The 71,353-nt window shown below is 41.5% G+C and overlaps 1 protein-coding gene across 6 annotated transcripts; it reads left to right on the top strand.

Moving 5' to 3' along the window:
- The first annotated feature begins 10,776 nt into the window (after positions 1–10,776).
- SMAD2 (SMAD family member 2) lies at positions 10,777–60,559 on the top strand. Of its 6 annotated transcripts, XM_066339146.1 has the most exons (12): positions 10,777–10,898; positions 21,686–21,975; positions 43,888–43,977; positions 45,115–45,308; positions 45,786–45,920; positions 49,002–49,076; positions 50,002–50,061; positions 50,655–50,708; positions 51,763–51,975; positions 53,724–53,861; positions 54,007–54,151; positions 58,577–60,559. In XM_066339146.1, exons 2-12 carry the CDS (start codon positions 21,743–21,745, stop codon positions 58,698–58,700), a joined length of 1,461 nt encoding a protein of 486 aa, XP_066195243.1. In that variant the 5' UTR covers positions 10,777–10,898; positions 21,686–21,742; the 3' UTR covers positions 58,701–60,559. The 6 variants fall into 6 exon arrangements, with proteins under 6 accessions (XP_066195243.1, XP_066195245.1, XP_066195244.1 ...); XM_066339148.1 differs by lacking the exon at positions 43,888–43,977; XM_066339147.1 differs by lacking the exon at positions 50,002–50,061.
- Positions 60,560–71,353: the final 10,794 nt, after the last annotated feature.

Genomic DNA, 71,353 nt, shown 5'->3' with positions numbered 1-71,353 from the left:
TAACTTTGTGCATTTGACAGCACATCACTGTGTCTAGACAGTTCCACGGGTAGGCTGACAATCAGCTGTCTGGCACTGACACGTGGTAGGTGAGACACTGCAGGTGCTTCTCCTCCCGGATCAACCACAGGAGAAATAGCAGGAACATCAGCTGAAGGATGGGAAGATAGCATCCGGGGATGGATGATCAAAAAGAAGGCTGGCTGTCACTTCTCTGAGCACTTTCAGGAGAGGGCAGTTCTCACACGGAGCGTTGTGGCTGCCAGTGCCTATCCCCTGAGTCATTAGGGCTTGTGCTGGGCACTTTCCTTGGGCAGAATGACTGCTGGACTCAAACCCGATCCAGGCATGTCTCCATGGTGTTTCTTAAGAATGGACAGAGTTCAGACTGACATTCCCTGACTCTCTTCCTCCCCAAACACTGTAATCACCTGCCAAGTTTGGTGCATTGCAAAATCCACCAGGGCCTGGGTAGCCGGCCAGCCCTGAACTCCACAGAGTGCTGGTTACAGCACTCACAAGCCCTGAGACACTGAGCTCCACAGAGAGGCTTTCAGCTCTCATTAAACTATAGATGAATCCTGGAAACAGCTTTCCAGATGATTCTTCTGTTTTCTTTAACTTCCAAGGGGCTTTTTTCTCGCTGGTGGGCCAGAGTTCAGCTGAGCTTCATACACGGAATAGAACAATTGCACCCAACTCAAGGTCCTCCAAAGCATTGCAGTGTGATAAAATCACCCACCAGGAGTGCTTGGGCCAAAATTCTTAGCCTCTGCCCTGCAAACCACAAACATCTATCCCCTTTGTTATCTAAGGAGAAGTCTGTGGTTACAACTAACACAGTTAATGTCAAAACTACACACAGAGGACAAGGTGGGTCCTTGAGTCCAAAGTAAAAAATCTTGCTTTAAATCTTTACTTATATCTTTAATTTAGCTTTTAAGTTTGTGAAAGACACTTGCATTCATTCTGCAAAGAAGACATAATCTCCTTGGAACATTTCCCATATAATGTCTTAACAGTGCTTGAGGTGCAAACTATTTTTTTGTTCTGGTTGGTTGGTTGAATTTTTTTGCTTTTATCTTCAAGCCAGTGGATGAAAGCAAGATGCTCCTTCTGAAGGCTGTTACTGTTTTTCTTCTGTTGCTGTAGACTCTGAACTGCTGCAGACTGCTCTTTGTGCAGGCTTGGAAAGCAATGTATCTTGGAATGAACACATACAGCAGGATTATGGAACATTAGCCTCTTCCATTTGTTTCTTGCCCTTTGCAGACTACTTCTTCTATTTCACATGCTGCTCCTTTTAATTGTCCATGGGATCATGCCCCATTTTTCCAAGGTTTTCATCTTTTGCAGCTCATTCTTGCCCTGCTCCCTGCCGTGACATATATCAACAGGCTGATTAATTCTGAATCTGACTTTTGCAGCCTGTATGCAGTGATTTCCTTATCTCTGCTCCGTAAAACTGTATGGTCTGTAATCTGTTTGCCTGCAGCCGTGTCGAACTTTCATGAAGGAGCTAACTCAGCCAGACTGCAGTTTCAGGTTTGGTTTGGTCAGGTCTACCAGAAGACATACCTCTCCATTTCCATTTCCACCAGCAATACCACTTTAAAGCATTTAAGTTCTCATTTTTGTCTGACCTTTCCTCACCTGTAAGCGTGGAGGTCTGAAAAAATCAAAAGCTGTCCTTGTCCACGGCTGGAAGCTGGGAGTCTTGTCTTACTGCCGTGTTTCATAAATATTGACAAATTACTTTCACAGAACAATCTGCACAGTGCAGTAAATGTAGTCACTCAGATTGGTGTTTTTAAGACAGCTGTCTGAAGGAATCAGGGGTGCACATCTCAACGTGAGGAGCAGGGACTGCATTTGGGAAAGCAGTGGCTTTAAAAAGGATTTACAGGTCACTGTATCTATTCCTAGTTTTACACAGTAGCCCAGAGTGGAAAGGGGGCCTTTGAATGCATAAACAAAAAACAACTGAATAAAGGCAGAGAACTGTGGTACCACTGTAAATGAATTAAAGGGCTGTTCATGGTTTCAATGTCTATACTTTAAAAAGAAAACTGAAGAGGTAAAGAGAGTTTGGTATAAACAGGGAAGTTTGGAAATCCTCCTAGCAGGGAAAGACCAAATAAACTTAGAGTATTTACTTAAGAAAAAAACCCCACTGAGGTGTCTCACTCCCAGCAGCCAAATACTTACATGGGATAAGGATTTGTGTGTGAAGACATCAACGTGACAAAACAAAACCAACAGAAAGGTATAACGAGATCTGATGGCATGAAGATAAAAGAGAGAGGCCCCCATTTTCATCACACCAGCCTACCAGGCAGATAGGGGATCCTTCTCAACGCAAGTTTGTCATCGGAGCTGAGCTGCCTTTCCTGCAACAGCTCACAGCTGCAAAGGCTGTGGACCCAAAAAGAGGTCCTTTGGGAGAAATTATTCTGTCCTTGGCCATAAATTTGAAGACTCTGGTAAAATGTTAATTTTTAATTTCTTGGTGTCTTGCAGCCAGAACACAAGAGGACAGTGACTGCCCACATACTGGTGAGATCTGGTCTGTGTTGCCAGGAAGGTGCTTCCTACGTGTAAAACAGGGCAAAACTTGCTTCTGCAGAGTGGGACTTGCTGTGCAGAGAGAGGACAGTGCCCAGCACCAGCTTCTTGCCCCAGCTGGATCCTAAACTGGGGGAGGACATAGCCAGCTGACTGTGACACCCATCACAGTGCTGGGGATAACTCCTTGTGTTCTCCACAGTGTCCTGATAAACACAGCAGCTGTCACAGCATCACCCCAGGGCTGTCCACAGCAAAGAGCTCCTTCCCTTGTCACCCCAGACCAGGAATCCAGCCCCTGGAAATGTGGAATGCCAGGGATGGAGGCTCTGACACAGCCTTTCCTGGGGATTACACAGAAAAAGCTATCAGTTGGCTGCAAGCACTGTGAGAAGGATGGACCATTTTTTTTTTCCATCAGTTATTCATCATGATAAATGCCAAGAGCTAAAATAAACAACATGACAGCTTTGTAGTGATAGTGTCCCGCTATATTTTGAAGGCCTAATTTTTTTTTTTATGGCAGCATTTTTATTTAGTGTTATCTTCACCTGCTTAACAGTAATATATGTTTTGTATCTCTAAATGAATCTAAGCAAGAAAGGATTTGTCAGATTCCTTTAAAGTCTTGCTTGATTTATTTGGTCCATCAGAATAAATCTTTTAAGATTATAACTTTTAATCAAAGCTTTTAAATTGATAATGCCATAAATCACTAGTTTTTGAAAACACAAAGAGAATGGCCAAAATCCCTAAATAAAGGTTTGCTAGACCAATAATAACAGAAAGAAAACTTCTACCTCAAAGTGTTCTAAACACTTCTTCAGCTAGTATAGACAGTATATACAGAGATCACTCCCAAACTCGGCCACCAATCTTGCACAGATGGCATAGAAAACTGGGGTAAATCTCATTGAGACTAATCTATACAAACATATGCTTAATTAGCATAGTGCATCTTACACAGTGTAAAACAGAAACAGACTGTATTGCAATAACTGATCATGGCATAAATTGGTTTATTTTGATCCTTCCTACAGAGGCACAAACTATTTTTTCTTCATTATTTTGCAGATTTCAGAATTAATGTCAGCTTCCTGGAAAAAGCAAACTGGAAAAAAGAAATAGAGATAATAAAAAAAAATCAATCATACCAGGTTTGCATTTAGGCTGAATTTTGTTTCTATGATTGGTTCTACTGGCTTACTCGCTGTAGAAATTTAAACACATACTGAAATCCTTCCTGGACCAAGGCCTACCATTAATGCAGAAACAAAACTATTGTCCCCCAGGCCTACTCACAAATTACACTTGTTTATTTAAGTCAATAGATACAAACTTGTGTAAATCTCTTTGTAAACAAGGCTATTTCACTTTAATGATGGCTTATTTGGGGTTAGCATAAATGTGTTTCTAATCAACTAATCCAAAATAAAGGATGTAGGCAGATGAATGGTGCAGTATTTGGAAGAATAAAAAAGGACAAAGGAATAATCTGAGGAAAAACAGAAATGCTGGCAAAATGAGAAGTCTCCAAGCAATAAAAAACAGAATTGGGGAAGGAAAAGCCAGTTTTGGTGCATAAAAGTTTCCTGTCAATTTCAGCACAAAATCAAGCAAGATAATGCAGCAAAGGAATTAAAAATTCAAGCGTCTGATTGTGCCCAAGCTGTCTGTCAATTCATTATGCTTTTGGTTACTCAGGGCAACTGGGTTTATGTGCACAAAGGCACTAGGAATTAAGGTAAGACAGTTAAATCATTTACTCATCAAAATCATACAGTGTAAATTAAGAACAGGTATATAGGTCTTCTCATTGTGCTGTGAATGTCTCAAGGGGGTGTCACTTCCAAGGATTGTGTCTCACTCCATTCCATCTGGTGAAAGCACTTCATACCCCAAACACCAACCAGTTCATGCGATGATGGGTAGAAAGGCAGAACTTTGCTTTTAGCCTATTATTTTGAACAGTGGTTATTTCTTAAGTCTGCTTTGCCAAGGGGATAGGACAGACACAGCAGGCTTACATCAAGAGCTGTCAAGTTTTATTTTTTGTCAATATTTTTTTCGTTGTGGAACTGATTCCTCTTTTTTTTGGCTTTGTTTTGAAATCTCCCAACAGCCCAGTCTGAAGTGACAGTGATTTGTGTAATATTGGAAACATACTTCTGCATTTCAGAAGAGGTAGTGAACAGATTTGTGTTTCAAGGTTTCAGAGGTTATTCACTTCATTACTGAAATAATGAATAATTTCATTATTGGAAAGATAAGAGTAACACAAATATGCAATGCCTTTTTTATGTATTTTGCTGTTATTCCCAGCCCTAGGTTGCAGCACTTCTTTTTTTAAGTTTGAGAAGTTTTGTGAGTATTTAATTTATGCTGGTATGACTGAATAAAGTCGCTGTTTATTTTGGAGATTTTTATGCCTCGTGCAATGGCTTTATTTAAATTTATGATGCTAAAGCTCTTCTCTAGTCACTTCAATGCAATGCCTGTTTTGACGGTATGCCAGACATTACTTGTCTTGAAGATCAACTGACATGTTCCTCATGATGTGATGGGGAAGGCAGAGTGTGGTTTTCTCTTTAACCCTCTTTGTGCTGCCAGAAGGATTGCTACATGTTGAAGCCCTGCACAAGCTTGAAGAGGTACAAGGAAAAGGGACTTAATCCATATTTAACCCTCTGAGGGAGGCACAATCTCAGTCCTGCAGGAGTTTTTTCATGCTGGTACCAACAATAGGGGTGGTTTTGACCAGTGTTGTACTGCTTCCCCCACGGCAGGCAGTCCTGCAATGGCATGGACAGGCTGTTTCCATGTTTGGCCATGAAGTAATGCAGAGTGAAAGGGAATCTGTCCCTTTCACAGCTTCCAGACTCAATGCCATTCCCTCTTTCATAATCTTTTGCAGATTTGTGCAAGGGGCAAGTTACTTCTATGTAAGTTTGGAAAGAAAATAATGTGCTCAGATGGCATTTAGAGAAAGCAGGGAAGCAACACTGCAGCCAGTGATGCAAGAGACAAAGTACAGAACAGTTCTTCAACAGAACGAGCTAAGAAATCTAGGAACATTTTACAGTGGTTTTCCATGGATTCGTGGTTGTTTTTACACACAGAAGTAAACAGTATACCCTGACTTGGATGGGAACCACAAAGACCATGAGTCCAACCTCTGGCCCTGCACAGACCCCCCAACAATCCCACCCTGGGCATCCCTGGCAGTGCTGTCCCAGCTCTCCTGGAGCTCTGGGGCTGTGCCCATTCCCTGGGCAGTGCCAGCACCCTCTGAGGGAAGAGCCTTTCCCTGATATCCAGCCTAAACCTTCCTGGCACAGCTCCAGCCGTCCCCTGGGTCTTGTCAGTGGCCACCACAGAGAAGAGATCTGTGCCTGACCCTTCAGCTCCCCTCATGAGGAAGCTGCAGACCATGGTGAGGATTCCCTCAGGCATACATTGTTACCTATATTGAACATGCTGGCTGATCTTTTTGTATCACAACTAGGCTCAAAGCTCCTCCATTTTTTTTTCAGTTTAACGCATCATTTTGACATGTTGGTAATAATGACTTCAACACAAAAAACTGTCTGCTCTGCCTCCAAGACCTGTCTTCCTGGCATTGCACTTTGCACTTGTCTCTACCTCCACGCAGGCATATCTGCTAGTGCTGGGTCATTCAGAAATCCTAGGTGTCTTTGAAGTTAGCTAATTATTGATGTTGTATTTCCTTTGGTCACGGGCTTTGGGAACTCAACATGTAACCTCTGTAGCACAGCACAGCCAGCTCCTGTTTCATCGTGTTTTTTTAGGTCCTAGGTTATTTCATACAGTCACAGAATGGTTTGGTTCAAAGGGACCTTGCAGATCATCTTGTTCCACAGGCAGGGACACCTTCCACTAGACCAAGTTGCTCAACCTCCTTTGTTCTTTTTAGCAGACAGATGACAGATACCACTGAGCTGTTGCTGTCTCTGCACATGGACATCCTTTGGGAGGGTGTTGAACCCCACACACACATTCAGAGACCTTAAGGGAGGTGCTCATGTCCTCACACTGCAGCCTCAAATCCAAATGGGACTGACAGCCCTTTGTATCTAACTGCTAACGCCCAAAATGTGCTCAGCTATGTGGTTTGAGAAACATGGACCTTGAGTGAGTCCAGAGGAGGCCATGGAGATGCTTCCAGGGCTGGAGTGCCTCTGCTCTGGAGCAGCCTGGGAGACCAGGAGGTGTTCACCTGGAGAAGAGAAGGCTCCAAGGACACCTCACTGAGGGCTTTGAGTACCTATGGGGATCTTACAAAAGAGATGGAGAGCAACTTTTTACACAGCAGATAGTGAAAGGACAAGGATAAATGGTTTTAAATCAAAAAAGGAAAAAATGAGATTAGACTTCAGGAAGCAATCCTTCCCTTTGAGGGTGGTGAGGCCGTGGCACAGGTTTCCCAGAGCAGCTGTGGCTGTCCCTGGATCCCTAGAAGTGTCCAAGGCCAGGCTGGAGCAACCTGTGATAGTGGAAGCTGTCCCTGCTCATGTTAGGAGAGTGAAATGAGATAAACTTCCAACCTTCCAACCCAAACCACTCTAGGATTCTCTGACTGATTAACAGGACATAGCAATATCCTATGATGTCAGGGATTGAGCTTTGCAATTTGTTTTACTAAATCAAGTATTGTTTCACATAAGCATAAAATAGTTTGGATTTGGATTTGGAGGAGACCTTTAAAGGTCATCCTAACTCCCCTGCCAAAGGCAGAGTAATCTTCAATGAGATTGGGTGTCTGAAAAGCCCTGACCTTGAATGTTTCCAGGGATGTGGCATCTACCAGCTCTCTGTGGTGACCTGTGCCTGTGCTTCATCATCCTCATTAAAAAAAAAATTCTTTCTAGTAACCAATCTAAATCAAAGCTCTTCCTGGAGGTGCAGGCATACGGCTGGGATCTCTTTCTAGAGCAGATGCACGTCCTGCCTGCCTGCCTTCTCCACAGCCACCCTGCTTCTCAGGTAACCTCTGGGCTCTGGGGATTTGCAGCCCTGATGCTGCCTTCTTCTGTTTGCTTTCTTCCTCCTGCTGCTTGCAATTTCCTTTCCTAGCAAAAGGTTTATGCAAATGTGGGATTCTTGTGTGTATGTGTTTTAGGGTCCCCCAGTACAAGCTTTTGATTGATTTCAACCTTTTGACTGATTTCAACCACACCTGAAGGAGAAGCTGAGCTTCTGGAAACACAAAGTCTGTGGAGCCTCATGGCAAACAGAGGCTGCATTAGAGAAGAGACGTGTTGTTGAGTGCTCTCCTGGGGGAGAAAGGCAGGGAGAACTCAGTCCTTATCAGCACTGCTTGGCCTTCTTGCCAGTAGATAAGGGGCAGGCAGCTGGCCAGCCAGAGCACACACATCCCTGAACCAGGCACAGCACGTGCTGCTCCAGACAGAAGGCCAACACAAGTCAGTTGGGGACATTTGGGTTTTTTGGGAGATTTGGATATATCAGGAATCAGCCTTGGAGATAGGAAGAGAGGGAGACATGAATCTCTTGCAGAGGAGAGGTAAAGGGAACGTACGATGCAAATCCACATAAAAACCTAGCTTAATTAACTTACTCTTCATAGAAAAAAAAAATTCTCTCTGAATGCAGTGAAACCTCCACAAAACAAGAGCTGTGATGGCTGAATAGTCTGTATTCCAGGCACAACATGACTGGAAGACCTTATCTTTCAACAACATGATGGCAATCTCTCAGATGGTCTGCTTTGTCTGCAGAGGGGATCTTCTCCATTTCGCTTCACTCTTAATTTCACGACCAGCTTGAATCTCAAACGTTTGGAACTGGGTGAAAACGCTACCAAAAAATTAAGCTACATGTCCTCTTCAAGCTGGGAAAATCTAGGCACAAAAGAGGCAAGATGGGGATTTCTGTGAGTCCATGCTCTGTAGAAGGACTAAATATTGTGAGGTGTCTCACCTGGCTCCCGAGAATAACAATAACAACTGTGTTGAGATGGGACCTGTGCCCAAGACACTGAATCACAACACCTACATCACTGAGTGCAGAAACCCTTTCAGCCTAGAAGATGAGGGCGACTCTGGAGAGATAACTGCTGTGCTAGGGAGGTGTGACCTCAGGTGTAAAGGAAGTAGCTTGGAGATATATATGATACACACCAAAGTGCCAAAAAGGCAAATGCAAAATAAAAAAAAAAAACAACCAGAGGATCTCCAACAGCCTTACAGCAAATCCGGAACTGACCTTCTCACCTCAAAAAACTCCATTAAACTCCTAACTTGTGGCTTCACCACTCATAGAATCATAGAATGTTAAGGGGTTGGAAGTGACCTTAAAGTTCATCTAATCCTGACCTCCACTGCCATGTGCATTCCACTAGACCAGGTTTCCCCCCAAGCCTGGTCCACCCTGGCTTTGAGCACTTCCAGGGTTGGAGCATCCATGACCTCCTTGGGCAGCATGTCCCAGTGTCTCACCACCCTCACGGCAAAGAATTTCATTCTAATATCTAACCTAAAGATCCCTTCTTTCTATTTCTACCCATTCCCTTTGTCCTATCACTGCAGTTCCTGACAGAAGAGTCCCTCTCTGATTTCCTTGTGGGCCCTTTTGGATACTGGAAGGTGCTGTGAAGCCTCCACACAAACTTCTCTCTTCCAGGTTGAACAGCCTCACCGAACCTGCTGGGCATCACTGCAAGGCTCTTGGCAGACAGAACAGCCACGGATTTCACAGACTGACAGGTCCCCAAACATGCACTGCCAGGCAACAGGCTCTGATTCCCTTGTGGTGTCCCTGGGCCCCTGCTGAGGCACAGGAATCTGGTTACCTTTCACCATTATCTCAACACAAGTGGTTAAAGCAGAGACTACTGAAGGCAGCAGCAAAAACAAAACAAAACAAAACAAACCCACGAGAAAAACCCCCAAAACCACCACCACCACCAAAACAAACCCCCAAAAAACTCAAAAAAATCCACCCCCCCCCCTCCAAAACTCCTCACAAAAAAACAACCCAAACATATGGGGGGAAACTGCTGGGTTAAGAGTTACTGAGTTTGGGGTGCAGGCAGCAGAGGGAGGCCGGGAACGCTCTGGGGCTGCCTTATGTCTGTGTCAAACCTCAGGACCCCTTGGCCTAGAATTGCTGTGCCATTGTGGGACATGGAGCTTTGGGCAGTTTAAATCTACCCAGAAACACAAAATCGTTTAGGCTGGAGAAGCCCTCTGAGACCAGTGAGTCCAACTATGACACCAGCACTGCCCAGGCCACCATTGCCTGTGCCACATCCATTGAAACCCCTCCAGGGATGGGGACTCCACCACTGCCCTGGGCAGCTGTGCCAGGGCTGGACAGCCCTTTCCATGAAGGAATTTTGTCCAATATCCACCCTGCCCCTGCCCTGGCCCATCCTGAGCCGTTCCCTCTCCTCCTGTCCCTGTTCCCTGGGAGCACAGCCCGACCCCCCCGGCTGTCCCCTCCTGTCAGGGACTTGTGCAGAGCCACAAGGTCCCCCCTGAGCCTCCTTTTCTCCAGGCTCAGCCCCTTTCCCAGCTCCCTCAGCCTCTCCTGGGGCTCCAGCCCCTTCCCCAGCTCCGTTCCCTGCCCTGGACACGCTCCAGCCCCTCGGGGTCTCTTGTCCTGAGGGGCCCAGAGCTGTCCCCAGCACTGGAGGGGACTCAGCAGTGCTGGCACACGGGGGCGGTCGCTGCCCTGGTCTTGGTGTCACATTGTAGCCAGTCGAAGCCAGGTGGCATTTGCCCACCCGTGCAGACCTCAGCTGCAGTCCAGCGACAATTCCCGCCGGGAATCGATGCACTTTTTCGGCTCGCACGGTGCCCGCCGCGGAAGGATACGGATCCCTGCGGTGCTGCACTGCGACTGCGCTGCTGCAGCTCACCCAAACCTCTGATAAACCCCGACCAACCACCGGCGGCAGGCGCGCGGGCTGTGACTGACAGCCGACTCAACCAATGAACGCTGCGACCCCGACCCGCCTCCCTGCGCCTCGCGCCTGTTACTTCCACTCCCCTTCCCTTGTCTTTTTTTTAATACTACCGGCAGTCCATTGGTGAATCTGATTGCCAATCGGACTCTTAGACCAATCGTAGTGCGGCTCTTTAAAGAGACGATAAATGCGGCCAATGGGCGGCTTCCCCGCCCAGCGGCGGGGGCGTGGCGGCTCGGGGGCGGGCCCTCAGAGGAGGTAACGCTGAGGGAAGAGGCGGCGGCCGCACAGCACTCGGGGAGACGGAGGAGGATAAGGAAGGGGAGAGGAGGAAGAAGGAGAGGAAGGAGCGGTGGCTCTCGACGGATCCTGGTGGCTCCCGGTAAGTGCTGGTCGGTGCGGGGTCTGGGATCTCTCCCCCACGGCCAGGGTCGCCCCGCTGGCGCTGCGCGGGCCGTGAGGAACCGTCCGGGCCTGGTCCCGGCGGGGCCGGGGGCGCCTCCCTACGCCCTCGCCCTTTTTGTTGTGGTGGGACCCGGGCTGGGTTATCCTGCTCCCGCCGGCATTGCCCTCGGGCTGTGGTGGGAGGGCCGCGCTGTGCCGCCCGTGTGTGTGTGTGTGGGTGAGGGGAGGGGGGAATAAAGAACTTGTGCTGTTCCTTCTCTCCCCCGCTCCCTCCCTCCGTGCCCGGTGTGTTTTCCTTGCAGGCGTCCTCAGAATATCCCGAGCTGGAAGGGACCCGCGAGGATCGTCGCGTCCAGCTCTTAGGGCTGCACAGGAGACCCCCATGTGCCTCCTGGACGTGCAGTCAGGGTTGGGTGTGCGAAACTCCATGGAGTTTTGGAGGGGAAGGTTAGGAGCGGTGTGGGGTGAGGAGTTGTGTGTGGAGCTAGGGGTTTGTGTTTGGGATTCCGAGGCTTCACCTCATCCTTTTGTCTGTCCCCTCTCCTCATCTGCAGACATGCGCGGGTGTCAGGACTTGAGATTACTGGTTTTATTCATGCCTTTAATGCTGTACCAACCCGTGTGTTGTCAGAGGGCAGGGGGAGGTGGGATGCTGAGGAGAAGTTCTTGTCTGCGAGGGTAGTGAGGCACTGACATAGGTTGCCCAGAAGAGCTGTGGCAGCTCCATCCCTGAGTGTTGTTTGTAAACAAACACAACCTGGTAAGTGTCTCATCTGTCTCGATAAGTGCACGCAGGAAGCTGTGTCGTGATAAGGGCAAGTGGTTGGTGTTGCTGCAGAGTTTTGGAGTTCCTGCTTGTAGGGGTTGTGTTTTTGTTTTTTTTCTTTTTGTGGAGAGTGGAGGGGAAGAGAAGTGCAATACAGCATGATCTTTTAGTCTTCTCTCTGGGGAAATAAAAGAATGGAAAAAAGTGTGTGAATGAGTGAAGAGCTCTTGTGATGATTGTGGAGAGCTGTTGAGCAGCTGGGATTCAGGCTGCAGGCTGGTCTTGTGCCTCTTTGGTTGCCCGTCACAGTTTCTGACTGAGAAAAACCCAACACGTGTCTCGTGCTCTTTTTCGAATGGTTGCGAGGGGGATGGCGTTAGGGAAGAGTTTGTTTACTGGGTTTGCCTAAACAAGTGTCTCCAAAAAACCTGCAGCCTGTGTGTGTTGTGTGTGGAGCTGGTGCTGTCGCAGTCCACAGGTATAAACGAGTTAGAGGTTTGTAATAACAGCTCATCAGGAGACCGCAGGTAGCAGCAGGTCTGTCTTTTCCCAAGTGTTCTGTCTTAGCCTGTACTTTCAATGACATTATTTCCGTGGGGGCTGGACTCTGTGTTCTCCAGGCTGGAAAAGAAATACCCCTCTGGTTGTGAGCTGAGAGGCCAGCAGAGCAGGGTGGCTTGTTTAGATTTTCTCATGCTTTGTCAAGGTGTGGGGTGTTTGTGTGCCCGTTCTGAGGCACAGCTTTCAGACTTCTAACGTTTACAAGCCTCGGTGAATTCGAGGGAGATGAGAGTGTGAGTAAAGGAGGCGTTTGTGAAGTCCCTTCCCCCCTTGGCTTAGCACTATCATGATGAAAGATAACATTAGTTACAAATGCCTTTAAGAAGTGGAAGGGGAGGGTCTTGTTTGAGGTGGTTTCCACTTAAAGATGAGTCTGAGGATATGCTGAAGGGCTCATTGGGGTGTTGAAAGGAGTAACCTGGCAGCTGGTGGTAGTTCTGCAGTTGTGTGGTAGTTTTGTGGGTCAGAGACACCAACAGCCACCAAAAGGACTTGTAAGTGTTTGAAGGTCCAGTTTTCTTTATTGAAGAGGCCCAACGTGCATGATAGAACCTTGGAGAAGAATTCGTCAGCTCTCCAGAGGTTCTGTTTAACTGTAAAAGAAACAGGACAATTGAAAAAATGAGGTTAAAGAATTGACCTCTGAACTCTTGTTTCCTTCCACCCAGCAGCTAGATTCACCAACAAAATCAAATACACTGGGTTTGCACAGTGAATCTCCAAACGAAAGGCTCTCCTTGGGTCCTCCTCCATCTTCCTCTTCCATTTGATCTTTGAGAAGTCTTGAGCACTGGTTGATATAATTGAGTTTATCTGAGCTCAAAAATCCCTCCATACTACTGAGGCCAGCTTTAAAAAGCAAGCCTTGTTTCCATCTTTCTAATCTCTTTCCCACAAAAGTACTGGGAGAACAGGCTTTGTAGTATGTTCTGGGTAACAATGAATCTGAGCTCTGCTTGAGACTGAAGCAAATTCCTAAGTTTTGTTTGTATAAAGAACAGTACGCAAAGTTTTAATTATTATAAAAAGTATTCCAGAGTTTTCAAGTGTATTCAATGCTGCCTTAATGGTTGTGCATGTAAATGCCCTGTAATTGAAAGCATCCATTTATGGGCCTGACTTGCTAAGTGAGCTGTAAATTCTGCTTTTCAGATTGGATTTAATGACTTTTATCATAAAGCCATAAACTGGTTGTGAACTGTGCCGAGAGGCAAACAATACCTAAGCTTACTTTGCCAAAATATTTGTAATTGTTGATTTGTTAAACTGAATTGCTGCAGGTCATGCGATGGGATTAGGTTTTTGTAATAGAATGGAGAGTACAGGCAGCCCTGTGCTCAATATTCTCTGGGCTAGAAGAAATGGGCTACTGCAGAAAACCTTCCTAAATATTCCTCTCCACTTCCAGTAACAGAAATTCCATTGCAAACAGTGGCCTTCATTCCAGATGGCTTTTTACTCTGATTATGTGTTTGACAGCCACAATGTGAAGTAAGACCAAGCAGACACAGCAAGAGAGGAGCTCCTGAGTCTCCCATCAGTTTAGTCTGGGGCTCAAGCTTGGTTTAAAACCCTGGAGCAATAATAATAATAATAATAATAATAATAATAATAGGTTAACATCGGCTTCATAACATAATGGAACCCTGCTTGTCTGAGGAGCGCTAGGCATGCATTGAAAGTGAACTCTCATTAACTAATTGTTAAATGCAATTGTTTGGGCTTTAACAAAGTGGAGGAGCTGCTAAGCTATAAACTGAAACAGGTACCTAGGTAACTGATAGCAGCTCTGCGAATATTCCTGTCAAATTTAGCCCAGGAGTATTTATTTTCTAAAATAATGAAGCTGACACTTGCCTGTTGCACATGGAAAATTTTAGTCAAAATTAATGAGGTGAGAAGGGCTTAAACTGCTGTCGTTTGGAGTGCTTAGTCACTGCTTTTCTGGGGCTGTTAATGTCTTTTGAGTTTTAAGAAGCAGTACTCTGATGTTGTTCATTATACTAAATAAGTGGAAGATTTTTGCATCTTTGTGGAGACAGGTGGATTGGCCAACTACTGTTGTGGTAGTTTTCCCCTTCTGCAAATTTAGGAGAGTTGCTAAAACACATTGGGCCCTCTGGTAGTTTAATCAAAGGTCAGTAAAATTAACAACTCTTCCTTCCCGGGTCTCCTGTTGCAGGCAATTTTAGTATGCCATGAGTAAATGTGCTAGATGGAGTGCTAATTTTCTAATAGCAATGCACCTTTTAATTACTGCATTGGCTACAATTTGAGGTAGCCCTTAGTAATTGAAGAAAAATCCAGCTTCTCAAGCTTTTTTAAGATCATGATCATGCCTATTTAGCTCTGTATATGAGAAATTTGAGTCTTCTCATTTGATTCATTAGCAATCTTCATGGAGTTAGCAAGATACAGAGTTGTAATAGGTTACTTTGTTTTCAGTGAGTGCAGTTATGTAGAATTTCAAGATTCATTGCAATCCTAGATTCCATTGCAGTGGTAAACTTAAAAATTAATGTGTAAATTGAGTCTCTGTATAGGCATGTTTCAATTCTCACTGTAAAGCTGGCCCAGAGGAGGAAATCCCTTTGCTCCTGCTCCCCTCCAAGGTCACAGGCATCATGCCTTGAGCTCCATCAGCCCGTGTCAGAATAGAACCAGGACCCTGGTCTTGCTGCTCGGAGCTCTTTGGGGTGGGAGCTCTCCAGAGCCCCTCCTCTGATGGGCTGAAACCCTAAACTGGAGTGGTGTTACTTTCTGGGGCTGAGCTCCCCTTCCTAAGGAAAAACCAAAACAAACCCTGGCACCCAAACCCCAGTGAGGGAATACTGCCCTACTCTGACCTGAGTCTGAGGAGGTAAGAATGAACACCATATCACTTTTGGTTTTTTGGTGATGTTCTTGAGAAAGGTGTCTGTTTGTAGGAAATGAAAGAGCCCTTCTGGAATCTTGATACGGAGTTTTTGGGGGAGTGTTGGGTGCAGTAGACTTCCCTTATTCTTTCCGCTGAGTGATTTAATTCCGCTGAGTGATTTAAAGCTGGGGTGTATTCTGTCTGAAGTGGAAAAGACTGGCTTTAGTTTGAAGTCCATACTGAATTCAGGTGCACATTATGCACTTGGTGAAATTGATAAAGAATCTTGTCCAGATTCCAGGATTAATGAAAAAAACATTGCCTTTAAAAAATCTCAAAAATGGGACTAAAATAGGGAGGAAATGAGTTTGTAGACTTTCTCTCAAATACCACAAATTATTTTCCTCGATTTTCTTTCCTCAGGAGCTTAACTTCTGTCCTCTTTATTCCAGAAGAGCTCTTGCAAATGAAATTCTTCTAAGCCAGAATACTTCTAGTAAAACCAGGAGAGATCAGATTTCTTTATTTCGAGTTTAAGATGAATAAGCAGACTGATATGAAATATGTTGCATAAGGCTTTAGAATAAATTAGCCAGAAATCACTTGATATTTTTGGTAGCACCAGTGTGTTTATAGTGTGTTCCAGACACTCAGGAAAGGAAAATTTCCCTTGAAGATTTTAGTCTGCTAGCATGCTGCCCTTAAGGTTTTCTTCATCTTTTATGCTTAGTTATTGCTGGGATCATGGGCTTAATATTTAATACTTGTTCCAGAGAACCACAGTAGAATGGAATAATAGCAGACATGACTCAAACTTTGACTTTAGAAGTTGCCAACTATGACACTGTTTGACCAACTATAGAAACATGTGTGCATCAGGGAGCAGAGATATGCTGTGGGGGCAGAGATGAAACAAATACCACCAAGGCTAGGCAATTTTTAGCTTTTCCAGTCTTAAACTGTTGGGAGTAACAGCACATGCTCTCTGTGTTCCAGCAATCCAAAGGAACTTTTGTACCTTTCTGGTTGACAGTGAGTACTCCCTGAGAGTCCATAGCTGCAGTTCCAAGGCACATTCCAGGGATGGATTTGGGATGGAAAGGGATGAAATGGAAGTTTTCTGCTGTGGAACACACTGCTGACTTGGTACTGCTAGTTTGACTGCTGTTGAGCTTGGAAAGGGGTTTTGAAAATCTCCCTACAGTTACTCACAGAGTCCCTGAATCTTGATGTGTTGTAGTAGATATTGGAAAGTAAAATTGTATTTGAAGTAAAATATTGACGTGAAACACTGGAAGGGGAAAAAAAAAAGATCAGATTTGGGCCATGCCATTGGGCCTCAGCAGAAGGGAGCTAAGGGGTCACGGTGCAAAGAGTAAGTGATGGTGAGGCACATCTGAGCTCCTTTTAAAAGCAAAGGCTGTGAGTACTCAGTTTTTTGAGGAGGTTGGCTGTAAACTACAAGGGAATCACAAAAAAACACTTCAAGTAAGTGGGGGTGTTACATACTCAGCACGTATTTAATCTAAGGCTGTTTTAGCAGTGTGGGAAGGTTTCTTGCAGCATTGATAAAGACTGTGTTCTGTTGCATTTGGGAGAAGAACATGTTTTAATTTTTTTAGTGGATGAAGAATGTGTACCAGGCAAAAACCTAGAGGAATGTTTTCAGCAAGAGGCAAGTGTCAGCCACAGCAGTGTATGCAGTTACTGTTCTTTAGGAGATCAAAGCTTCTATTACTATATCCATTTGAAGGTAAAGGTTATAATTAATGAATAGAAATGAGATTTACTGGTCAGAAATGAGCTTTAACAGTAACTCCGAAATCCATTGGCATAAAAAAGGTGTTTCTGATACCATCTGGGCTGGTACCGTTAGAACCCAATGCAGGTCTAGGGCTCCTTATTTTTAATTGAGCTCCTGACAGATGTTCTGTAGCCAACATGTGCACCCTGTCTTCTATCCCCAGTTCCTCATGAGGTGTAAATTTCTGTCTTTGTACTTGTTATTTAAATTATAGTGTTGGAAGCTTTAGGATAATATGACCAAAGGGGTAAGTGCAAAGATTACCTTAGGCTGATACAATTGTTTTCTGTGGTCCTTAGATTAGCCCTTATGTAGTGTCTTCAAGTCCTTGTAATTTAACTGGAGAAATAAAGCTTTCAGGCTTGGTGTCTGTCCAGGGGAACATCCCAAACCATGAGCTGTGTTCAGGTGGTTTCTTTGTGACTAGAGGCTGAGACCCCTTCTCATTTGGGGGAGGAATGTGATTAAGTCGTGAAGCTTGCAGACCAGGTGAATACAAATAGTTCTTCAGCAAAGTTTGAAGAGGTGGTAGAACATAACAGAGGTGGCAGAACAAGAGCGACTTTGTGAAACTAGGAAGGGAGTAAATTAAATTACTGAAAGTAGTTCTTTTAACAGTAGATGGTTAAATACTAGTGCAGTCTGCCACAAGAGGCAGTGAAGGCATGTTTGAAAAGTGGTTAGATGGATTTGTGGACAAGTCCATAAATTGCTTCTGACAAGAGTAAGTAGCAATGTAGCCTTTAATTTTGTTTTGTTACAGTTTAATTTGCCGAAGGATTATGAGGAGAGTGGACTGCAGAGAACGGACAGGTTCAGGAGCTTTCCTTGATTAGCATGTGGTTTTGCCACCTTAGGAGCCAATGGAGCACTAGGCTGGAATGCACCATTGCTGCTTTTTCATTGCAAAATCTCCATTTATCCAAATTGCTCATAATTCAGCCCACTTGTGCTTTGCAGTCTGCACTATCTTCTTCAGACTTGGGGCAGAGTCCTTTTTTTTTTCATAAATTAAGCTGGCTGAAATGCTCTCCTGTGAGTACTCATCACAATCAGCTGAAGTATTAAACTGAATGAAGTCCTGTCCTACTTGTGTCACATTCTCTCTGCTCACCCTTTGAAAGATGCAGGGCCACTACTGGAATAACTTACTGAAATTCTTATTGATAACTCCTGGCAAGTCCCTGACATGGCAAAACAATAGCTAGAAGGAAAAAGTCAGATTGAGCCTCCCAGATTCCTAGCCTGCAGCTGTGCTGTGTGTTGTGTTTTTGTTAAATAGCTGCTAAGCTGCAAAAATCATTGATAGAAAGGGCCCTTTAAATGTGTCTCTTGGTGTTCTGGGTTTTTTTTACAGCTGATTTTCATGGAGGTAACAGATAAATTTGTGCTTTTTGACGTCTTCTGCAGAAGTTGGATGAACATGTATCTGTAAGGCAACTGTATAAAATTAAGTGTAGTATCTGGAAATTTCTGGTTAGTTAGGTCTGAGCCTACAGTCTTTTGAAATGTGAAAAGAGATTTTTTTAAAAATTTATTTTCCTCTGAGTATATCAAAATAATACAAGAGTTCAAATACAGAGAAAAACTGAAATGTATGGAATTTCTAAATTCTTTCGTGCTGCAAGACTTAAGTTACTCAATGTGCATTTGAAGTAGAAAGGCAAATCTTTGTTTTAAAAGTTCCAAACCACCAGAGAATACAGAAAATTATATATCATTCTTAGGGGAAAGAATACTGCAAAATTGCCACCTCATCACAGGGAGTATTAAAAAGCTGAAGAATTGGATAAAAGCACTGAGAATGTTTGGAGGGCCTGCAAGAATAGGCTCCAAAAGAGGCTATTTACCACCTTGGTGGTAAATGAGACCTTTCTGAAGTCTGTGTTTTATAAGGCTGACAGTCAAAGGAGTATTCTGTGGCACTGAAAGGTGTCAAATTTAAGCAAAAGAACAGAAAATACTCAAGGATGAGAATTGGTGTGTGGATCAGCAATGATAGTGGTACTTGATTGCCTGCATCTGTCAGCACTGAAATTAATGTTCAGATACTATACCATCAATTGCTGCTCTTTTGAACGGAGTCTTAAAGCCAAAGAGGTTGTCTCCTTTAGTTCAGTCTTTCTGAATTTCTTGTGTGTGTGCCTCTGAAGCACCCAGTGCTGGCCTTGCTCAAAGGCTGAAGTATTTTTATGAAGCTCCCAGTGACTGCTGCTCCCTGTTTGAGAATCCAAGTGTGTTTCTTCAACTAGTGAAGGCCGTGCAAGCCGGCCTGTTTAATCTCTGGAGCTGCTTGGTGTACTCATTAGGGGTCTAATGTGTCTCAGTGCAAGGCCCTCAAATGGTTCAGAACATGTCAGGCTGCTTAATTTGGCTTTGTCACCAAAATAAATGATACAAAGCGAAGCACATTTCCAGCTATGCAGTCAACACTCTCGCTGCAGGTGAAGTCTGGGGCTACAGTTCGCTTTCAACACTCCTGTAATTCATCTGACATCACTTGTAGTACATCAGTACCATGTGTGAGCAGCTTGTTACCTTGAACTAACTGGGCAAACAACCCAGGAAATTGATGGGTTTTTACTCTTACCTGGCTGAATTTTTTGTGGAAGTGCATTAGCACTGGTGCTGAGGTGGCCCAGGAAGGAAAGGAAGGAGAACTAGGCTTCCTGTAGCAAGAAGCAGTTCTGTTGGCTGTGGACTCCTTTTGACACTGCACCCTGAGTGTCCAAGTCAGTGTTTCATTAAAAAACGTTGTCTATTCAGTTTATTTTTCTTGTTTGCTGTTGCCAGGCCTCTAATGCAATGCTCAGCAAAACCTGCAGTTGGAGCTGTTGGGGACTGTTCAGCAATTTAATGTTATTGGAAGAAGGAAATTTCTTTAAAGTTTTGTGTGAAAATGAATGCTTTAACTTTTTACCAGGGCCTCTACGGACAAAAAATGCGCTACAGTTTAAAACTGAGAGAGGGTTGATATGGATTGGGTATAAGGAAGAAATTCCCTGCCTCTGAAGGTGGTTGGATCCTGGCACAGGTTACCCAGAGAAGTTGTGGCTTCCCCACCTCTGGAAGCATTTCAGCCCAGGTTGGATGGAGCTCTGAGCAGCCTGAGATAGAAGGTGTCGCTGTCCATGGCAGAGGGTGCAACAAGATGGTTTTGAACAGTCCCTTCCCAGACCACTCAGTGATTTTTGTGATTTAGGATGGTGTATTTTCAATGACTTGCATAAAATTATCAGTGTTGATCTTGGTCCCTGTTAATTAGAACCTCTGTCTCCTTGACCCCAGAAAACCACAGTGCTTGATTCAGTCATATTTTTGGGTGCTCTGAAAAGCTGGTTTATGGAGGCGTAATTTATTTGAAACCGAAATGTCATACCTACTGAATGTTGTTCTGTTTTGTGGAAGTTGCAAAGTTATGACTTAAATTACCTGCAGAATATAATCTAGCGTTTGTTGACTTGGCCCTCACTGAAACTGCAGAAATGTGACAAGGCATAAATTAGCCATGAATGCTGTAGCCTGAAGTACCTCGAGTCATGCTGTTGTTCCGGCGAGAGACTTCAGTAAGACGAAGTTGGTATATTTTGGATAGATGTGGGGAGTGTGCCTGTACGGTTTGGAGAGGCACGTAAGCTGCCTTCAGTGCTCAGATCAAGTAGCTTGAAGGTAGTGTTAGCTTTTAGCTAAAACAAGGTATTTTCAGCTGAGTGAACTAACACAGCTTGGGAATATAGGAACTTTCTGGAGTTCAAATACCCATTTGTTGCCTTGAAATAGGATAATTTTTGACTTCAAAGCTATGCTTCCATCCATAGGACCACTAATGTCCTTGAGCAATTTCTAACAGCTGTCTGCTTGTTGATTTCAGGTATTTTATTTTAATGCCTAAAACCAGCCTAATGGAAGCTGCAAAAGCAAGATGCTTTTTTTCAAAGTGGCTATCATTTCTCTTTTAAATGATTTGAAGTGCATAGTGCAGTGAATGCTAAACATAGCTCCTTTTAATACTTCATTTTATATTAATATCCTGATCAGGTAGTTATACTGAATGAAAGGCTATCAAAGTTGAAAACAGACAGTTCTACTACCCTGATGCCTGAAAACTAAGATTTCCCTGTAGTGAATTCTGGAAGACTTGATTTTTAAGGCTGCCAGTTGAGAAGATTCATTATCTGTAGGCCATTGAATTTCAAAGGGGAATAGGCTTATTACTAGACTTAGAGGGAATTTGAAGTTGGTGCCCCCCATGGAAAAAAAGTCATAGTTATTTAAAACATGTCAAAATGAGAAAAGGTTTGTGAAATGGCTGGCTGTTGGAAGGTTTCTGTCAAGCCATAATGACTAAATCACCTTCCAGACACAATTTCAACTGCTAAATTAATTTAGAGGTGGGCAGAACATGCATATATGTGCATAAAATTTGTCAATCGCTTGTGGGAAATATTAATAAATTACTAAAACTGGCTAGCAAAGTTCAAAGCTAGTCTCAAGCTACCTTCTGTATTTGCTAAAGTTTACTTTAGTCAGGAAAGACTTGAGAAAGATTGAATTTTTTATTCCACCAGTAATCTTCGTCTGCGTTAGCTGTTCAAGTGTCTAGAGCAAACTTGATCTTTATTGGTAAAGTACAGACTACTTCTGAGTTATTTATCTTTTTTGGGGGGGATGCAGTGTCCTGTGGCATTTGGCAGTGAGAAGTCCTAAGGCAGACAGGTATTTGTTTCTTGTGAAACCTCAGTGCTAACTGTCTCTTGTTTTGGTTTATGTTTTTAGGGATCAGACGGGAATCTCCCATTCACTGCCTGCTGAGTTTCCTGTCTGGTGAAAGTCATGTCCATATTGCCATTCACTCCACCTGTTGTGAAGAGACTTCTGGGGTGGAAAAAATCTGCTGGTGGCACTGCTGGGGCTGGTGGTGGTGAGCAGAATGGCCAGGAGGAAAAGTGGTGTGAGAAAGCAGTGAAAAGCTTGGTCAAGAAGCTAAAGAAAACAGGACAGCTGGATGAGCTTGAGAAGGCAATTACCACTCAGAATTGCAATACAAAATGTGTGACAATACCAAGGTAAGTGCTGTTGTATTAGAAATTGTTACAGCCACTTAAGAAATCACTTAATGGATGCTCAGACCTTCTGTGGACAAATGACTAAAAAAACAGTTGCATGCTTTTGGTTCTTAAAAATTACTTAAAACCTGTATTGGATTAATACAGTGCTTGCTTATAACTGAATCACTTTCTTTGTGAAGTCACAATTTTGTTACATTTCAATCTTCATTGATATGTAGGGTCCTGTGTGTGTGTATTCTGATGATGTTTACCACTGCTCTTAGTTTGTAGCACTGCCTTATGCTTTTTTTTGATAACCCTGTCTACGCCTGGGGAGGGGGGCATGCTTGAGCCAACACTTTCACTTTAAAAAATACCAAAACACTAGTTTTTCCTTGGTCAACACTTCAGTAATCTAATTATTTTCAGTTATATCTGCTAGTTTAAATTGTACAAGCTGCCTCCATTTTCTCCTTTGTAGGGAAGTTTTCTCTTTGGAGGCAGATTGTCTGAAGACCAGTTTATTTACTGTAATTATGTTTATTGTTTGATGAAAACAATTTTTGTTGAATAATACGGGGTATTTCTAGAATTGCTCTTCTGCTCCTGATACGTATAAACTTTTAGATGAACAATTTGCATTCTACCCCTTTGACTTTCCCAGCGTAATTCATAGCAACTGCTGTGCGAGAGCAAGGGTTGTGTTTGTAAGTATATTGCAGTCTGCTCTTGATTTATGTTGCACTGAAATCCCACTGGGATGCCCGGCAAGCTCACTGTGTGACAGAAGTATCAAATCACTTCACAGGTGTGTTTTTCCCTGAAAAAGTTAGAGGATCTCACTTTCTGGGCACTTAAGTCACTTGACAGTAAAATTATTTTTAAGGGAGAGGAACTACATCTGGTTTATGAACTTCATCTCTGTATTAGCACATTTGTCCCAGCTACTTTTAAACTTTGTATTAATCATAGTGCAAACCAGATTTGACTGGTGTCACTAATGATTCCATATATCAAATGTGTTGTAGCTGTTATCTGATAATGGTTTCAGCATTCTGTTTTCGATTTGACACAGCTGTCTGGGAAAGTCATGAGTATGCCCTAAATGAATGACTGTTTTAGTTCTTTTTTTTTTTTTTTCTCTTTTCTGTTCACCTTTTACTTCTAATGCTGCCCTCTGCTTGTATTTTCTTCCCTAGAATATACCCCAAGATTTCTGGCTTTTTTTTCCTACTTTCTTCCTTTTGCCAGATGGAAGCAATTGATTAAAAAACATTAGTGCTTTTTTGGCTTAGTGTATTATCAGCAGACTAAGATCAGAACCTGTGAAGTTATATATTTCTTGAGATGACTCCATGTATTTAGTAAGTCTTTACTAAGACTAAGATGAAGTGCTTAATTGGAAGTGTTTCATATGACAGAAATTAAACACATTTGATAAAAAATGTGTGTCCAGGTTCTCTTGGATTTTATAGAGCTCTCTTGCAGGGATACTGGAGCAGTAGGTATTGCCACTTTTGAAAAATAGATGTCTGCAGTGAATTTTGTTAGAAGATACAAACAGTATTCCAATACATCATTTTTGAGTAGACTGTAGTCTACTCCAAGTAGACTAGAGCGTGCTTGCATGACCTTTTGTGCTAAAGTAGGCATAATAAATAATTCTTTAAAATGGAGTACAAATATTCTGTGACCAGCAGTTCCTGCTGTTCTCTGTCCTCCACTCAGCTGTAAAAAGAACTGGGCCTGGATTTTATTCCTCTTGAGTACCTTAGGAGTAAGCCAGGAAGAGTTCTTCAGGTGGTCTTGGCTGTTATACAGGGTTTAATTTTAAACTAAAAAGTGCTTTTGGCATTAAGGACCAGGGTGATATCAGGGTTGCCAGCAGTGCCATACAGAATTTTTGAATTTCATAGCTGGGTTTTGTATTGTTGATATTACTTCACTTTGACAGCAGTAGTCTGGGTTCCCAAGAAATAACAAATGTCAACTCAGTACTGTAATGAGTTCTTGGAGATTCTGTTATTGGATTTAGTAAGTTAATGAAACCACTGCTTGAGACCCACTTTAATGAATGTCTTAAAGATCTGCAGATCAGCAGGGATAAATAATAAAATGCTGAATTTGAAACTTTTTTCCTTACTAGTCAGCAGGAAGTTTGTGGTGCCAAGCTGCTGAGATGCAGTTCTGATGTGACAGCTGGGCTAGCTTTCCAAATGTTGTTCTGCCTGGGGAGGGTTTTTGTGTGTGTTGGTTTTTTTAGCTAGCTTTAGTTTTACTTACTACTGCTTTTTAATTCGGTGTAGATATTGACAACTGTGGCGGGGTGCTTCTGTTTGTCATTGTTACATTATTCCCTCAAAGAAAGTTTCAGTTGCAGTTTCATAAGTTTCTGGTCCCCTGGGAAATTTCCAGAGCGTTTAATACAGTGTTTAACTTCAGTATACTTTTTCATCTTTGAAACCTGAAGCATCTAAACTCCCACAGACTTTTCACAAAACTGAGATGCAGCTTGAGCAAAAGTTGTAATAAATCACCTACTCAGAAATCTGCATTTCTTACTGTATGTCATTGATAATTGTGCTGAATCAGATTTATTCTGTTCTATGCTGTTTGTCAAGGTGACTGCACACTAAGGGAGGCTGATCCTGTGTGTACTACACAAAAGCTGCTCATGTGGTAATTAACACAACTTATTATGAGACTAATGGAGGTTCTGAGAAAGCAGAAGCAAACAGATGGAGTGGGTGTTGGCATTGCACAGCAGGACTGCTTAGCTCTTCATAAGTGGGTCAGTAATCTAGAGCAGAGGCTAAATAAGTACAGAAGTCCTTTTGACACTAGCCCTTTAAGTAATTTGTAGTTATCTTGCTGAATCCTCCCAGCAAGCCAGTGGGATTCTAATCACATAATCCATGTGTATTCTGAAACTAAATTTTGGCATGTGAGTTCACTTTTCTAAAAGACATAATGAATTTGGTGGCATTTAAGAACTTGTCTTTGTGCTTTCTCATGCAGTTTTGACACAGGCAGAAGATGCAGTTAGTGTAGAAACAATGTGAGCATCCTTCCAATGGAGCAGTTTCTTCCTTCTTAGCCCGGATTATTCTTTTGACTCTCAGAATCCTGGAATAGTTTGGGTTGAAAGGAGCCTTAAAGATCATCTAGCTCCAGCTCCCCTGCCATGGCCATGTGCAGAGGCATCTTCCACCAGAGCTGCTTCCTCAAAACCCAGTCCACAAATGCTTTGTAACTAGTAATGGCTGAAATCCAAGCATTTAACAAACCAAACTATGCCATGTAGTGAATCAGATGGCATATTGATAGTCTTTGTTATTTAAGAAAGTTTTTTTTCAGTGGTAGCAGCATAGAGAATTGGAATCCAAAGTAGGGAAACACAGCTAGTTTCAGCATCCCAGTATTTTGGTGTGATCAGCTGAGTCATTTTTTTGTCTTAAAATATGCTTCATATTTTGCTTCTTTTAAATAATGCTTTATTTTATTTTTCCTTCTTTTAAATGAGACCAAAAGAACAGTTGCTTTTATAAAGTGCCTTATAATGTGAACTCACTTTACAGCTAATACAAAGAGTTTGGTTGGGTCAGGTTTGGAATAATACTGACCTGGACTGTTGTGGTTCCTATATTTTCAAAATTGGAAATTAATTAAAAAAGAAAAGCTAAGGGAAGAGAAGCTTGAATTTGGACAATTTTTTTGTTGATATTAATAGAAGTAGTTATATTACAGTTATTATATAAGGTTGTTTTTGATATTGTATGTGGAACTGTAGTTAACACTTGAATCTCAGCTTTAGTTGGAGGCCTTAGTTCCTGCAGAGGAGGCAGATTTTACTGCTGCTTTATATTAAATTGCATCACAAAAGCAGAGCAATGTTGACTGTTGATGGAAAGGACTCTGACAGATTTTTGGCTGAACTATGGTTTAAAAACCAGCTTTCTGAAATAGCAGCTCAGAGACTTTCTGCTGATGTGCTGGTACTGTGGAGGTGCCTCAGTCTCAGGTAAAATGCAGCTCTCCTGCTTCCAGAGCAGAGCAAGGGCTAATAGTCCTGTCAAGCTGCTGGTTTTCAGCCTTCTTTGCCATTAGAGTTTTTAGTACAATCTAATCTTCTATGTGCTGTCTGTCTCTCTTGTTTAACAGGAGGAGAGCTTCTCTGTGCCATGGTTTTTAGAAGCTTATTTTTGCTTGTTTTTCTGCAGCTTCCCAATTGTGACTTAGAGAGTGAGAGTAGGAATGTAGAGGATCTATGAAATTTACAGTTCATAGTTAGATTTCTAGAGCACCTGGCTTCTGCTTCCAATATGAGTTGAATTCTGAATTTTTGTACCCTTAAGAATCAAAGAAAAAACCCTACAATGGGTTCTGAGGTTTTGGGAATGTGGAAGATTGTGAGGGAATGTTGGGAATGTGAAGTAGACAGCTTCAGGCAAATGAAGTGATTGGTTGGAATTACTGATCAACTTCATTAATATTGGTGCTTCTTTTGAGGTTTTTTAGGATGAACTAGTAATATTTAAATATTTTAAAGCCACACTTGTATGGCTTTCACCTCATCCAGTAGTGAAGGCTGGCAATTTTTTTAACTGCTCTCATGGAATTGGTTGCACTCTGATTCTTCTGGGGAAATAATGTGTTGTTATTTAAGTGTTGCAGTCAGAATACCTTTCTGGTATTTTTTCCTAAAGAATGTAAAAACACAGCAGCATACAGTAATTGCATCTGAAGGCTGTAATGTTTTTGAGTTTGGTTGTTGTGTGGTTAGGGTTTTTTTGTGAAATAAATATCCATTTGACTCCTGAGCCTGAAAGACTGCTCTTGATGGTGAAGTGAATAATGCTATTGATACAGCTTCTTCTCTTAGGGTTGCTTAAAGTATCCAGGAAATAAGTCCAGTATATCTTAATTTTGCTGTACTTGCGATGTATTCTGCAATGCCTTAGTACGTAAAACTGCAGAATCTGATGAAAATTTATCAAACACATGAAAACAAGGCCATTTGGCATGATCAAAACCCTTTAAAGAAAATGTGTTCCTCTGTTATATTAATGTTGTTCCTTTGGTGCTTGCCTTGCAGCCTTTCCTCATTCCCTGCAGTGAGTTAGCACTGTGGATGAGACAAGGAGCCTGGGCATGGCTTATGGCACGTGTTAAAACCGTTTTTTGAAGGTTGGCTCTCTTTATTAGTTACTCTGAGTCTCTGAACATGGAACTGAGAGGTGCTGGTCACAAGAGTTAACAGCAGGAGCACTGGCAAAAAAATGCCCTGCTCAAAGATGGAGAAACTGGCTTGGAACTGCTGTTTGAAAACAAACAAATCTTTTTTGATTGATGCTTTTTTCATGCCTTTTTCTTCACATAACTGAGCAAAAAGTAAATTTAGGTGTAAAGAACATAGTTTTAATTGAAAAAAACCACTAAACCCTCTTCTACCAATTAGCATGTTTTCTTGAATTTCTTGGGGATATTTGTCAGGAAAGTGATCACATGGCTGCATGCAGTAACCTAGTTTTGGGAATACTTTTGATCACTAATAGAGCAGAGTTGTCAGGCTGATATGGCTTCTAGAACAGATTGTTTTCAGGCTTTAATATCTTTCCCCAAAATAGGTTACATCAGAGAACAGTACAGGTACTCCTTTGTTCCTTCTCAGGTTAAAGCCATAGGATATGAGCAATTTCAGCAATTAAACTGGGGAGCAGGGAAAGTTTCTCTGGGAACTCCTCTAGGAGAATTCCCAACATCTGCTAAGCTATGAGCAAGTTTGTAAAGGGGACAGCAGTAGGTGCTTGAGTTGGCAGAGTAAATCCTGAAATAACCCAGACAGAGGTGAAGCTTGTTTTCCCAGAAACAAACCTTGGCACTGTGTGATAGCTTGTAACAGAGATGGGACAATTCACTATTCAAACTGGGGGTGGACACTTGGTCCTCATAGTTTAATATATAAAAAATGTCCTCAAACTATGTAGTGTTTCTTAGCCTGGATGTGTTCAGTTAGATGTAAATTAGTTCTCTAAATGCATGAAAACTAAAGTTGAACTTCTTAAGCTTTCAAAAATATGTATAGATACTTAAGACAATGCTTCGAAGTTCCCTAAAGTACCATTTTTATTGCTGAGATTATAGGAATAATATGCTCATAAATTGTTTGTTGATAAACTGACTCCCTTTTCTCATGACAGGATTATTGAGGATGAAGCAGACCCCCCTCTGCTTTTCTCTTGTTGGAATTTCAATTTAAAAAATTCTGTGTAACAAAGCCAAAGAAATCTTTTCTGGAAGTATGGCAAGAAGCAGCTGAGATTTTGGGGGGTATTGGCCAAGATAGCTTCAGAATCTTTTGCTCCTCCTTGTGATATCTGTTGCTGTGAATACATTGGATGTGTTCATTGGAGAGGGGCAGCAGGAGGATCAAACTGCCCTTGCTCTGCAATCTCATTATTATGGTGGAACTTAAATAGTGTTCTCTGTAGAAGATGAAGGATGTGGTTATAGACAAAATGATGCTGCCCTAATTATCTAAAATGACAAACTTTACGCTGCAAAACACCTTTAGATGCTGCATGGACATTCAGTGGGAAATAAAAATTCACATAAGGTTTGACTTCAAGTCTCCCAGAAACTGAATGTGTAAACTTGAGTTTACCAATTAATATGGCAATGTTGGTAATGTTATCATGTAAAATACTGCTATTCCTTCTTTTATTAACCTTTTCAATATAATTGCCACATTATAGTCTAAAAGCAAATTTTATTAGTTTTCTCCTATTTGATTTATGATGATGTTATATTTCGTGTGTGGAGTAGGACTCAGGATTAATATTAGCACAAGGTAATGCTTTTTTTTTTTCTCCTCTGATAGCTTAGTTTTCTTCTACTGCTACCACTTCCTACTGGAACAGTCTCTCTCTCCAAGGAGAGAGCCTTAGAGCCCCTTAGGTACCTTAAATGGACTAGAAGAGAGGGACTTTGGACAAGGGCCTGCAGGGACAGGACACAGGGAATGGCTTCCCAGGGCCAGAGGGCAGCGCCAGCTGGGATCTGGGGAAGGAATTGGTGGCTGTGAGGGTGGGGAGGCCCTGGCACAGGGTGCCCAGAGCAGCTGTGGCTGCCCCTGGATCCCTGGCAGTGTCCCAGGCCAGGTTGGATGAGGCTTGGAACACCCTTGGGATAGTGGAAGGTGTCCCATGGCAGGGGGTGGAATGGGATGAACTTTTTACTGAAATTAAGAATAGCAATTGTGTTCAAGAGTAATTGAATGAGGTTTAATTACAAATACTAAAACATAACTGTTGACTTGTTCTGTGGCACAGCTGTGGCTGGTGGTAAGGACTGAATTGCTGTAGCTGAGGTTAAGCTTTGGTGTAGACATAGCTCAGGTTACAGGCTCTTATAATGATGTCATCCTGAAAAAGGAAGTCTTAGAGTATTAAACAAAGATACTTAGAGCTGCCAGTTTTAAGCTCGTGCAATTCAGGAAGCCATGTGACTTACCCACATAATTTGTTAGAGCTGGTGTGCCAAGCAGAGAGTATTGGCATGTCATTTGAGCTAGGTCAATGTGTAAAAATACAAATGTGCAAGGTACTTAGCAAAATGCTGTACAGTTCAAAGGAACTGGTCTCTCGAGTCAGGAGGAAGAAATGTTGAATTTTGAGGATTACATTGTATACTGACTGGAAATCTGGATAAAGGCTGGGGGAATGTGGATTCTGGCCTTGGTTTTGCTGCCTTTTCCCAGGTAACCTAAGTTTTATTTGCTGTCATTTTTTTTCTGTCTATAAATGTAGTTTGGGGTTTTTTAAGGATTGTAATAATGCCACCTTCACTGTTACAAGGTGTATTAATTGTTTAGGGAGTAAACTTAAAGTATTTTTTGCTGTTGGAGTATCAGTGATGTGAAAGCAAATTTGAGGATGAAAATGTGAGTGAGTGGAATTTGTGGAAAGTTGTTTGTTCAAGTAAATGCTGCTCTTCATTAGGATTGCTTTAATGGTAGAGAAGCAGGAAAAGTCTGAATCAAAAACAAATGTTAAAGTAAGTGTTAAAGCTTGCTGGATTTTTTTTTTTTTTTTAATATACAATTAATTGTCAGGTTAACAACTGATGCTGAGGCTACTTGTCTTTACTTTAGCAACTTAGCTGCACAGTAGGTTCTGGTAGAAAGCTCTGACTAGGAAGAGTAATACCTGCATCTTGACAGTTCATGCTGCCATTAAGAAGAGATATTAGTCACTCTAAAAAAATATATTTACTGTGCTTTATTGTCAATACTGAGCCCCAAATTATCTCATAAATAGTTGTTATTTTTTCTCCAATAAAGGAATCAGTCTTTTTCCAGCCTCAGTCTATGCTAAACTGTTCCCTAGCTTCCTGTGGTAACTCATGCCTTTATAACTGGCCAGCTATTCAGTGTGGTGAGGATTCTTCTCATTATATTCTTCTTGTGTGGAAGTCAGCCATTTCAGTTTTCTTGGTACTGTAACAAAACACCTGAGTGCTGTTTGTACTAGAGTGAATGTTTTATGACAACTCCCACCCAATTTTACAGGAAAAACTTCCCAAATATGCAGCTCAGGCTGTTAGCCTAGGGAGAATTTATATGCTAAACAAGATACTGCAGTTCCTTTACTGCTGCAGCTTTGAACACAAATAGCTGGTTAATAGGCTCCCTACTGATTTAATCCCACTTGTAATGTACACCTGCTAATTTAATAAAAGTAATTTCCCATGTCTTGTTTACTACTTGAGGTTTGTTTTTTTTTTTTTTTTTCACTTACTCTGACTCAGTCGCACTGCTGATTGGTGGGAAGCTTCTAAAATTTACTGTGTGCAATGCCATAGTCTCATCATGAACAGCTTTCTTTGGCTTCTGTCATGTTGCATTGTTTGAAGCCGACTGGCAGGATACAAGAGAACAATCGGGAGCTGGAGTAAGTTCACATCTCGCTGCATATGCTTTAAAATTGGCAGAAGAACAATGAGGTTGGGGAAATCCCCTTGAACAAGTGCTGCACAGTAATCTGACTTCAGCGTTTGTGCAGAAAAGATCCTCCAAACCTGTGGCTTTTCGTGGCAAAATGTAGGGGCAAGTCTTAGAACTAGAGCTGAAATTTTTCATTTAGAATCTTTGCACAGAATTGCAAGTAAACAGGCGACTTTTTCAGTGCTTGATTTGTTCTTGAGTGTTGCATAGAGAAAAGTCTGGTGCAAACGAAGTGTACTCAGTTTTGCTTAAATGCAGAATTTCAAAGTTACTGTTTAGTTCAATTAGTGAGTTACCTCCCAGAACTGGTCTTTACTTCCCATTAGTTTTGTGGAAGGCTTCAAGTTGAGTTCCTCTGGTATTTAAGTAATTTCAATCCATGCTGTAGTTTTGAAGGTTTGAACATGAAGAAAGGCTTATACCAACTGATGTGGAATCTTGCAGCTTTGTGACACAGAAAGTTGTGTTTGAAATGTTTTCTGGCTCAGGTATTTGGCTGAAAAAGCCTTGTCTCTAATAGACTACTCTAATGTTCATCTCATGGACTCCAACTGCATTTTTCAGGAGTGGCTTCTGAACCTTGCAGTGTTTGCATAAACCTGTAACAGCACAGCCTCCAGTCACCCAAGCTCATTGATCATTCTTTACTCTCTTTATGTCATAAATATCCCCTTCCACTATAGTGGGGGGAACTTGCATATAAACTTAACAGCTATACCAGGGAAAGGAATTCAGATGTTTCCATACCCATGCATTCCACAAAACCCGCAACAAAAATTATTTTTCAGTTCTTTTGCATTTTAATTTTGAGTGTTCTGTTTGTCCCATGTACCTGTCTTGTAGACTGATGCCTTGTCTAAACACAGTTAGTACCCAAAAATTTGCTGTCCACTGTATGTCTCAACGAGATGAATATAGGGGGAAAATGGAAGGCCTCTACCTAGTGCAAGCTGCTTTAATGGCAGTCATTTAAAAAATTCTATAATTCTGTTCACTGACAGGAAGACTGGAGTTGAGTGCCGATGTGTTTGTTGATCCTCTGGGAACCCCTCAATGTTTTGGCTAACAACCACAGACATTCCAAGAAGGATTTAAGCAGCTTTCCTTCCAGCAAAATCCATGTACTTGTTAACTTAAATGTTAATGTTCCTTAAGCCTTTGAAACTCCCATCTTTTTGGCTGCTGCAGGACAGAGGGAGAGAGAGCAGGGCAGCTGCCACCTCAGCAGAGGGCAGGTGGTGGTAAATTGGGCCTGACTTCTGGTATGTGGAGTGAGGAAAATAAACTGTTGGATGTCCTGGGAAAGTGTTTTACCTATTAAGCAATTGGATGTGAGGCAAGAGCACTTGTGGGCACGGTCTTCAGATGCATTTTTGGGCGTGGATCATGAGCAAGATGTCAAAGACTTCAGGACTTAACCGAGGTCTTAACACATCCTTCCTGCCTAAGCTCTAGTCAGCAAAGCTCAGGAAGTGAATTTGGTTCATTCTAGAGGTATCTCCTGCATATTCCTTATTCCAATGACAGTATCTGCTGTAGGGTCCCATGTTCTCTTCTGAGGGCCTGAGGAGTGTAGAGGCTTCTAGTGAGGCACTTTGGCTATTACCTTCCTGATTTTGCCTTACCAAAAACATAAAAAGTAATATTATACCTAAGCGAACATGAAAAGTGTATTTTAAAAATAAAATACTGATTTATTCTATCTGAACAATGCAACTCTTCAAGGCTTTTTTCTTGCTAGTTGTGAATTTTCTTTATTTTTGTCATGAAATATGGGCATTGTTAGTTTTGATAATGTTGTTGTCAGACATAATTCTGTATTTTTTTGGCAAACAATGGTGTCACAAGTACCATTCAGTTCTCTGCCTCAGTCTGTTGCTCGGGGAAGCTTTCTCTAAGTCTCAAAATTTAACTTGATTTGAAATTCCTTATAGGAAACACGATTTAGCTATATAATAGTGAGTGTTTCTTTAAATTTTCATGAAGACAAGTCTGTTGTTTGGGATGTGGATCAAGGTCAGTGCTTCAGCAGTTTTCTGCCAGGTGTGCATGGCTTGGGCTGCAGCAGGAATTGTGGTGGCCTCCCTGCACTGAGCACCTTATAGCATATAACCTCTGTTTTTCTTCTTGGGTTTCTCAAGATGGGTGTGTAATTTGTAGCGGCTGTCCAAAGGAAGGTTCAGTTTGAAATTAGGTATTTGAAGATCCTGTAACTGTTGTTCTAAGTGTGATCTTTTTGCCAAGGTAACATACATTTTGAAGACTGTGGACAAATACCTTGAAGGGCTGGTCTCTGCCCTTCACTACATCAAATACACCGTAGTTTGAGAAGGTGAATCAAAATATCTCATGTTTTCTCAGCTTTTTCTCAGCTGTCCATCAGTTGCAAAACAGCCCATGCAAGTGGTAGCATCAGTCACTCACCCACTTGGAGAATGATGGACTACTTGATAAAAAAAAACTTTGACTTGGCCCTTGCTTGGTACCTGTTAGCTTGTGGGGAAAGCTTTCACCACACCTATGATGACTAATAGTGGTTAGAGAACTCGAGATAAAGGTCATTTTTTAATATCTGTTGAAAGTATGATCTTCTGAGAGATTTGTCTGCTGTTAACAAACCAATTTGTTGTGGATATATCAGCCAATTTTGTGATGGATAGGTCTTCATATACAGGTAATTTGTCCTTGGATATTTCAGATTTTCAGGTCTGTAAAGAATGATACAGTATTAACCTGTGAAAATGCGCTGGGTGTCATCTCAACCCACTGCCTGCTATTAGCATAGAGTAGTTTAGGTTTCTAAAGATGTGATACTGCAGCAGTTAGAAAACCATTATTGGATGTAACAGTGCAACATATAAAAGCAGTGTGGAATTCAGAGTTGCCATTTCAAGAATGCCGTCTCAAAGCATAAACATCCATGTTCTCAGTACATGTGGATTCACATGTTAATATTGTTGGTTTTGTTAAACTTGCAACCTTCAGTAGATACAGGGCATCTAGGAGTGATTGGTGTTGATGGCTGTTTTGGAACATGTGACTGGGGGCAGCTTTTCTGTGTTTAGGTTCCTCTTATCTCCAGTTTAGACTGCTTTAGTGTTTGTGAGATGCAGAGCTGCTGAAAGCCGTGGTGTTTGGTGGAGAGTAGGGAACTGCAGGGCAAGTTTCCCAGCAAAGCTGTTAGCTCATGAATTTCCGTGGGCTGCTTTTGGATGCTCCTCTTCTTTGGTCTTTGAGCATAAGACTTGTGGCCAGCTCCCTGCTGAGTCGTGCAGGAGGCTGAGCTGCATTGCATGCCTTTTATTTCTCAGTCCTGACACCACCTCTGTGTTGCTTGACCTTGTTGTTTAGAGGTTTTCAGGCTCTACTCCTCACTTGCCTTTGAGCAGAGAGTAGGAGCTCCTTGATAGGATCTGTGTCTGCACAGACCGTATGGACAGTGAGAAAAGAAAGTCGTATTTTTCTTCAGCTTGGTTTCCATGGCATCCTGGAAAAATTGCTCTTGAACTTCGAGGGGCTGTCCTTCCAGGATCTCCTGGTATTGAGGGAAAAATAAAGGTAGCAACAGATTTGTTGTTGGCTGCTTTATTCTATCTGACAGCACTGGGCTAGCACGTCAGGATTTAGGAGAAGGGATGATAATAAAGTGCTTTGAAGAAACTTATATCTGTATTTTTGCCTATGTAGGCAGTTTGTTGCACATGTGACCAGGAAGATGTGTGCCTTTAGGAAAGGTAACAGAAGTATATATACTGTTCATCAAGATCATTTGTTGGCCTGGCAGTCAGCTGAACCTGAGAAAACTAGCTGCTGGCCCTGGAACAAGCACTGGGCAGCTCAAATGTTGGGCTCTTAACAGTGTCTTTTGTACATCACGTTCCACTTTCGTGTCCCCTGTGGACACATCCTTGAAGTTTTAATCTGAAGTAAACGGGAGTTATTCAATGACTTTTTTTTTTTCTTTTCCCACAGTGTTAGAGAGGTTAATTGCATCCTGTGCCTCCTGCTTTTCTGGCTATTTTGATGTGTTAATTTTTTTAGCATACATCCATTTATAAGGAAGGTTATTAAGTCATTTTCCTTGGTTCAGGTGCTGCATTTTGTATTTGATGTAATGGTTTTGAATATACTTTATAAAATTCTATGTAAACTTTATTCGTAAAAGCATTCTGAAAGATGAGAGGTTGTGTAGTGGTTCCTGATTTATATTCCACTAAATATGCACATACATAAATGTATCTTTCTTGGCTGTAGTGTGTCCTGAATGTGCATGTGGGGTGGAGGGAGGCAGGGAGATAAGGCAGTGTTAGAGTTTTCAGCAAGTAACCTGTGTCTTCAGCCTGAAGCATAAAGGCCTGTTTTTGCATTCTGGGCAAGGAAGAAAAACTGTTTTTAAATTACTTTTAGTAACTATATAAGGCCAGTTGCTTAAATCAGTACATTTAAGGGGTTAGAGATACCTGAGGAGGCACTCCTAGTTGCAGATGCTTCAGTGCCTAGACCACATTTTTACTCTTGTTGAGTTTGTGCTGAGAGGGAAATCTGTGCTTTCAGTTATGCAAGAATATTCAGTCCAGGGCTTTGTAAGACATTACTTAATATCCTTTTCCTAGACCTGCCAGGCTCTGTTTCTGCTTTGAAGAATGGAAGATTCTGGTGGCAAACTACCTATAACTATCTGAACTATCCACCTATAGTTATGTGTAAATGCATATAAATATTAATTTACTCTGGTTGCTAGTACTGCCCCTTAACAGAACTTTTATAGGGGTCTGCTTTTCTACCCCAGGGTCTATCACAGAATTCTCTCCGTGGAAGAACCTTTCTCCAACTCCTCTGAAAGGGGAGTGCCATCACAGAGCAGTGTAGATAATTTTCAAAAAGAATTCATACCTGTGGTTTTTATTTAGCATTTGTTAACTTATGAGCTCATCCCTCTAGCAGGTGATTGCAAGAGAAATCATTATTTCGTAATGAATTGCAGAGTCTTTACATATTCACTGGGATGATAATGAGATCTCTGTAACTCGATGTCATTGACAAGCAGGAATGAACTGCTGTAGCTTTGAGTCATTCTGTTTGATGAATGTGTGTGCTGGGTTCTGTACACTAAAGTGAGCAGGTGACATTATATCACTGTAATATGGGATGCTGGACGTGCAAGTGAAAGCATTGATCGGTTCTGCAGGGGTGCAGAATGATTTGAAGGAGGAGTATGGTCGATATGTTGTGAAAGGAACTTAGCCTTCATGTCGGTGTTGCAGGTTGTTTTAGTCTTTCCTAAGTGAGCATAGTGCAAGTAACCTTTCCCTCTGACCCCCACCATGGGGAATAGAAACAGAAGTAACATTCATTTCAGTAGTTGGGCCACTTAAGTCAACCAGACTGCATTTTAGAGTGTTTGTTCAGGCTGTGGCTGTACAGCTTGCTGAGGTGCTGCTTGGGAAGACAGGTGATATAGTTAGCATTGCTCCTCTCTGGTTTGTAGGGATTTTAGGCTGCAGTAGGGTAAAGTGCTTATTGTCAGTATACAGAAAGGATTATAAAATCAGAATATAAAAGCAGCTACACATATTTTCATTTCAAACCCAGAATTAAGGAAACCATGATCAGGCAGATTTGGTAGGAACTGTGCTGAGTGCAGTATTCATGTATGTATTTAAGCCAGTGAACTTTAATTGCAGACATAGTTTAATCTCTGTTAGACCTAAGCCTTTCAATTCAGTCTTCCCTGTTACTGGAGACTTTGAGACCATTTCTGATCTAACTCCTGAGTCTTGGTGTATCTCCTTAGCTGTTCTTGAATCTCAGTTGCATTAGGAAGAATGTAACTGGTATGAGAGGAAGGATTCTCTTCTTCCATACATCAATTCACTGGTCCTTTCCTCAGAGGTAGAATCAGTGGAGTGTAATGGGCAGCGAATTCACAGGAATGCAGCTTCAGTGTAGCCACCCCAGTGATAAACTGGAGGCTGAGTCAGTGTTGTGGTGTTCCTGCCTTGGTTTCCTGCTCACTACATTTCTCTTGGACCTAAGGCATTACATAGCAAGATCTGTTGTTTTAAGAACAAGGGTACAGATCTTGTATATGAGGTACAGATCTCAAGTTCAACCTGTTTTCTCAGGTAAATTTTACAGAGGCTTTGTAAGCCATGAGCAGTGCTAAAGCTCTGGCATTGCCCATTTGCTATGAGAAAATGGGGTTCCATAAGTCTAGTGGTCATTTCTTACTGCTATAACTCCAGTTTGGATAGCTTGATGTAGCTCTTGAAGCAAATTTTCTGCTTCTTTTCTGCCTGCTTGACAAAATAACAGTCAAAGTTGTAAGCCTAGTAAGTGTTAGGCTGGTATAAAGATATCTGTGTGCTTTTATAAGTAACTTCTCTAATGCAAGTGCAGATCTGATAATTTTTGTATCTGTTGTATTTTTTCTTGTTCATTATTTGAGTAAAAACAAGGTGAAAACCAGTGTCAGGGTCACTTCTGTAGGGAAGACTTTGCATGAGAATTCTAGAATTGGAAAACTTTTTTTGATTCTCATCTCCCATTTTAAAACAGATAAAATGAGTACTGTCATTGATTACTGAATTTATTTTTTATTTCAACCATATCTCCAGCACTACAAATGCCTCAGAAGATGTAGGGACAGACAAATTAGATTCAGTGGGAGAAATGCTCATGATTATAAGATGCAGGAGAAAGGCAAATGGAGAAGATTGTCTTGAACATGAACTTGGCAGACTTGTTAGTGGCTGCAGATTCTGAAGGATGTGAAAGATTCAGGAAGGATATTAGGGGCTCAGTGTAATACTTCACAAATAAGCAAATTAAATGTCCAAGACCATTCCTGTAATGTTTTCTGTATAATGTGGGCTTTGACTAGCACTGTGCTATTTGCATTTCAGGTTTTATTTGTCGTATTTCTAGTGCTACCAGTTTGGGTAAAGAGGAGGCTACTGACTGAATTCAGTGCCTTTTAGCTCTTTTAGAGCTGTTCCACTTTGCAAGACTTTGGAGAAAAAGTGTTTCACTTCAGTTGTATATGAATTGTGACAGTATTTAACAACTTCTTTATAGAGTTTCTGGTTCTTCATATGTAAATATCTTTGAAGTGGTTCTGCCTGCATTCATCTGATGTTTTACTTGTTGCAAGCACTTCATTTAGTACGAAAAGTACCTTAAGCACACAGCATTGCCAACACTGTAAATAGTGTTAGGATAGTTATTTGTTCATTCTGTTTCTCAGTAAAAAATGGTAATGAATTCATAGTAGCAACAACCTGTAATATACCTAGATCAGCCCAAGCACTGTGAGTGATAGTTTTGGTGCACACAGGATACTGATTAAAACTCTGCTTGCTTCAGGTTTTTCACCTACAGCCTCAAATGAACATTTCTATAAATGTGAGTATTGTTGACAAGATTTATTACCTTTATCCCTGGTATCTCCTACTTTGCAAATGCTCTTGAGGAAAGTGCAGGGATATCTTGGAGTATGTGCAGTGCTATCTGTAGACAACAGCTTGTTGATGCTGTGGCCATGAATATCTGGACAATACTTGCACATACTTGCTTGGATCTGCAGATCAATACATCTGGCTTTTACCTGCGTTGAGAAACTGATCCTAATTAAGCAGCCTATGCTGAGTACCAGTAGGCTTTAATAGTTGGCATCTGGACGTGAGTGAGGGGATTGTGGATCGATCTGTGTATATACATCTCCAACTGCTGATGTTTCTACTTTGGAATTACTGCTGCTGCAAGCCAAGATGCCAATGTGTTTCTGTATTCACTGAGATGAGGGTGTGCAGTAACAGGTCATCTTGCCCCGTGCAGTGTTCTCCTGCAGTGTCCTTTACCACCTGATCACATCAAATACAAGAACTTGGTTTTGGGCAGGGAGTTCCAGTTGATATGAGGTCCACTTGTATTTTGGACTCATGAAGATCACAGTGTATTTCTTTAAACTGTATCATTCATGTAGGTTTTTTTCTTGTTGTTATGGATTTTGATAGGGATGTTATTCCTCTGATGGAGATACACTACATTAAAACAATTTTATTGTTTACTCATGAGCGTAGCACAAACTGTTTGTCCATGTTCATTTGTCATGGGCAGATGAATAATTTATCTGTATTTGCATCAGGAGTTGGTAGTCTGGTTTTTGTAGTAGACGTACAGTTAACTGTTATTCCACTAAGTGGAGCAATGACTGGGAACATCATCTGTGCCATGTAGATGAGGCAATACAATATTTAGAGATTATCTTCAATAGTTGGGGTTTTCCTGTGTCCACATTTTTCTTCTGCATGTCAGTGTTTTCTGTCTTACTGAATAAAGACAGTCAATTTTGGCATTTTGTCTGAAAATCGTGAAGTCTTTGCTGCAGCTCATTGCTGTGTGGGTAATTTCTTGCCCAGAGTACAGGTTTTTTGGAACTCAGATTTTCCTGTTGAAGGAAATGATGAAATGGAAGAAGTGAAGGCATACTGTGTACTGTTGCATGCTGATAGCCACATTAAAGATTCTTCTTGCCAGAATTGCACATCATATGAGATGATGCTCCGTCTAAGCAGATAAAAAGTCAAGTTGAAACGCCAGCTCTTAAAACCCTTTCCATTCCGGGAAAGGTTCTGGCAGAAGTAACTTTGATTCCGATGTATAAACTTGTCTGATCCTTTCTTTACCACATCAGTCCTCTAGTCAGTCCTAAAGAGTCCCAAACCCCAGTTGTCCCAGGTTTACTGTGTAGTAGCTTAACCACATGCCTGCTAGATTTGAGCTTTTCTCTAGTAGTGCCTGGGTCTCCAAGAGAAATTCTTATTCCTTGAAAATATTTTTTTCAGCATTTCTTATTTCTCTAGGAAGTAGTTGTCTCTTGTTAGACCTCCACATCACCTGGGAAACAGAGCCAAATTGGTGCTTTATATCCCTGAAGTATCTCAGAATAAATTCACTTACTTGTGGATTCTGCAAAAGTAACAATTTATTGTTCAAGCACTGAGTGGCAAAGGCCACAGAAAATGGTGATTTGCTATTGGAAGCTGCTGTTGAAAAGATTAAAAGCTTTTGTATTGTTGATCAAATGTTGACTTGTTCCTGTCAACAAATTGTTTTGAGAACAGCACTGAAAATACTCTTTAGATTGAAAGTGTCCAGGAGAGAAGGAAGTACATTAGTTTTAAACTTGTGTTTTGGAGTGTATTTAAACACTGTACAGGAAAGATTTAGGTACAGTGACACAGAAGCCAAATTATATTTTGAAAACGATGATGGCTTACCAATGATACAGTGTACAGCAAGTTCAATACCAAACCCCCTTGTTTGGTAAGATACAAAGCCTGAAGTGTGCTTCCAGGCTTCAGCTTGAGTGCTTACTGAAGGTGAAATGGTGATATGTCTTGGCTGCCTCTCTCCTAATAAATTAAACGTGCCTGGGAACAATCCAGGCACCATCCAACTGGCTCAGGACTGCCTTGTCCATTCTCTTCAGCCCTTAGCTAGCAGAGCAGGGGAGCTGCATCTGAATTGTCCACTGTGAGTGCGACTCACAAACCTGGGAATTGTGTGGGAGAGCAGTAATTGGCACAGCCTGGTGCTGGGGAATGTCCTAGCTGCTTTCTAGCATACGTGGTCATGTTCCAGGGCTGGGGAATATTTCCAGACAAGGCTTGACTTATGAGTACAGATGTTAGTACTTGATTCTCCTGAAACTTTTATGGACTAAGGCACGGAAATGGCTCTTTGCATCACACAGGATTTTGGATGCCTCAGAAAGCTGTATTTAGGAGTGAGTGATTCTCGTTTATTGTGAGGCAATAATTCTGCACTACTGTAAATCTCTACCTCCTGCCTTACTTTCAGATGGTTTTAGGGGTGGTTAAAACATCTTTCAGGATTCAGTCACCTTTCCAGCACCATCTTTTAGGGATGAGTAGACATGCTTGCCCTCTGTCAGTTGATGGCTTGTGTATGAATGAACATACTGTGGCCTTTCATGGAAGTACTGTGTATGAAGTATGGTTTTTAGAGTTGTGAGGAATTTAGTTTTCATCTGGTGTGCGTGTTTCTGAATTTTAAGAGTCTTGATTTATTGCCTGGGTAACGTGGTGAGGGGATGGTTTTGCACCTTGTAAGCAATGGATCTTTTATGTCAGCAGGAAGTAGAGAAACCTCTTTATTTCTTTAGACCTTTCTTCCAGCAAACAGTAAAAGCTTTGTTGAGCTGACTTCATTGATCGTATGGAATGATTTCCTGCAGGCTTTCTTCTGTGTTTGATTGTGCATTATTGGAGTTTAAGTATAGTCCTGGTGTAGATGAAACAGTAAAACACTAATACTGATCCCAGCTCTAAGCAGATACGTGTCCCAGAAGATAGCATGTCATGTAAACTGATGACTTTGGAGCAGTTTTGCTGCTCTGACTGACCACTTTTCTGTGCCTCCTGGCCTGTCCTCCCTTCATGATGTTTTGAGCTTCATTCCAAGCTGTGGCTCTGTCGCACAGTCCACTTCAGGATACTGTTTGTCTTTCTGTAGGTTATGGAATATGCTGTCAGCTTTGAATATTTATAGAGAGAAGAGGTTAGCAATATCAAGTACTGTTCCTGTTCATCTTGTTTTGTCAAGCGCTATGAAATTTTCCTTTTGCGTGTGCTGCATTAAAAGCCTTGTGAACCAAGTGTGTGGCACGTCATGCTTACACCAGTGATGCAGCCCACAATTTATGGGAACATGTAATCTGTGTGACAGCATAATCTTTGGAGCACTGCTTTGTACGAAGGATCCATTGCTCAAAGGTGGTGAGCTGTCAGAGCTCACTGTGTCAATTAATATGCAGCAGGCTTTGTGTCTGCTGATTGTTCTCCTAATTGCCTGTACAGGATGAGCTGTGTTACCGGCAGTGGTGGTGCATATTTAAGGACTCAGGGCAGTGCAGAGATGCTCCCTGATGTCCCACAGGCCTCCCGTGTGTCTTCAGGGCAACTACTTCAATCCTTGAAAAGCTTCTGGCAGCCCGTGGTTCTGACCACATCTTAGGAATGTGGCAAAGAGAGGCTGCAGGCCCTGCTGATGCAGCCGTGGGCAGGATCCCTCTTTGCCCACTCCTTCTGGAGAGCTGTGATGCTGCTTGAGTCCAGCATGGATGCAGCTTGTTCAGGATGGTTGGCTTTTCCGAAGACCTGGATCTGTGCCAGAGAATGGGCCTTCATCTCTGGCTCTTTGCTGCTCTCTACTAGGCAGAGTCATCTAGTACAAGATTTTACTTGTAGCTATAATCAGTAATATATCAAAAGGCCTAATGTTATTTAACATACTTATTTGTGATAAGAGCAGGCTGTTGCCTGTAAACCTACAGTTACATCCTCCTTCTTTGTGGTGCTCATATAACTACAGTGAATAGAAGTGATCTGACTGAAAAGTAACTCAAAACATGTATTTTCAGCTATGTTTGTTCTCTGGTCAGATAGCCAGTTTATTGATTTGGGTTGCTTCTCACTGGGATGGCATTAGAAATGAGGTGGGTGGTAGAAGCAAGAAGGAAGCAAGACCCATTCACTGCTTTCACCAGCTGCCAACACTTAGCCTTTATTAAATGTCACTGTGGAGTTGAGGTGGTTGTCAACTCTGAAAGTGATTTCAAGTCCAGTATGTGCTGTCTGCTCTTTTGTTTTGTAAGAGTAATGAACTTTCCCTGTGTAATGAGAAGGAATAAAAACACCAACCTCACTTTTCTTAAGCTCTCAATGCAAACTTGAGGGTATCGGCTAATTTAAACAATTAAATTTCAGTCGCAGTACTTACGTTTCAAATCAGAAGTTGGGTAACCTTGGATTCTTTATGTTGCAACTTTTCAGAGGCTGTTAATTTTAAAGGTAATGTAGCAGCTGGCCAAGCTTCAGGCTGCATAATTAGGAAGCAGAGATTCAAGTTGCTTGTGAACCCAAGTCTCCTCATTTCTGAGGTGCAGGGTTTAGTTCTGTGTTACACAAAATAAACTGTCTGTTTTCAGTGGTCACTGAGCAAGTATTTTATAGAGCTGAGCTTCATTTATGCTTCTGAAAGTCTGTTGCCTGTTTACAATCCTGTGCTGTTTTCTTGTTTTGTTTCAATCTCTCTCTGCTTTAGTTTGTGTCTGTGACTGAATGTTCTTTTATCTTTTTCCCATTGTGATCTGCTCCTCGAACCAGCTTGGTAAAGTTTAGTTGTTTTTCCTTTGTCCTGCTTGATTTAACAATTAAAGTTGTTATGCGATAGTTGAATCTTAAGGTACTACACTGTAAAACTGTGTTAAACATCCTGTTTAGTATACTGTGTGAAAGAATATTTAGCTGTTTAATCAAGGAGAGTACAGAAAACAGTTATATATGAGCTTTAATGTGTTTTTCTTCAGAGTTTGAATTTCTATTTTAAGAAATAGCAAATTAGTGTGTGCATGGAAAATGAGATTAATGCTGAAGTGATAGTACTTGAATTTAAGATTGTGATGTTCAGTTTTCTTTACACCTGGTGTTTGTTTCAAGTCTTAGGGCAGTTTACATTTAGAAACAAACAAAAACAAAAAAAATCCCCAACCCAATCCAGAAATTATGCTTTAAAATTGAATTTTGCAAAGAACTAGGCTGAGGAAGTTTTGCCTGTTTTAAGGAACATTGCAACTGTATCAATTACTTAAAACCTGAGAACTTGTTCACCTTTAAAAACATTTATCATTTACCTTGAATCACTTGTTCCATTTTGATAGCCTCCTTCATATAGAAAATATAGCATGAGATGTCAGTTTAATTGCCAGTCTAACAGTGCTCTATCTTCTATGTGAAAGGAAGTATTCTGTACATTTTTCCATGTTTGACATCATGGTGTTTTGAATAACCATGTTCCATATTCATATCAATTTTTTGTTTTTGTTTTCAATTTATGCACAGCACTTGCTCTGAAATTTGGGGACTGAGTACACCAAACACGATAGATCAGTGGGATACAACAGGCCTTTACAGCTTCTCTGAACAAACCAGGTGAATATTCTGCCCTCTCTCGCATAATAAAAATCTTGTGGGAGGGATTGGCTTTGGAGGGTCTATAATGGGATGCTTTAGCTATAAAATAGACTAAAATGCTTCCTAGGCCTCTCATGGTACAGCATTTTGAAGTATTTCCTTGCCAGTGTAGAAATCAGTGTGTTCACAGCTGATGTTTTGACCAACGAAACTCTTAATTGTGCAGTTATTCCTTTTTCATGCCAGTGCTATTGAAAGAATGGGAAGACTTGTTACATGCAAGCTCTAATGTGATTTGGTATTTATATTAACAAAGTTAGAAAACTTAATTCTTTAGACCTAATCTTACAAAGTGTTTAAACTGCTTTGTATGCCACAAGCTTTCAGTTAAATCTTGCTAATTGGCTCAGATACGAGCTACTAAAGAATTGTTTGCAAATTCTTCAGTAGTTAATGGTGGGCAAATTCTAAACAGGGTCTTTATTTTTTCATGTCACATTACTTGATTTGTGTATTGAGGTTTGTCTCCCATCCCATAACAATCATAAACATCTGCATTTGTGTAAGCATATGCAGTCTGTCTTAAAACTAGCAAAACATTTTCAGCTGGTAGCAAGGCAGATGAAGTGAAGAAGATAAACTATGCAGCCTTTACAAGATGTGCATTCATGTTTTTTTGCGTTGCAGTTATACTGCCATGTGGATCACTTGGGCAGCTGACTGCTTATAGGCTTATTTGCAGTCCTGTGGGAGTTCTTATGCTTAAAACCATAAAGCATCCATACCACAGCAAAGCCTTGAGGTGCCTTTAGCAGTGGAAGAGACCATTAAGTGTGTGATTCTATTTTTAACAACTGTCTTCTGTATTAAAAAAAAAAAAGGATATGAAGCAATCATTCTAAATACTTGGATGTAAGTGGCTTTTAATGAACGCTAAATTCACTGGCAATAATTGAGCAGCTCAAAAATGAGTCGACATTGCTTGATACAATCATTTCCACTGCATTTGAAGCCTTTTAGCTAGAGTATAAATGTCACTAGCAGAGCCAACGCACTGAGTTCTGAGAGTGAGCTTACCCCTGCGTGTCCTCTGTTGCTGGAGTGGTGGAGGCAGCACACAGTGTGTAAATACTTGTCAACATCTTTCCCCTGCAGATCTCTCGATGGCCGTCTGCAGGTGTCTCACCGCAAGGGATTGCCACACGTCATTTACTGCCGCCTCTGGCGCTGGCCAGACCTCCACAGCCACCATGAACTTAAGGCAATTGAAAACTGTGAATATGCTTTTAATCTTAAAAAGGATGAAGTATGTGTAAACCCTTACCACTACCAGAGAGTGGAGACACCAGGTAGGAGGGTTGTTTCTGACTTGCTGTGGCAGCCTCTGTTTGTGTTTGTTCAGTATAATGTTTTTAATGAGAAGTAGGAGAAAGGCGATGTCCTCTCTTTGTAGGAGTACAAGATTCTTTTTGAGATCATATCCCAGAAAGATTTTAAGAGTAAAGTTACTGGAAAATCTTTACAAATGTGTTTATTAACACTTCTAGGACTGCTAGCAGTTTCTAGCTGGCCAGGTGCAATTTAGACTGAGTAAGACAAAAAAGTTGATTTACCTTTGCTAATGTGGAATAGTCTTATTTAAGACACCTCTGGAGTCCCATCTCTTCCAGTAACTAGCTGTGCAAATACAGTATTAGAAGTGGTGAGTTTCAGAAGATTTCAAAACTTCTGAAGAAACTCTTAGATATTTTAGGTTTATTTTTTCCTTTTAGCTCACAAAATGGTGTATTTTGATTACCAGTGATTTTTGAATTTTGCCTTTCCAGTCTTGCCTCCTGTGCTTGTGCCACGGCACACTGAGATCCTAACAGAGCTGCCACCTCTGGATGACTATACCCATTCCATTCCTGAGAACACTAACTTTCCAGCTGGGATTGAACCACAGAGCAATTACATACCAGGTATTTATTAACTCCCACTGTAGACAGTATGTTCTGAAGCTGTGCCACTGGAACAAAGATGGTAATTTCGTCCTTGTAAGTGATCAAATTAATTGAAATATGCACCACTAAATTAGATTTAGTTGATTTCATGTATTAATTCCAGTGGAAATACCTAAACAATTTTGTTTGCAGAACATGATCCTGCATGGAACCATATTGCTGTCATTTCACAATAGCTTACTTGGCTTCAGGAGCTTATTTGAGATTCAGAATGCTAATAAAGTGCAAAGTAGATCTTCACCTTATGCTTTAAACCTCTTTCACAAACATGCAGGGCTTGCCAAATGCTGTGCGTTGGAGATTGAGTAATAAACTGATGCTCAATCTCATCCTACCTAATATGTGGAGAAAACTTTTAAGTTGCAAAGCAGTGACTTAAAAATTGTCGTGATCTGTAGTTCACATCAACAGTGGTCAGCTTTAGCTTTTTGTTAATATTGTGTGCATGGTGTTTTGTCTTTCTAGTATGAAAGAACAACCTGACAACATTGAACTGTTAAAGAATTTCTCCTCCCTCTCTTTGCCCCTTTTTCCACCCCAAAATAAACAACATCGCTATTCTGCTGCACCCAAAATCCTGTTACCCCTCACTGAAACATAAAATCAGTGACCTTTGTTTCCTACCTCAGCTTCCTGTTTCCTGTATCTTCAGGAAGTGGCCTGGAGTGTAAAACCAAATAAAGCTGAAGTTTGCTCATAAATGTTTAATGCATTCATGTTACAAATGAGCTGAAAATTCACATCTGGAGTCTCCGAAAGAATGAGATGACTGCCCCAAAACTGAAATATGTGCAATGCACAAATTGTACCTACAGGTCTTAAACAGAATGTTGCTTTTGTTTTCTTTAAATATTTCCAAGAATTGAAATGGCATTAAACAATCAATTAATTTGATCCTTCTGTTTAATTTTGGCCACACCTTTATAGAGCAATTTAAGGCGCTAAAAATTTGTGTTGCTTTTTTAACTTGTTTATACTTTTTTGACTCAGACTGAGGGCTTTTGGTAACATTTGTAAACAGCTTACTGTAAAGCCACCTTCTGCAAATCCAGTGCTATGGAAATGAGCTAAAGTAGTTATTTGCAGGAAGTTTGCGCAAGGTGATTGTAGGAATTCACATGATCTTCAAATGTTTGTGCAGGTAACCACACCTCCTCCTCTTTGTGATGGACACCCTGCTCTTGTGCTCATGTATCGTGGTATCTTACTTTATTTGGCCCTGCTGACTTAATCTGGAATGCTTGGCTGAGTGCTGATGAGTCTTGTGTGCTTTGACAGCCTTCTCCAGAGAACTGTTCTCTTCAGCAGTAGGGCAGGCTCACATCTGGTGGCTTTGTGCCCCAATCCTGCCTCAGCACTTGGATCTGCAAGAGAGTTCTGTGGTCACGAAGGTGCAGGGTGGCCTTTGGGAGCTGCATGTTCCAGTTCAGGTTCTGGATGGGCTGAGCTGCATCAACCACACTTTTGGCAGCACTCAAAGCCTGCTGTGGATTTTCAGTGCCCCACCTGAGTGTTCATTTCCAGCTGTGTGGTGCTCGACTTCTGACCCTAAACTATTAATAGTACTAGGTGGAGTAAATCTTCTCTGTTTGGGCAGAGCCTGGACATGGAAAATAATCTGTGCCAAAGAGCCTAGATTACCCACTGGAAACAGCAGTGGTGTGTTGGATTGGAAATGTGTATTGACCTTTTGCCACAGTTGTGGGCTTAACTCTAGCTAATGGTTTGGAGAAGGGTGGAGTCCCCTTTATCACAATGAATCCTGTAAAAATCTTCAAAACGGGTATGAGTTTTGTTGTCGTATTTCTTACTAGTGAAGATTTGCCTTAGTCGTCCTTTCAAATTCTCACTTGAATTTTGTCATGTCTATATTTAGTACACAAAGTGAATCAAAGATAAAATTCTCTCAGTTCATTTTAATTTAATCAACTGACTTAATCTAGTTTCCTCTAACTAGTTTCCTTCTGATCTCTCAATATTGCAGTACATCTCAGACATGATGCTTGTTATAATTTTATTTTATTTCTTAAGCAAAAAGGCTTTATCTTTTAATTTCTGCTGTTTGGTAAGAATGTAATTAAAGGTGTTTAACCTCTGTAAGTTTCAGAGACAATTCTAAGGCGATTGTAGAGATAGTTACCTTCAAACACTTTTACTAAAATAACACAGGTTTTGCCTATAATATGTAGGAGAAGACATTTGCCCAGTTCAAAGAAAATTATTTCCTGAAAGACAGTTGGTTAACTCATTATCTGGATTATAAAGAACATTTTGAATGCAGAAGAGGAACGTGCATTCTCTCCTGGGTTTTGAAGATATTTCTGAGGAATTAGACAGTTTCTGGTTATCAGAATGCTTCAAAGTTGGTACTGAATTTAGTTTGGTCTGTGAAATTCTGTCTTTAAAGAAAGCTACTTAAAAGAATAGATGATAGTTTTAGTGGAGCTTAGAAGTATTAGTTGTAATAATAATAGAACTTGTGCAGTGTTCTAAGTTAATCTAGTTATAAATGAGTCAAATCATCTGTTGTGTATTGAAGAAATACGTATTTGAGGACTGAACTGAAAAACAACCTTTAAATCTAACAGCTTCAGTAAGGTGTGGGAGGGTATCTGACCTCATGGTTATCCTGCATAAAGACAGCTGACAATATTTTTTTGTGGAAATCAGCAGATGGTTTTTTTCATTTGTAAGTCTACTAAATATGAAAGCTGTTGATCACAATTGCAAAGTTGTTACTCATTGTAGTGACAGCATCTTGTCTTAAATGGAACAAACAAGGATTCTGGTATTTATATAACATGTTTTAGCAATTCACTGACATACAAAAGAAGGTACATTTTACATACCAATAAGGCAGGTAATGTGTTTGAAGTCCTACTTGAAGGAAAAAGGAACAGCAAAATGACATTCAGATTCAGTGTTCTGGTGTAACAGAGCTCATGAAGATGTCATGACAAAATGCACAGGAGTTAAATCTTGCAGAAGTTTCCCTAGTCATTTTACAAATTGGTGGATTTTTATTTTTTTTTTTAACAGAAACACCTCCTCCAGGATATATCAGTGAAGATGGAGAAACAAGTGACCAGCAGCTGAACCAAAGCATGGATACAGGTAACATTTATTTTTCATTACTTTCAAGACTTTGTGTTACTAGCTGTGATCCCTCTGCACAGGAGCATGAATGCAGCCCAAAAGATGGTGGCAGTTTTCCTCTGTAAAATCTGGTGTTTTCTGCCTAAAATACCACTTTCAGTCTTTAATGAACAAAACATCTTTTTTGCTAGGGAAATGCTTTTAAAACATTCTGTGACATATTAAGTATATTACATCTGTTCTGTAACAGAAATATGCAAGTCTAATTAAGACTTCATAAGAAACCCTTAAAATAGATTTTAATAGCTAAATGATTTCAGCCCTTCTCCGATAAACAGGTTCATTGAAGCACAATGTCTGTTGGCCTAAAAAAGTTAGACAATCTGAGAACCTGTCTCAAACTCCGACAAACATACCACTTCTGCCATGTTTCGAATTAATTCTTGTATGCAAGGCTCTTTGGCAGAAGTAGCAGCATTTGTGCCTTTGTTTGTAAGGGTTTCTAGATAATGTGGTTGACCTTCGACAAAGCACAGTTAATGTGCTGGGTAAGAACCTCCTGCTGTGTGTTGGCAGACTTGAGTGTGCTTGGTTAGCTAATGTTAGCAACCATTTTCAGTAAGTTGGAATCAGCTGCACCAGTTTCTGTAAGAACTGCAATATTTTCCTACTATGTGACAATAAATACCTTAATTAAAACAGCCTGACATCAGCAAGTCACTGTAGGAATGTTTCTGTGAAAGCCTTCCTGTATTTTGCCACCTTGTGTGCAAATTGTGTCAGAGAGTTCATGTTTCTCGGAGTAGTTAAATTCCCCCTTCTGAGAAAGAATTAATTCCTCAAGTGAGGAAATCTAGCGTGGTCTTTTCTGGCGATCATAGAATCATAAATTACAGAATGGTTTGGGATAAAAGGGACCTTAGAGACCGTCTCTTTCCACCAGGGACACCTTCCACCCCAGGTTGCTCCCAGCCCTGTCCAGCCTGCCCTTGGACACTTCAAGGTATGGGGCAGCCACAGCTTCTCTGGGAAACCTGTGCCAGGGCCTCACCATCCTCAGCATAAAGATTTTTTTCCCAATATCTAATCTAAATCTCTCATCTTTCAGTTTGAAGCCTTTCTCTCTTGTCCTGACACTACCTGCTCTTGTAAACAGTCCCTTTCCAACTTTCTTGAAGGCTCTCTTCAGATACTGGAAGATCTTTTCCAAGATAAACCTTTTCCTTTAAGAACAGAGAGGCAATGTTTTGCTTGTCTCATCCACTCTTTCTTACCTGCTTTTTTAGTGAATTTGGGAAGCAGCTACCTTCTCACTGGAGAAGTGCATAACTAACTTTGAGAGTGTGCACGAAGTGGCAGAGTTCTGCCAAATACAACAACTCAGTTAACTGAGTCTTTACAAGGAGGGGTGGGTACCCAGAAGTCTAAAAAATTGAGTGAAATCCTAATTCAGAGTAAGTATGTGTTATGCCAGAAAACTGAGGTTTCTTACTCTGAAAAACTTCAGTGTAAACCTGATTTAGATAATGTTTATGCTTACTGGTCTGAAATAACAAAAATCATTTGCACTGAAACCTGTCTGTCTTGTTTCAACAGGATCTCCAGCAGAGCTGTCTCCTAGTACTCTCTCTCCAGTTAATCATAGCCTGGGTAAGCTGGAAATACTTAAAATTATTTCTCCATTTGTAGTGACTCTTCATTATGTATGTAATTACTTTAAAAGTGAAAATACACTGTAAGAAATTAAGAGCTGTATTAAGAGGTGACTGTTGGGTTGGTTTCCGGATGTTAAACTTAATGGGGCTGGATTAATCACTTTTTAACAATTACTCTGTTTCTGTACCTGTTGAGCTTGTAGCAAAGAGAAAGTGGTATCTCAGTGTGTGCAGGAATAGCATTTATAAAATGAATAGTTTAAAGGATGTTTGCCTGTCCATGATGCTGCCCAGACTTGCTGTCTCCCTTGTGTGTTCTGCTGCTCTTCTCATGTACTATTTCACCTGTAACCAGCTCCCAGTTGTTACTCCCACATTAGTAGCCCACCTGCTTTGATCCAGTGCTATTGCTGTGTGTCTGTGTAAGTGCCTCAGGAAGATCAGATTGCCATGGGTTTGTTTAAGGAATGGTGACAGGATGTGACAGGAAAATGCAGAACGCTGAGTAAGTAATTAGGGTAGGTAAAAAGGGGAAGTGGTGAAGGAAAAACCCCAAGATACACAGGGAAGATACTCTAGCAGGGGACAATAAAGTAGCTTAGAACTACCTTTATCTAAAGAGGCAGCGTAATATAAGAGAATGTGATTTTCATATTATTTTTTTCTCCTTTTTGTTGTTAGGTGTTTGATAGTTTAATCTTTTCTTTAATGCTTCCAAAACATTTGCAAGGTACAGAAGAGGCAACAGGAATGTCTCAGCGTCTGGTGCTCAGAGCACCATTAGCTTAATCATTTTGCCGAGCAAAATGCAAGTACTGAACTAAATGAGCTGTGGTCAGATTAGATCACCCCTTCTTCCCCTCCTCCTTCTCTTGTGTGGAATATTGAATTCCATTCTGTTTACTGAATTAGGTAAGAAGGACAGCAAGCAAAATATAGTTTGAGGAGACTACTGCTGTCATTTCTGGGAGAGACAAATAGCAGGGTAGATCAATCTACTTTCAGCCTCAAAATCTGTGTTAAGCTTGGTTTTCAAAATTTTTTTTTAGACTTGCAACCAGTTACTTACTCGGAGCCTGCGTTTTGGTGTTCAATAGCATATTATGAATTGAATCAAAGAGTGGGAGAAACCTTCCATGCGTCTCAGCCTTCCCTGACTGTAGATGGCTTTACAGATCCATCAAATTCAGAGCGATTTTGTCTAGGTCTGCTTTCCAATGTAAACAGAAATGCTACAGTGGAAATGACAAGGCGACATATAGGTAAAGATCTCTGATCTTTTAACTGTTTAATTTCATTTTGTCGGTTAAATTTTGTGGAATGACCCAAGTAAGGATGTGTGTTGGGTTCCTTTCACCCTTGTGCAGCCAGCCATCAGCCGTATCTCTCAGGGCGTGTCAAGGAGAGTTTGGTCTCTCTGGCTGAGAACAGAAGTGGAAAGACAGAGTCACTGCTTCTGAAATTAGGGAGAAATGTAGCAGCTTCTGCCGCTGAAGCCCGCTTGAATTGGGAAGAGATGTAGTGATGGCTGGGGCTCAGAGGAGCTCAGTCAGTAGCCCCATATCTGGTGGCAGCTGCAGTCACACAGCTGTCACACTGAGGGCAGCACAGGAGGAAGCCACTCTGCTGTGTGGCACTCCTGTAGCTCACATTGCTCTTGTTGCCTTCTGGAAAATGATGGCACACCAAGGCATCCCCATGGGGGCAGATTCAAGGCTCCCAGGCTCCTCAATGGGCCACTCTGCCCTGTGCAGCATTTATGTTCAGAATTGCTTGTAACTGAAATTTAAGCGTTAATTACAAAATGTTCCCACGTTGCTTAGTTTACTGTAGTGCAGAATGGGCAGTGATAGGATGAAATTCTGAACTCTTTTCTGAAATGGGAAAAGCTGCTATTGAGAACCCATTGTTTTTACATGATTAAGATTTTCTTTGTAATGGTTAGTCAAGAATGTTGTTTTCCACAGTGCATTGTCTTGAGTTTGGGTTCTTCAATAAACTACCTTCATTCTTTATTTTTTTCCCAGATACTTTCATTAGCAACATCTACGAGATTTTATTTTTTTCGGTTGTTGTTTTTAATCGCAGTAAAATTTCAACCTCTTCTGTAGAACCGACCCCTTTTATGCCAAGTCCAAATGCCAAATGCAAATGCTTGTATAATAAAACTTTAGATGTGCAGAAACCCAGGCTGTGCCTGTGCTGACTGGTCAAAATGATCAATGATGAGGAAGAGCAAAACCTCATGAGCCCTTACTCTTTAACAGAACAGAGGAGCTCACATTTTGTTTGAAAAATTGTTGTAATGAAAAAGGTGAATGGAAACTATGGCCTATAAAGTATCTGTTAATTATAAATAGTTCTCTCTGGGAGATCAATTGCACATTATTTACTTTCTGCTAGAAATAATGCATGCGGATTTGTTTTCCACTCAGAGACAGAACAAAATAACAATTTTTAAAGGTGGACAGTTGAGTGGTTTTCACAGATTTTTTTTTTCTTTTGTAACAGGGCTAAATGAAGTCATACTGTTCTTGTTAAAGCAGTACAGGGGTATGCAGTGGGTTGTGAAATAGTGTGGGTGCATGTAAGCAGAGAGTGTTGCAGTGGTGATCTTGTTGTATTTTTTCTCTTTTGACCATAGTGGCCTGTGCTGCTTCACATACAATGCTTTAATATTGGCACAAGTTTTAATTCTGTTTTTATGAACACTTCTTCTGAGGTTGGATTTGGTTTCAAGCCATTATATGACTGGAAAAGGCTCTCTCACTTTTTATCCAAAAATTATTCTGCTTTTCCTTCATATATTGTGCATTTGTGAGAGAAAAATGCAATTTAATTGTGTTCTGCTCCTGCTACAGCTGTCAGCACAGCAGCGAGTTCCTGTAGATAATTGATTTCTGTTTCTGTTGTAAAGAACAACCTTGGCCTTCTCTGAAAAATAAACTCCCTTGTTCCCTAGTCTGCTTGTGTCATACCATAACTGGAGTTCCTTTGGGTTTTACTCCAGGCAGGGGAGTGCGTCTGTATTACATTGGCGGAGAAGTTTTTGCCGAGTGCCTGAGTGACAGCGCGATCTTCGTTCAGAGCCCCAACTGTAATCAGAGATATGGCTGGCATCCTGCAACTGTCTGCAAAATTCCCCCAGGTTGGTAGCCTACCAAAGGGCTCATGTGAAAACGCCCAGTGGTATTTTAATTTGCTTTCCTTTTTTGTAATCCCTTCATAGATTCAGGCTTCTGTGTAGCAAACGCGAGTGTATTCTCTGACTGTATCTTTTTGACTCTTTACAGGATGCAATCTAAAGATCTTTAATAACCAAGAATTTGCTGCTCTTCTGGCTCAATCTGTGAATCAGGGCTTTGAAGCAGTTTATCAGCTTACTAGAATGTGTACCATAAGAATGAGCTTTGTTAAAGGATGGGGAGCCGAATACAGGTAAGAAAAGAAAACTCTTTGTTCTTGAATTCAGAGTTAATAGTTTTCGTTCTTTCACTGGTATACTGTTTCTGTCTGGCTTGAAAGCCATGCGTTCACACTTCTTGCTGCTGTTGTGGATATGCTGTGTGCAAATTGAACCCATATTTTCCTTTTTTCTCCCCCTCAGCTATGGAACTGCTAAGTTACAAAGTCCATAAACCGATTTTAGTGTTGCATTGAAGCCAACTGTTGACTAAGGAATGTCTTGAAAGTTCTGTTCCCTTGCTCAGTCCTGCTGGCTCACATGTTGTCGTGAAATCAGCAACGTTGTCTTGAAGTTTCACAGTTTGTGCTGTGAGATTATTTGCTGTTTGTTAGACTTGCAGTCATTCTGATCTCTGTCCTGTTCTGCATGTAGCATGAGTTCCTTAGGCTGTGGTGCAGCATGGGGTTGGTGGTACCCAACAGAGAGACTTGCAGTGCCTCTTGCAGAATGAAATAGCTGGAGAGGATGCATCTAAGGGATGGCAAGTATTTTGGAACTTGCAGTGGAAAAAGCTTTGCAGGAGTAAGATGTGTTTATGTAGTAAAACTTCTAAAAACAGTTCTTTGAGTGGAAAACTCAAAAATAGCATTCTATCTGCTTTTAAATAGATTCCAATTGTGTTCTCTATTAGCACAAATGAAAAGCTGTAGTTGAGGACAGTGCCTGTTTTTAATGTAGCATGGAAATTGAAGAAGAAAAGGAATTGACTTCTAACTGAGCAGTTTTTAAAATTTCATTATTTTGGAGAGCTAGAACTTTGGTTTTAAACAAAGCTATTAAACCTCTCTAGAAATTGTCCACTGAAAGAATGAGGTCTGAAATGTCAATACCCTAATGCAATACATAATGATTTTTTTAAAGCCATATAATTTCTGAAGTTGAATGTGTAGGCTCCACTTGGGTTGATTCCTTTATCTGCTCTTTAAATACATATATGTAAATAGTAGTGTCAGTATGTGGGGGAGGTTTCTCAGCTAAATGAAGCCAATTTTGTAATAGTCTAATGAGATGAAATGAGAAATTTGAGTAATGGAATAAATTGGTACCTCTTTGTTAGGAAGAGGTACACAAGAAAAAATCTGGCTCAGGTTTAAAGAGCAATTGGATTTGGCTCTGAAGGAGTATGTATACACTTAGGCATAATTAAATACAATATTCAAATCTGAGCAGAAGAAAGGCTTAATCAGTCAGATTATATAGAGGCATCTTGAAATGAATAGAGTGTAAGTCCTGGTTTAAACCTGGAGAGGCTTTTGCTAAAGTTACTTCTGAGTGGGGAGAATGGTGGTGGTTGGTCTGTAAACTGTTTGTAGACCATAGGATTGAAAAAGCTACCAAAATAGCACAAAAACTGGTTGCTGATTCATCCTGAACTCATTTCTTTGCACGTCTCTTAAGGACGATGCTAATAAATTACTGATACACAAAGCCTGTAAATGTGCTGCAGTTGGGATTAGAGCAAGAGGAGGTGGCTCCCAACAACACAGCCTTGAATTTAAATTAATGTAGTCTGACTTGTCAAAATGGACCAGGAAACACTGTAAACCCCATCACTCTTGTTAAAACATCCGTGCTTCATTATTATGTGGGGGGGGGGAAAAAAAAAAAAAAAAAAAAAGAATTCTCATAGAACATGCTTAGGCAAAGGCAAAGCATTACTTGCATTTTAGGCATATGTGCATAAATGTGCAGATATGGCAAGGTGATACGTTTTATAGGCTTGGTAGACAAAATGCCTAACAAGGCTTTTTGCTTTGTTACATGTTGGCCCAAATTTGGGCTGGTAGAAGTTCAGATCACCAGTCAAATGTTCATGTTAGCACAGGAGCTATCCAGGTCCAGGATTATCTTCTAAAGACAGTGCAGCAGAGGTATTAGTGATCTTTGAATTGGAAATCTATGGGTTGAAGAAGCTGAGTTTTTAGCTTTAAGATGGTTGCTCAGTGACTGTCACTATTTTATCAATTTTTAGCAGCCTGGTGCAAAGTGAGGAGTGTTTAACAGAGCCAGTTGTAAAATTTTGAGGAAGTGTGTTGTGAAACACATTGTAGGGGAGTTGACAGTGGTGGAATAATGAACTTCCTTCTTTGGGAGAGGATTCAAGAGTAAATGGATCTGTATTTCCTGTGGTTTAGATGTGTTTTTCTGTTGCTGTATCACTTTGTTCTGGCATAGGCATTCAGGGCTAAGATAACTGATTTGTAGAGTGCTGAAATAGCACAAACCCCAGCTGCTGTCCTCTCCTAGAAAATGTGAAACCTTTGAAATCGGTCTTCACTGTCTTAATCTTTCTGCCTTTTCTGTTCCTCTGTTTATTTAAACAGATTTCCTTAAAGCAAAGGGCTGCAGTGCCAGTAGTAAAAATGAAGGAGCTCGATTTATGTCTGACTAATCTGCTGCCTTTGAATCTTGGGATAGCTGGAGTTACTAAGAAAAACTGGCTTAGCAACCATAGTCTTGCCAGTCTAGTTAGGGAAAACTCCCATGCCTGGAGTGGATACAGTGAAATAAGATTTCTCAGGCAGAGTTTGTTTTGTCCAATACTGATTTCTTTACTTTGGAGATGAGAAGGAAGGTGTTTGAATAACAGGTCTCTGAAACAAAGGTACATGGGAGAGAGAATGAAGATTTTATGGTTGTCAGTCCTTCAGCTTTACTGAAATTTGGTATGTGGTATTTAAATAAGGGCTTCTGTTGTGAAATATTATAGGTAGTTTAGTATAGAAGACAAGGGAAACACAATTTCTACTTCAGTTGTTTGTACGAGGATGTTGCAGTGCAAAACAGATGTAGAAGTGTAAGATTACGGGAAATCAGAGATAAAGTTTGGTGTTCCTTTGAGATACCATCAGTTAGCACAGTATAACCACACACAGTATTTTGATACAGTTTTCTGACAGCATCTGCCAATTTCCTTGTACATTTATCATGTCATTTGCTCCAAAAAGCCAGAGCTTATGATCACCATAGCATTGTTCTGTTTGGCCACGCTGACAGTGCAGAGCCAAGGGTTTCCATTCCATAGTTCTCAGTGGTTGTCTACAAAATTCAAATCCAGTTATGCATGCAGACTCTTGGAAGGTTGAGATACAGCTGCACACAGTTGTTTGTGGTGTGAACACTCCATCGGTTGGACAACCTTCACTTCTGAATTTCTTTTTAGAAGTAAAGCTCTTGTTATGGCACTCGAAGGAAACACTTGTGTTGTTATTCTCCAGGGTGAAATATTCCTGATGTATTATGGACAAACATGTAATTATAGATGTGTCTTATATATGTGAAGTTCTTTGGTGTTCTAGGGCCTTATTTTTTTTTTTTTCCTGGAAAAAGTTTAGTAACTGTTTTGGTAATGGTTGCAGATTTTTATATCTCTATGTACTAGATACGGATGGAAACATATTTAATCATATGATGCAGAATTTTGTGGCAACTGAAGCTGCTTTCTGGCTGTAGTGGGTTGACCTTGGCTGGATTCCAGGCAGCCACCAAAGCAGCTCTCTCACTCCTGTCCACAGCTGCACAGGGGAGAGAAAATAGAGCAAAAGAGTCATGAGATAAGGACTGTGAGAGATCCCTCACCAAATACCATCGTTGGAGAAACAGGCTTGATTCAAGGTTATTGAATGAATTTACTGCTAACCCAACCAGAGCAAGATATATGAGAAGTAAAATAAGACCTAAAACACCCTCCCCCCTTGCCAGCTCTACCTTCTCCCCAGCTGTGAAGGGATGTAGGAATGCATGCCATGGTCAGTTCTTCACAGGTTCCTGTCTCTGCTTAGGAAGAGGAGTTAGAATGCTTCCCCTACTCCAGTGTGGGGTCCCTGCATGCGAGACAGTTTTACATGAACGTTTCCAGTGTGAGTCCATCCCGTGGGCGTGTCACTCTTCCATGGGGTGCAGTCCTTCAAGGACAGGCTGCTCCAGCATGGGCTCCCCTCTCCACAGGCTTCCCACGGGATCACAGCCTCTCTCAGGCATTCCCCTGCTCTGGCATGGGCTCCTCCAGGGGCTGCAGGTGCATCAATGCATTCCTGGTGCCCTCCATGGACTGCAGGGGAATCTCAGCTCTGGCACCTGGAGCGGCTCCTGCCTCTGCTTCTCCACTGCCCTTGGTGTCTTACAGAGTTGTTCCTTTCACATGTTCTCCCTCTGCTCTTCTGTGGCAGTTAAAACTGGGCAACAACCTCGTTTTTTTTTTCTTAAGTGTGTTATCCCAGAGTCACCACCATTCCTAACCGGCCCAGCCTTGACCAGCAGCACGTTCATCTTTGGGGCTGCCAAAGGATACCTCTGCCAAACACGGGGAGGAAGCTTCTTGCAGAATCCTCCCCTGCTACCAAAACCTGGTGGCACCAACCCAGTACAGTGACTTTTCCTTATTCTTTGTTTTCTAGGCGGCAGACGGTAACAAGCACTCCTTGCTGGATTGAGCTTCACCTGAACGGGCCTCTACAGTGGCTGGACAAAGTATTGACTCAGATGGGCTCCCCTTCAGTACGCTGCTCCAGCATGTCCTAAAACCCTCCTCTGTCACCAGTGGGCTAAAAATCGAGTCCAGTCAACAGACTTAATATAACAGCTCGTCTGTCGTAGTATTTGTGTGTGGTCCCCATGAACTGTTTACTATCTAAAAAAGGTTTTTTAAAAAGAAAAAAAAAAAAAAAAAAGAAAAAGAAAAACAAAAGAAAAAAGAAAAAAACAGCACTTGAGGTCTCATCAGTTAAAGCACCTTGTGGATTCTGTTTCCTATACTCTGATACTAGATGAAAATTTAGTGTATAGAAAAGCCTTCTTCAGAAAGAAGGGACAGTTCTAAAGACTCTTTAATGGTGTTTTTTATTGGGTATATAATTGAGTGTCCTAATGGTTATCAATAACATGAATAGCTAAGTATATATAATGTAACATGATCTCAAATATCACAGTATTGTGCTGTTCTACATTTTAGCTCCCATAAATAGTCATTTTGGTTTTTTGATTGGGGCAGATATCTCATAAAATTCCAAGACTTTGCTTCCTTATTCTTTTATATTTTTTTTAATATAAGCAGGTTTGCAAGTTGTCCTAAACACAAAAAGGCTTTCCTTATAGAAAAGATAAATTTTTTGCTGCGTTCTTAAAGAGAAATTCCCTCCATTGGAAGGGAAAGAAATGTCTTGAGATTCATCTGTGAAGTCTCAAGACACTTTATATACTTAATGGGGCCTAAAATGAATTCATAATATAAATTCTGAGTGTCCATCACACTAGCAGTCTACTTTCTGATACCCGTATGAGTCAATGCATCTGTTGCCAGCAGTATTGCTGGCAGTGGTGTAATTCGGGACTTTTTTTGTACCTTGGATCAAATGAAACGAGTGGTTTTTCTCATGGACTGAGAATTTACCATGGCTTTGGATATTAGATTAAGTGCACAAGGTTATTGGCTTACCCCTTACATCTGTATTTTTTTCATTGAATAAGTCTTAACCCTTATCTGTATTTTTTTCATTTTCATATGTCACTAAAAATAATAGGGTTTAGTTTTTGGAGCCGTATACCTTGAAAAATCATTTCCCGGGGTAAGCTAGACTCTTTTTGTTTAGGTTTTAAATAGATACAGCTTTTTAACATATTTCAGTAACAGAATTTAAATTTCTTATCTGAGTCGCTTTTATAGTTTACTTACACACCAGATCATACGCATTCATTATGTCATAATGGGCCTTGTTATTAAAAGTAGTTGCTTCTGCAAAACCTCTAGAATAGTGGTTGCTGAGGTATGACCAGCGAAGGAGGACTTACAGGTTCTTCATGACAGTGCATGTTATTGTAAACCCTTGGACACTACAGCTGCACCATATTAAAAATATTCTGAAATATATTCTACAAATAAGTCTGGGTTGGGGATGGGTTGGGAAACTGTATAGAAGGGTTATTCTGACTTGAAAAATACACATCTTACTAACAATCTTGTGATCTAGCTGTCTGTCATTCTTTTGTTATTGTGGCAGTAGCAGGATTGCCTTTGTCTGTTTTTTTCCATGGTTTCATCAATTACACTAGTTCTGTACTTTGTAAGTACAGCTAGTGATAACTTAGCTTTGAGAACAAAAATGTGGCCAGTGTTACAGCTTTTAATCACTTGACTGAATTGATGATAGTGATATGGATATTTTTATGCCATAATGACTAGGGCATAGAAGCAATACCAAAAATCAAGCCTTGAGAAAATGGGCCAGACACCTTCTAAAAATTGGCAAAGCAGTTACCAGTTTGTGCTAGTTTTACCAGTAGACTAATGTATTGGTAGAACTTGTGAACCTAAGAGATAAGCTTCATGCGTGTTGCATTTGCCTAATATGTGAATACACTAATAAAAGTTTTAATTCTCACAATGGCTGTTTGGTTTTTTTTTTGTTGGTTTTTTTTTTTTTTTTTTTTTTTTAATTGATTGCTATCTATATTTTTTTTGCTGAAGGTTAGGAGTTACACTAATCCACCCAGTTAAATGGTACAAGTGTCCTGCATGTGGTGAGTGGCAAGGTAGAGTTTAGATCTTAATACCACTTTCCATGCAGCTGTTGTGGAGGTTCTGAATCTGTGTGTGTTCGGTGGTTGGTACAGACTCCTACTCCTGATGGAGTTTATTAAAGCAGTTGTTTTTCCCTGCCACAGTCAAATTGCATCCTACTATCTCAGGTGTTTACTTTCACCTGTGAGACAGATAAGAGCAACTTGTCTGGTCAGACTCACATTTTTGAGCAGGTTGCAGCCTGAATCTGTTGGGTGGCCTAATTCTGTGGTCTCCTTGCTGTGGATATCTGAATGTGCCTTTCACCTGTGGCAGTGTTAGTTGCTTTGCCTTGAACACTGTAGTAACTTCGACTCTGCCTCTTTTTGGGGTGGGCACTTCAAGGAGAGTGCCAGGACCCTGCAGACAGTGTCTGGATGCAGGACCTTTCTGGTCTGTGCTGAAGTCACTTTTTTTGACTTCTGCTAGTACCACCGAAATGTTTTCCTGCCACTGCTGTTCCAGCCACAGCTTAGATGCACAAGGGAACTTAGCTGTAATGTTTGCTTGTCTGTGTTTCATTTAAATGTCTTTGGCAGCTCTTGACTAACTTTAACCTACTCCTGTTTCTTAATCCAGTGCCTTTCTGACTTACCCACTACTCTTCTGCTCTTCTTCAAAATCATGCAGATGACTCCAGCATCTTAATGCAGAATGCCTCTGGTACATAAGGAATGTGACTTCCTCCCTCTCCTCTTCTGCCAAAGTACTGCTGTACAAAATAGAAAATTTAAAAAGTGAATTATTTTTTTTTTCAACGAGGCTATTTTGCAAAATAAAACAACTAGCAAACAGGAAGTACCCAAGTGAAGATGCTTTCAGTAAAGCATGGGGAGCCAGCTGCCTGTATCATGGAGCTGGAAAAATTCTGCACAAGCTTCATGTAATGTTGACTCTAATTCCCTGAGCTGGGGTTCTGATCTCTCTTGTCGCTAGCCCTGCCTGAGCTTGGTGTTCATAGTATATTGAAAGCCAAGTAATCAAACACCAGGTGGTTGATGTAAACATCCAAGCCTAATTTTGAGTTGCCCTTCGGCAGCTTAGAGGCACAGAGTTGAATTTTCAGAGCCCTTCCTCCAAAGAAAAACCTGATTTCATTTATAAGTTATCTCAGGGCTGAGGCTTTGAGAACTATGTTGAATGCCTGGAATTCTGCAGCTTTAAACTGTGAGAACTTATGGTTGAGTGTCATAATCTCTGCATGTTTCCCCTTTTTGCACATGGCTCCTTTCTAGGGGGCAAGATCCCTTCAATGGGCATTCTCTACTCATATTTCAGCATTTTGTATGGGGTGCTTTGATTTCAGGTGGTGTTACACAAATCTGGAACACCATGAGAGTTGTGGTGTTCTCTTGTTTTTATTCAGGACATTGTGTTTAACCAGATCTTAACTTCCTTGAGACCAGTTGTAGGCAAGGAGAGTAAGTAATTTAACTTTTAAACTCCATATAAAATTAACAGGGAGAGGTAAAATCTGAATTTGGCTGTCTGGTAGCTTAGGCTGTTGGCCAAGGAGCCTGTTTTAAGTGCATAAGGTGCATAAATATCTGCCTTAAGAGGTTCTCCAGTGCTGTCAAAGTAGTAAACTAAGATTTTTAAGAATAGTAGGTTTAAAGTAATTAACATAGAGCTAGAAATCACAACTACTCTACTTCATCAAGCTCTTTGTTTTCATGTGTCCGACTTTTTTTGTGTTGAAGTGGGAGGGTGTGAAGTTTGGGGGTTTGATAAACATCTACAGCTCTGAATAGCTGGCACAATGATCTGTGTTTGTTTTAGCCTTGAAACTTGTCACACTTCATTGTGGTTACAGTTTTTTTTTTCTTTTCTTTTTTTTTTTTTTTTTTTTTTTTTAATCATTGCAAGCTGAAATTTTACTGCAGCTGGGTTTTGAGTTAAAATATTGTGAAATACAGGATTTTGCTATACTCCGCCCACACAGTGTTTTACTTGACTATGAAGTACTGTTCTTTTTACCAAAACAAGTTTGGCTAACCTAATTTTGGAGATGCTGAAGCTTCAGTGCTAGCTAGTGCTGAAGCCTCAGTGAAGTACTGTCTTTGTTAAAAAAATTATAAAAATAGCAAATAACATCCCAGCTACATTTAGCAACCGCTTCTGGAAGGAAGAGAGGAAGTTCCACCAGAGTCAAATCCTGTGATCCCCCTGTCACGCCAGCAATAGAAACAGATTCTGCCCCCACATGTCTTGATGGGATTAGTGTGCACTGCACACCAGCGTTGACCAAGGCCTCATATTTTTGTGGCTTTAATGTGCCAGGTCAACGAATCCACACAGTCCAAAAACCATGGTTTTCTTTGCCTCTCCCTGTCTAGAGGCTGGGCCCCTCTAAGCCTGGTTATCCTCCTTTCCCTGGGGATGTCTTGCCTTCAAGGGGATCAGACCATGTCATCATCATCATCATACCTGGCAGTTCAGCTGTGGGTTACTGGAGCTGCTTCTTTTTTGGTGGAACTGCTTGTCTGACTCTTGCTGTCCTCAGTTCAAGCACCAGTTGTGCCAGAGCAGCAGTGGGTCTTCCATCCCACCTCCTCATGTTTTCTCCACCATCACACAGGGAGGACCACAGCTCAGCTGGTGGGGTGTACCTTCTCTCCCTATCTGGGGGTGATCTGCATTTGCTGCCAGAACCTCTAATCTGTATTGATGAGATTTGGAGAAACCCTTCTTTCATCTCTTTCCTGAGCTTCTTGTGATTCTTCTCCATCTTCTCATTTCTGCACATGTGTTTCCACAGTTGCAATTCTGGCATGTGTTGGGCATCTGCAGATGCTTGGAGCTTTTTGCTATATACAGCACAGTCTCCTCTGTGTCCTCCTGCTTCATTACTGCTAAAGCAGGAGAGTATTCTTGTGGCCCAAGTCGTCCAAGCTTTTGCCACATTATTAGTGTACATGGTACCAAGTCTGGGCCTTAGGCATTGTTGGGTCCTCTGAGAAGACAATCTCTGCCACTGCCGTTTCTCTCAAGCGTTGAATCCCTTGTTCTATGGTCTTCCACTGGGTCTGCTGCATGTAGAGGTCATCTGCACACGGATATCTTTGTGCCACACTTCCCAGGACTCGTTCCCAGAGACTGCAAGGGGTAGCCTCCCTCATTATTCCTTGGTGGATAACTGGATCATGTGACAGGGAGCCAAAATGCCTCTCTTCAGTGCCATCCAGAATTGTAGCCTCACCTGCAGCATCCCTAAGATGGACTTAACCAACTAATTAGATTCATCAGGTTGTTGAGTGTAATCCTTTCTTAGGCCTTGAAGGTCCTTCAGGAAAAAGGACTCAATAGTGACTTCTGATCTTGTGCCAGTTGCTAGCCTTGAGGGCCCTTCCCTCACATCATCATCATCAGCCACTGGCTGATCAGTTTTGGTTTTGTGTTTTTTACCTCTTGTGGTAGGAGCAAAAGCCATTGGTTTAGGCTCTGGTTTAGCTGCAGCCTGAGTGATGGGGGTAGCTGCTGATTTATCATCTCCCTGCGTCTATCTGCTGCCCTATGGTATCTAGCAGCATGCAATAATTATACACTGGGGTCCACCTTATTGCAATGAGCTTTTTCTCATTAGAATCACCATGGCACTTCTCTTCCAGGTATTTCTCCACCTGTCTGGATTCTAAATTTGTTCACGGGGAAATTCCCAGGCTATTGGATCAGAAAATTTCCGTCAAGGTTTGGTCTGTTCTCTCACATTCTTCACACCACTCAGGATTTTCCGTGACTGGGTCCATGCCTGGGTCAGGGGTCTCATCAGCCCCTCTGGATATCTCAGCCCTCATTCTAGAGGAGCTGTAGACCACACAGAGGAAGCCTACCAGGTAAAATACCAGGAAGGTGGTATCCTTGGCATCCGGGGAAAACTGAGCATTCTCTAAAGGTGACGTAACATTTAAAGGAGAAGAAGGAAAGGAGAGTCTAGGAAGCTTCACCCCCTGGGTGAAGCTGGGTGCAATTACTAATAAACCCCCAAAACATGTGACTGGAACTAGAACACAGGGTAGGGTGAAGAAACAATGAACCATATATATTTCCAACAAACCCCGGTGCCTTTGTAAACTCCCTAAAAATTATCACCTCGCCCCCAGCAAAATATCAACCTGAATCTCTGCCCCTGTGTGTGCCAGGAATGATACTGGAGCTATCTATGGATAGCAAAACAAGCCTAGGAACTGACCAGAGAGACGCAGTAAACTCAAGCAACACGGTGGGTACTGAGTGCTTAATCCCAATACTAAATAAGTGTAACCAAAATGCAATCAGTGCAGGTTTTTTTCCACTTTCCCAGCCCCACCTTGGGCACCAAAATGTTTGTCCTGGTTTGGGACAGTTTTGGGAGGAAACTTCCCAAAGGGGTCTGCTCTGGAGAACAAATTCTATGAGTCCCTCCCTCACTGATCTAGGAGAAAAATCTCCTTGGAGAAAAGTGGAAAAAAACCCTGTTTATTTCACAAGCACAGTAGTCACAAATATATAAAGAAAAAAAAAAGTTAAACTTTTAAATAAACTTTTAATTAAAAGTTTAAAAAAGTCCTTCTGTGGCCTCAGTTTCTCTGGGGCTCAGCCTGACATCCAGACCTGGTGTGCAACCTGGGAGGGAGGCCCTGGTGATTGTCCTGGTGTCCCAGACCAGAGGAAAACTGAACAGTTCAAGAGAGGGAAAAAAACCCCACAGTCCTGGGAAAACTTTTCGTGCCTTGGCTAATGAGGAAAACCAGTGAAAAAAGCAGAGGAAAACTCCTGGTTTTTCTCTCACTCTGCATTGCTGTGAGCTCGGAGGTGATGCCTTGGGAAGGCTGACCTGGAACAGAGACTGGACAGAGCTAGAGAATAAAGTAAGTATTTATTGAAAGGCCTCTAGAGTACATCTTGAGCAGGACAAGAGCCTTGACCAGGGCTACGCCTAAGGTAGACCCAAAATGGTCACAAAATGATCACAAAATGGCTGACCAGTCACGAGGTCTCACATTTTTGTAAGTTTTGGTCCATTTGCATATTGGGGTTTAATTGTCCAATTGCAGCTTCAGGTTGTGAAGTCCCATACCTCTTTTCTCTCTTCAGTCCACCGTTATTTATACTTTTGGGCCTGAAAACTTGCACCAGTTGTCCTTGGTCTTCAGCAGCAAAAGGATTTGTTTTGTCTGCCTACCCTGTGGAGAGAGCTCACTAACACTTAGTATGAGGCTCAGAACTGCACCCCTGGGCAGCACAGAATCTGGAAAACATGAAAGCTGAAACTCAGGGCACCAGAGGGAACTGAACTCTTACCTCTGCGTTTTGAATGCAAGCCACGAGAAAATTCCACTGCTCCCCCAGCCCCCCTGTCTCTCTGGCTTAAATCTGCAGGACTATTTCTGGTCACACAGCAGATCAGACAATGGGGGATACCCTGCATCATAAAGTCACCCCAGTACCCCTGCTCAGGACTTAATTTGCAACTGAAGCTTTATCTCTATTAAGAAAGTACTAATGAGATATGTTTTTCTTGACCACTTAAGCTTGGCTAGTGAATAACCATCATAAACAGTATTAAGAAGGCCTTTTAAAAAACTTCAGTCATGTTGGTCCTGTTTTCCATCTCTCTTGGGTAAAAAGTTCTCTGAGTAAGGTTGGCATCTCTGCTCTTGGGAAAGCACAGTGTGTGGAGCAAGGTTCTTGCCCTGGATTTTCACAGCTGCAAGAACTAGAACCAAGGATTCAAAGCTGAGAGCAGTCTTTGATGTTGCATTAGCTGTTGTTTCATTAACTGTGATCAGGATCAAATCTAGTTACAGAAGAAAAATGAGTGAGAGTGGATATGTAGAGATGTCAGGCCTCAGTGCTATTGATCCTTCTCCCCTGTGTGGAAAGATCTAGAATGGATTTGATACAACCCAGTTGCTTGTCCTGTTTCTCTTGGAATAGGACCCAAAGTGTTTGTGGGCATAGACATTCTGGCCCTACTGTTTTCCCAGCAGGGGAAGGTGAAACAAAGCAAGCTTCTGACACTCTTGCTGCTGTTAGCCGCAGCATTTTTGCTCTATTTGCTTGCCTAGAAGTATAGTAAGGTATCATAAAGAATTTATGCCTCATAAATTAATTGAGCTTATGAGCAATGTGTACCTGAGGCTGCAAATTCAGTTTGATTTTAAAACTTACTCTGTTTTAGAGCGTAGCATTCTTGCCTTTTAATTTAGAAGTAAAATCCCAAGAACAGCTGTTGTGCACTTAGGGTGGAGGATTATTAAATGTAGGTTGCCAGCAGTTGCAGTTTATCTTTGGGTAAAGAGTTGGATGCTCTCCATGGGTTCATATTCAATCTTGGAGAGGAGTTGTTTAGAGGATGGTCACCTTTGATCAAGGAGTAACTAGACAGGGAGACCAGAGCCTCAAACATGCACTCAGTTTCTGAGGAAACTGGAGTAGAGACAGGTGAAGGAGTAGAGCCAAGTCCTGGACCAGGGGATTGCAGATTCCCCCAGTTACCTGCCACACACTCAGAGCTCTTCAGAGATGCCAAACTGTTGGGCAGATACACTGGAACTGTCTAGATGCATGAATTACTTTGAAATTACACCAATGCATATTGAATTTAGAAACACTTCAGAAGACCTGTCTCTTTGGTTTGTGTTGCACGTCGTTGAAGGGTGGATCTGCAGAATTCACAAAGTGAAGCTGAGAAAAATGTGTGTGTGTGTGTGAGCTGGTGAGATTCATGTGGGGGTTACTCAGCACGGATTCCCCAGGGCTTTCACACCTGTGTGTTGGTGTATTTTTTTTTTTCCCTGTGGTGTCACTGATGGAGCCTGTGGTTAAAACCAGAAAAAAGCCTCAGGCAGTAGAGGCGAGTTCTTGGGAGAGGGGCAGGGCTTGATTTGTAGTGAAGCTCTGGGAAGAATCACACTGATCTTGCTGTGAAGAGATTTGTGAGCTGCAGGAAGAATGACCCTGCTGGGAAACACCGTGTGAAGGGCAGTGTGCTGTCACAGGGGATGTTGATTCAGGTACTGGCCCAACTGGAATCTCTTATGGGCCTCAGCCAAGGGGCTCACAGATAGAATTTAGCTGTGCTGTGTGCCTGTGCTGTGCTTCCTCATGTGCTTGGTGCCAAAGCTGGCAAAGGCAGAGGGAGCCTGGGCTGGTCTCCCCTGCAGGCATAAATGGATGAAAATCAACAAGGTCCACTTGAGGCCTGAGTGGATAATCACTACCCAGGCTGCTGCCTAATAGTGGGAAAAGCACTTTTGCCTTATGTTTTTGTAAGTGGTCTGATGAATAGCAAAGGGCGTTAAGTTTGGTAGAGAAGGTCCTGGAAGAAAAAAAAATAAAAATTAGTGATGAACAAATGAAAATACCTTTTGGATGAAGGGCTGTCAGGGATCTGAGGAGCTCAGCAGCATGGCAGGCTGTGGGTTGGGATGCACTGTGGTTGCTCTGGAGAGTTCTGCCTCCAGACTGGACATTCCCAGCAGGATCCTGAAGTGCGCAGGAGATGCATCTTCCTCACGGAGGTGTGCATTCATAACCCAGCATCTCTTTTGGTACTCAGGCCTGGAAAATGATAACATTAATTTAGAGACAGTAATCTCCTTCTAGACAAGTACACTTATCTTTTCTTCTGCAGCTTCAGAAGTCTGAGAGTCCAATGGGGAGAAAAAACCACAGCAATTAGCTGCACTGCTGTTAGTACTGATGGGAGGGAAAAATGTCTTCATAATGTATGCAGACTTTGAGGTTTGTGCAGTGTACGAAATTAAAATGGGCAAAGAGCCAGGGCTGAGGAATACTAAGGTTTAGTAAAACAGGAAAGGTGATGAGAGCTGAAAAAAAGAATGAGAGGGTGGCTGATGCTCAGCTTCACGAGTGATACGTGGTCACAAAGGCACCCTGAGCAGCTATCTGAACGCTTGTGATAGGCATCTGCCAGTTAAAGATCATAAAACTCATTTTCCTTTTGTTACAGCACTGATGGAGTCGTTGGAGAACAGGAGCAGGTTTAATGGAAATGGGGCTGAGGAGCACAAATCCAGTTTTGCATCTCTGGTTGTCAAAGCTGAGGCTCAGCATAGTCTTTTTCTGCAGCAACTTGAATTCAAGAATGAAGAACCCACAGCACTTGTCCTGTCTCCTGGTGGTTACCTGCCCACAGGGATAAGCAGTCTTACAGATAAATAGTAATAAATAGCCCACAACCTCTGTGGGAAGAGGTTTGCTGTAATATCTGCATGAATTTTTATTCTGAAGAAGACATTTTTTGCTTCTTCTTTAGTGCTTGTGCAGTTCTTGGGAGTGTTCAAGTGCTCCTTGGCAAGTAGTACATCTCATCCTGTACCATGAAGGTGTTTTGTGGTGGGGTTTTGGGAAGGACAGCTTTATTTCTGAGGAATTTAGAAGAGAGTCTGACTTAATGAAAGTCTGCAAGACTTTTTTTGTCTCGTGATCTTGTTCTTAAAAGGTTTAAATCCAAAGTTAATGGATTTTTGTGTGACAGCAGCCACGCTTGTAAAAGGTGGAGAAAACACTGTGCTCTTCTGAGGCCCTGAGGAAGAATATTAAAGGGGAAATTTTTCCAGAATACTTATTTGCCAATAGCAGGAAGCCCTATTAGAAAGGGGGAGGAAGAAAACAGCTTCAAAGTTTTCTGCTTTAAAACAGGGCGGGGGCAGTAGGAATGGAATTAGCCTGCAAGTAACAGTCTAAATATTTTAATTGTGCCCGGATTGCACTGGTTTGAAACTTGCCTGGCTGATGGAGCAAAGCCTTAATGAAGTGAATCTTGAAGAGACTTAATTTCAAGCATAGGACACTTTGTCATAAATGTGCATTTTATTTTCAGCTTGCTGTGTAGTTCTATTTGGCTGACAAAAGCAGTGTGGCAGAGGTGTTCCCTCTGCACTGAAGACACTTGGAAACAGGTCAGCCATCGGTTGAATTATTGATTTTGTGTGATGTAAGAAACTCACTTGGTGCCTCCAGGAAGGCAGTTCTGATCCCTGTACCACCCCAAGGATGAAATCTCAAGGTCAGTACTCCCATTTCCCACGTGCACGTTCACACATACCCTCTTGGACCTTATTTCTGATCATGTTTTTGAAATCAAGGAGGTCTAACAGAGGTTTGCTGCCGTAATGCCATAATTACATGATAATGACCATAATTTGTGTGTTCCCTCTGAGCTCCACCCACAGTTATGAGTTTACACAAGTGAACCCTTGGGAGTGAAAACCCTTGAGCTCATCCCAAAGGTGGCTGTAAAATTTTGGGATCTGTTTGTAGCCAGTGCTCCCCCCAGGTGTGCTATGAAGGCTGAGACACATGAGCAGAGAGAATGATTTATCCTGACTTTGGGACAATGAGCAGAAATTTGGAAAATTGTGTCTCTGGCATGGGATAAGCAAAGATTTCCCTGGTCTGCCCCCAGTCCCCAAGTCTGTTGCTGTCAAAAGGGCAGGTTTAGAAGAACTGATGTCCTGTTAACAAGCACTGCAGTATGTGGCACTGGTCATAACAATTGATGATTATGGGCCTGTTGTGTCTGACTGCATGTCTAACAGAAAATAAAGGCAGATTAATTTCTGACTGTGGCCTAAGGACCTCCAGTGTCCTTGCAGAGGGTGGTGCTAGCTTAAATTTGCCATGACCCTATCAAAATCCAGCTCCATGGGTGAGCTAACTTTTGAAAAGCATTTCTGTTTCTTTGATATTAGGCCAAATCATTGAAAGTCATCTAATTAAGGAAAAAAGTCATCTAGTTAAGGAAGTGATTAAAAATAATGGAGAAGCAAGGGAGTAATTTGTGGACTTCTTCCCATGGCATGGGGTGATTTAGTGGCAGATCCAGTTCAACCCAAAATTCATGTATAGGATGCTAATACTGGTGTGCCTGCATCCGTGGAGCTCTGTCTGTAGGACTTTTCCTCAGCTGTGATTGAATTCTGAAACTGATGATTTCTAAGATGTGCCCTTTGAGATATAGGTGTTGCCTCATTTTATATTCTCTACTGCCCTGTGCTCTGGCTGGCTTTGGTGAAACCTTGCCTTTCACTGAGTAATATGGCTTTTTTAAAATTCTGTGTTCTTGTTATCCATGTGGTTAAGAAAATGTCAATTCTGTGACAAGCCAGGTCCTTTAGAGTCTTCTCCCGACAGAAAAGAACTGATCAAGTGTGCAGATTAAAAAGGAATGAAATACTCACACTGAGCATGACCGAGGAAATACCATAATTTCAGAAGTTAAAAAAAGAGACTTCTTTTCTCAGCCTTGCTCTCTTAAAAAGTGTTTTTAGGGGTTGTTCCACCCAGAAGAGGCATCAGATTCTCTCCACGCAGGCATCAAACCTCCTCAGCCATGGGAGGGAAAGCGATCTGCTGAAAGTTGGTGTGGAGGAGTGCCAGGGGAGGCAGACTGAGATGAGCAGTGTCTGTGTACAGATGGAAAGCAGATAAGAGCAGTCAGTGGGTAGGTTTTTTTATGCCCTTGTTTTGCTGGAGACCTCGGGTGCTTCTGGCCTGTGTCAGCCCTACATTAAGGTCAAACTCCTGGGGAGTTTCTCTGTTGCCATCACCCGAGGATGCATCTGCAGCACCAGCGTTTGAACCCACGTCTTCCTGCCTCAGGCCGGCTTCA

Source organism: Sylvia atricapilla, chromosome Z, assembly GCF_009819655.1.
Source record: "Sylvia atricapilla isolate bSylAtr1 chromosome Z, bSylAtr1.pri, whole genome shotgun sequence".
In the NCBI taxonomy this organism is placed as follows: Eukaryota; Metazoa; Chordata; class Aves; order Passeriformes; family Sylviidae; genus Sylvia; species Sylvia atricapilla.
Note: the sequence above shows the minus strand (reverse complement) of the source record. Positions and strands in the feature narration are given on the sequence as shown.

What these genes read in the sequence shown, in the direction of transcription:
- SMAD2 (XM_066339146.1), top strand. Translation starts at nt 21,743, where the DNA reads ATGTCCATATTGCCATTCACTCCACCTGTTGTGAAGAGACTTCTGGGG. An exon ending in AGCTTCTCTGAACAAACCAG is followed by an intron (nt 43,978 to 45,114) that starts GTGAATATTCTG and finishes TTTCCCCTGCAG; the next exon opens with ATCTCTCGATGGCCGTCTGC. An exon ending in CCAGAGAGTGGAGACACCAG is followed by an intron (nt 45,309 to 45,785) that starts GTAGGAGGGTTG and finishes TTGCCTTTCCAG; the next exon opens with TCTTGCCTCCTGTGCTTGTG.